The sequence below is a fragment of the Martes martes genome (genome assembly GCF_963455335.1).
Source record: "Martes martes genome assembly, chromosome: 18".
Taxonomy (NCBI): Eukaryota; Metazoa; Chordata; class Mammalia; order Carnivora; family Mustelidae; genus Martes; species Martes martes.
Window position 1 is genome coordinate 41,106,074 of NC_137906.1, and position 67,281 is coordinate 41,173,354.

General features: G+C 58.6%; 4 protein-coding genes across 9 annotated transcripts; 3 read left to right on the forward strand and 1 right to left on the reverse strand.

Moving 5' to 3' along the window:
- Positions 1-1,099: 1,099 nt before the first annotated feature.
- Positions 1,100-18,071, forward strand: RHBDF1 (rhomboid 5 homolog 1). Of its 6 annotated transcripts, XM_080830335.1 has the most exons (19): positions 1,100-1,210; positions 11,227-11,366; positions 11,436-11,569; positions 11,813-11,917; positions 12,450-12,663; positions 13,081-13,290; positions 13,367-13,489; positions 13,561-13,718; positions 14,180-14,437; positions 14,571-14,682; positions 14,800-14,874; positions 14,963-15,124; positions 15,771-15,871; positions 16,004-16,067; positions 16,454-16,548; positions 16,679-16,754; positions 16,827-16,927; positions 17,059-17,212; positions 17,424-18,071. In XM_080830335.1, exons 1-19 carry the CDS (start codon positions 1,192-1,194, stop codon positions 17,841-17,843), a joined length of 2,721 nt encoding a protein of 906 aa, XP_080686461.1. In that variant the 5' UTR covers positions 1,100-1,191; the 3' UTR covers positions 17,844-18,071. The 6 variants fall into 6 exon arrangements, with proteins under 6 accessions (XP_080686461.1, XP_080686460.1, XP_080686459.1 ...); XM_080830334.1 differs by lacking the exon at positions 11,813-11,917 and having other exon boundaries at positions 11,436-11,566; positions 17,424-18,070; XM_080830333.1 differs by lacking the exon at positions 11,813-11,917 and having other exon boundaries at positions 11,227-11,566; positions 17,424-18,070.
- Positions 18,072-18,693: 622 nt separating this feature from the next.
- Positions 18,694-21,447, reverse strand: SNRNP25 (small nuclear ribonucleoprotein U11/U12 subunit 25). The gene is made up of 5 exons (XM_080829885.1): positions 21,260-21,447; positions 20,244-20,334; positions 19,904-20,009; positions 19,328-19,402; positions 18,694-18,889 (listed from the first exon to the last, which is right to left on the reverse strand). Exons 1-5 carry the CDS (start codon positions 21,299-21,301, stop codon positions 18,832-18,834), a joined length of 372 nt encoding a protein of 123 aa, XP_080686011.1. The 5' UTR covers positions 21,302-21,447; the 3' UTR covers positions 18,694-18,831.
- A 210-nt stretch (positions 21,448-21,657) lies between these two features.
- On the forward strand, positions 21,658-26,371 carry POLR3K (RNA polymerase III subunit K). Its single transcript, XM_080830207.1, has 3 exons — positions 21,658-21,826; positions 24,304-24,391; positions 25,825-26,371. Exons 1-3 carry the CDS (start codon positions 21,716-21,718, stop codon positions 25,950-25,952), a joined length of 327 nt encoding a protein of 108 aa, XP_080686333.1. The 5' UTR covers positions 21,658-21,715; the 3' UTR covers positions 25,953-26,371.
- Positions 26,372-31,059: 4,688 nt separating this feature from the next.
- On the forward strand, positions 31,060-40,338 carry IL9R (interleukin 9 receptor; the record flags this gene model as incomplete). The annotated part of the gene is made up of 9 exons (XM_080830873.1): positions 31,060-31,087; positions 34,568-34,681; positions 34,981-35,092; positions 35,189-35,367; positions 35,879-36,024; positions 36,345-36,552; positions 37,044-37,152; positions 38,321-38,405; positions 39,838-40,338. 9 exons carry the CDS (start codon positions 31,060-31,062, stop codon positions 40,336-40,338), a joined length of 1,482 nt encoding a protein of 493 aa, XP_080686999.1.
- Between the last annotated feature and the right edge of the window lie 26,943 nt (positions 40,339-67,281).

Here is a 67,281-nt window from a genome sequence, read left to right on the forward strand (position 1 = left end):
CTGGGGCTGGGGCTGGGGTGGGAGGGGCGCAATGCTGGCTCCTTGGCTCAGAGACCAGACCTGGAGGGCGAAGGCGGGTCCTAACACCCAGCAGAGCCCCCCCTGCCCCTGTCCTCGTAGCTCCAGGGTCCCCTGCAGGGCCCTTCTGCTGCGGCAGGCACAGTCCCACCCTCCTGGATCACCCGTCGCTGTCCTGGGGAGACCCCTGAGCAGCAGGGCCTGCAACTGGATTTCTGCGACCCTGGCCCCGGGGCGGGTACCAAGGGGCCTCAGAGCCATTGGATACAGGATGATGTCAGGAAGTGCCCCGAGAAGGGTGAAGGGGGCCCCAGATGAGCACAGAGCCAGTCCAGCGGGGAAGATTCCGGGCTCCCACTGTGCTCCTCGGAACAGCCCAGGCGCTCAAGTCCAGCCTGGGCGCAGGCCCAGCAGCCCTGCCGGCCCCCTCCCCTCGGGGCTCCCACCAGGACTTCCTGGGGAGGGAAGGGCCGCAGCCCTCCAGCTGCCTGTTGGAAGCCGCCCAGCTGTTTGTGGCACTGGGTGCCGCTTCCGGGGGTGGGCCCTGTGTCATAAATCCACGCTTGTAAGGCCTGGTGGTGGCGCCCACCCCGTGCTTTCCTCCTCACCCCTGCAGCCGTTCTGCCCAAACAGCGGCGCCCGCTTCCTGCCCGCCTTTGTGCCCCGTCCCCCTCCTCCCCTCCCCTTTTCCTTTCTCCCCGAGGCGGCGGGAAACCCAGGCCTCCTGCTGAGGGCTGGGGCACGTGGGTGCCGCTTGTCCTAATTTTTGTTCTGAGTTCACAAATGGGTGCTGAGTCCTTGTAGAAATCACGGGGAGTCGACTCGTTCCCGGAGGGGTGGCTTATCCCCACCTTGAGAACGAGGAACGAGTGCCTCAGAGCGCAGACCCGGCGCCTAGCAGGGGACACAGAGTCCAGCTGTCCCAGCCCGAGTGCGGGGGCTTGCGAAACCTCTGCAGGGTGGGCCCTACTCTGCCCCGCCCCCATTTCCTGGCTCCTGGTCTGAGGCTTCGCCACGGGCTGGAAGTGGTGAGCCGAGCATTCCCGCGGTGGCCGTGGCCGGCGGGGCAGGCTGGCCGGGGGTAAGAGGAGGGGGTCCCGGCGGGAGGAGGGGCCTAGGGCCTCCTGGGTCCTCAGCGTGCCCTGCGGCTGGCCTGGAGAGGTGTGTTGGAGGATGTCAGTGCGAGACAGAGGTGAGGACACCCTGCTTTGCAAGGGAGCGGTGCCGGGGCAGGCTGCCCTGGGTCCTGCCGTGCCAGGGCCACCAGTGACCGAAGCCTTCAGAGTCCACAGTTCGGCACCAGCACTGTCCCAGGGCACCGGTACACAGGCTCCGTGTCCTTTTCTCTAACGTAGGGACGCTGACGCGGTAGAAGGGAGAGTTGGGTCTGAGCCCAGGGGGCTACATGTCCAAAGGCGGAGGGCCCTGCGGCAGGGGCTCCGTGGGGGTCAGAGCCTCCATGGGCGGAGAGGGCAGCCAAAGGAGGTGCGTGGGGGCGGCCCCCTCCCATTCTGGGCTGTGCAGCCCGGGCTGCTGCGCCTTGGGCCCAGGTACTTAGGGGACCGCTTGCTGTGCGCTGAGGCACGGGGAGGGGCCGCCCTCTCGGAAATAGTCGGTGACTTCAGACCCCTGGCTGGCCTGGCCCGCGCTCATCTCCTCCCCAAATAGCCAGGGGCTGGTGCTGGGCCCACCCCGTTGCCCAAAGCCCAGGATGGCCCGCTGAGCTGAGGCTTCCAGGATAGCTGATGGCCACTCGCCTTGGTTGGGATCTTACCCCCCAGGTCCTACGGTGAAGTCCGCCGCCACAGGAGTGGCCCAGATAGCCACCCGCCTCTCGCTATCCACAGGCTAGGTGGTTGCAGCGGATTTCCATTTCTCTAGGGCTGGAAGGAAGAGGAAGGAGAGGCACGGGGAGCTAGCTTTCCGTGCAGGGGCTCTGCCAGAGCAGAGGGCTATGGGGCCGACTTGAGGGAGGGCGTACGTGTATGAATACGTGTGTCCATGTGGACCAGGCCAGGCCTGAGCACTCACGGGTCGAGGCCCCTGCCCGCACTGTCCTTTGATTCTGAGGTCCTCGTTCAGGATGCTGGGGTGGGCTGAGAACCTGGGGCTTCCTGGCTTTGCCTGCCAGGGTATTCCGAGCTGCGCCTTAGGAGGAACACCCGGGAGGGGCAAGGGTTTGTCACAGAGGCTGCTGGGAGTCCTACCTGAAGTCAGGGTCCCAGAGAACGCTTGGGAGGTGACTTGATTCACACAGGGGTGGCTGTTTTCCTGTCACTGAAGGCACAGATCACCCTTCCTGGGGAGGGAGCCTGCCTTCGGTTAAGGCATCTCTTGTCGACTGAAGGTGACTCCTTGGAGGGGGATTTCGGTGGGAAGCCACCCAGGGCTGATGCTCCTGGCAGCGGGGAGTGAGTCTCTGGGTCATGGAGCGGGTCTGGGTGGCACCCTGCGGTGGCCACTGCTGGAGGGGACCTGCCAGCACCGGATGCCCAGTGCCTTGGATGTGAGCCCAGGCCCTGGACTCCAGAGATGACACCACCGCCAGCCTCTGTCTGGGCATCCCGGTGGGTGGGGCCTGCTTCTCCCTGGCAGGGGTCGAGAACGCCTGAGAATGCCTGGTATGGAGAGACCGTCCTGCCTGGCTGGGAGACTGGCATGGGAGGAGTGGCACGTGTAGGCTGCAGGAGCCGTGAGCATCAGGGCTGGGCGGCCTCCCTCTCGCCTGGTGTCCCCAGTCCCCCCGCAGTCGCCCTCCCCACGCCCCAGTGAAGGAGCCCTCCTGGAGCTCCTCCAAAGCTTTTCTTGTCTCCCCCTAAGAACTGTGTTGATATGCCCGTGTTCATAGAGGACCCAGTATGGGCAGGCACCGCTTTGGTCCGTGGTGTGAGGGACGATATGAGCAGGGTGCCTGTCCCTCGCCCAGGTTCCAGGGCCAGCCAGGAAGTTGGTGGCCACCTCAAGCCATCAGCGTTGTTTTCTGTGGGTCCAGAGCCCAGTCTTGTGCACAGTCAGGCCCGGCATGACTTGTGGACAGTGGCTTCAGCTCTGCTCAGAGAAGGCCAGTGCCGCCTGGTCCCAGAGCAGCAAGGGGCATGTTTGTAGGTATTGCGAGGCTTGAGGTGCTGGGCCCCATGGGCCCCAAGGTGCTCTGGGAACCAGTGAAGGTGTCCTTAGGGGACCTATGGTCCCAGTTCTGTTCTCTGCGGGGCCATAAGTGAGGCCACCGTGAGGAAGTCTGGGTGGTCAGCCCTGCCTGTGCGTCGCTATTGGCAGTCCCCTCCCCACTCCCCTGGTCTTCCTCTGGGTGGTTCAGCCCCACACACCCTGGCGATGTCAAGAGAGAGGGATGCTGGGAAGTTCCCCCAGGACCTCAGCCTCAAACAGATTGGTCACCTTGTGTCCAGCCCTGAGAGTACAGGGGTGAGCCCACGGTGGGGGGCCGGGGCGGTGGGGGGCTCTGAAAGAGGGAACCATCCAGAGTGGACGGAAGTCCTGCTCCCTTCCGAGAAGGGGGCTGTAGAAGAGAGAAGGCTGTAGGCCCAGCCTGGCCTGGGAGCGCCTGCTGGGGGCATGGGGGTCTGGGGAGGAGCCCACTGCCCTGATCCTGCCTTTGCTGTGAGTGTTGGTGTGCACCAGGGTGTAAACACACGAATGGAAGTGTACAGCGGTGGTTGTGTGCATGTGTGTAACTGGATGGAGGGGGCTATGAAGTCGTGTGTGTGTGGATACGTGAGTCGGTGTGAGGGTTTAGAGCTTGGGGGCTGTGTGAGTGTGCGTGAGTGTGCGCGTTCCCATGGGGCTGGCTGAGTGTAGGGGTGTGATTTAGTGTGGCCTTTGGAGGAGGTCGGCAGTTCGGTTTGCAGGAGGTGCAGGGACACTGTCCCGCACCGCCCCCTGCCCCTTTCTGAAGCACAAGACAGGGCAGAATGAGGTCTGGCCTCGCCCTGGAGTCCGGGAGAGGTCGAGGAGCCCGGGACTCCCGCGGGACCAGGAGGTCCTCTCTCCGCGGCCAAGGCGCCCGAGACCCCCCGTCGCAGCTATCCCCGCGGGCGGACCAAGCGGAGAGCAGAGCCCAGCGGCCTTCCTGGAGGAGGTGACTCGGGCCGGGCGGGCCGCGCGCATTCCTGAGCCCTGAGTCAGCGCGGCCGCCCCCTCCGGCCGGGCCCGCCCCCGGCGCGCACGCCCCTCGCTCCATGGCATTCCCGGGCGGGCGGGCCGGACGGGCGCGCGGGCGGGGACTCGGCGCGGGCGCCCTCCCGGCCGGCGGCGGCGGCGGCGGCAGCCCCTCCCCGGAGCCCTCAGGACCCCCGAGGACCCCCGCGACCCGGGGCCGGCGGCGGTGAGTGAGCGCGCGCGGGAGCGGGGCTCAGGGCTCCGCGGGCCGGGCGGGTTCCGGGCCCGCGTCCGCTGCGCGCGGGGCCCGTGCTCCGCCCGCCACGGCCCGGGGCGCGGGCAGCGGCCGGAGTCGGGCCGGGTGCGGGGTCCAGGCCTGGGTACGGGCCCGGGGTCGGGCAGGTCCCGGCGCGGGGCGTCCGGACTTTCCTCCCCGGACTTTCCCGAGCCACCCGCGGAGGCGGCCCGGCCCGGGATTCCTCGCCCGGCGCGCCGCAAAAATAGCCCAGGGCCGGATTAGCACGTCCGCGCGGCCTGACCGGGCCGGACAGCTCGGCTCCAGCCGCCGCCCAACAGCTGAGGGTCCCGCGAGCGGCGGGGCTCGCGGCCCGGGGCCGGCCCCGGGCCCCTCCGCGCTGCGCCCTCCCTCCCGGACGTGTTCCGCCGCGGCCGCCGCCGGTGGGTGGTGCTCCGAGCCGAAACTCCGGCTCCGGGGGTGGGACTCCTCGGATCGTCCCTGTCGCAGCCGTCGTCTGCGGGGGTGGGAGTACTGTCACCGCCCGTAGCCGGAGCAGGGGAGCGAGGGGCGGGGGCCGGCCCTCCGTCCCGCTCCGCAGCCTCTGTCTCCCCGCTCAGTAGGTCCCGGCACTGCAGGGGCCTGGGAGCCGCTCCCCAGGACACCCCCTACCTTGTGCCTAGAGGCCGGGAGGAGCGGAGGTGGGGGCGTGGGGGCGCGCCTGGAAGCCTCCTGTGGGCAGGCCGGACGCACCCAGGCGCTCCGGGCGCTGGGGAGGGCCTAGCTGGCCTGCTGGGGGCCTGTTCGAGGTTGGATGGGGCCTGGGCAGGGGGTCTCGCAGCCCGGCCTGCCCCTGGCCCAGCTGGTTCCCGACGGGGGTGCGTTCTGTGCAGCCTGGACTGTGTGTCCGTGTGTCTGTCTGGGTGGGCGGGGCCTGGATCGGGAGGCCCTGGCCTTGGACTGGGACCCCCCCCCCCCACCTTGGGACTTCCTGAAGGAGAAGAGGATTCGAGGATGAAACTGGCTTTTCAGGTTTGGCCCAGCTAGATGCTGGGTTCTCCCCACCCCCCTGAAGCCGGCCCCAGCCCCCTAGAGAGCCCCCAGAAATCCGGAGGAAGGAGAGGAACCCAGCAGCTGTCTGGGGTCCACGTGGTCCCCCCGTGGAGCCCCCTGGGCTGCACCCCCTGCCACCCGGGGGGGGGCGTTCTGGGCCAGCTGGGCTCTTTTCCATGAGAACCAGGCAGAGGTAGTAGGTGGGCACAGGAGTCAGTGGCCCCACATGGAAGGTTCTGGGCCCCAGGCCCCATCCCAAGCCTTCCAGGCAGCTGATCAGTGTCCCACGGCGTCGACAGGCTGACTGAGGGCGCCGAGCTGGAGGCTGGCTGGGACCGCATCCCTCGTGCTGGTTAGCGTCCCAGCCCAGTGCTGTCCTTGGGAACTCCCGTTCTCAGGGGGCCTCGGCTCAGAGGTGCTCACTCAGGTGACCTCTGCCTTTCAGCGCCTCCTTCAGGGGCTTCTCAGCTCCCGGCCACGGCTCTGGGCACACCCTGTTGCTCCTTTCCCGGGATGCGAGGTGCTCCCCTTCCCGCTCCGGGTCCCCGGCTTCGGTGTCTGTGACAGGATCCACTTTCTGCCCGAGGATCGTGTTCCCTGGCTTCTGCCTGTTTTCTGGGTTGGGTGTGTTGTAGGGTGACCCCCTCCTCCCTGAACTGAGAGGCTCTGAGTCGGGATAGGGTGGAGTTGGGGGGCCCAGATGGGATGCCCCCCCCCCGGGGGGCTGTGGCCAGCGCCAGCTAGGCGGGCACGCAGGTCCCTTGGACCCCAGCTCCTGGGCAGACGCTGTCCGATGCTTCGAGCCTCCTTGGAGTCATCAGGTGGTGACTGGCCTCTCAGGGCCTCCGTGTTCTTATCTGGAAGGTGGCTACAGAGGACCCTTCCCAGGGGCTGTGTTAGGTCAACAGGCTCGTTGGAGCCAGGTTTCAGGCCAGTGTGCCAGGCTGCTGATGACAGGCCGTTTCCGCTCTTACAACAGACTCCAGGACTTGGCTTCCGTCCCCTCCCGGGACCTCTCCAGTGCTCTCCAGGAGCTGGCCCGTCCTGGGAGGAGGTCGCTAAGCCCGAGGGTGTCAGGTCCGTGGGGGAACTTCTGGGGGCGCTGACCTGGGGCCCGGCTGCTCACCTGCCCTCGACCCAGGCAAACTGGTCCCTGTGCAGCTTGACGGAGGGTCCCCGAGCCCCCGAGCCCCAGCGAGGCCGAAGGCTGTTGTAGCCAGAATGGGCCACAGCTAGACTCCGCCCTCACGCCCTTGCTGACGGACGCGGGGCTGGCCCTGCAGCCTCTCTGAGCCTTGGCGCTCCCCAGCCTGGGGTGCACTTGCCTTGTCAAGTGTTGTTGCAGCCAGTGGGGTCAGGGGCTTTGGTTCTGGCTGTCGGTGACCCCCGGGTTTGGGCGGTACTCCTCCCTGGGACTTGTGCTCCCTCTGCACCACCATCCCTGGGGACGTCCCCGAGTGTAATTATCTCTAGGAATTCCTGTGCCTTCGGGGGACCTCCTGAGCCCGGAGCCTCCGGTTCTGTTACTGGCCTTCTGCATACCTGTTTGGGGTGATGTCTGTCCTGCGATGGGTGACGAGGGAAGGTGGGATTGATGGGTCCCCTTGGGGATGGGCAGAGGGGCACTGTGGGGCCATCAGCGAGGTCTTGGACCTGCCCTGCTGCTGTCGGACCTCGTGTCCTTCACGGACAAGCGGTGAAGTCTGGGAGGGTTGAGGAGGACTGAGACCCGACCATTACCGATTTTAGCATTTATGCCATTTATATGTAAGACAAAAAGGCAGAGAGAGAGGCGGGTGACGGGCTTTGCTGCACAGTAGCAGGGGGTGTTCCCGGGAAGGCCTGTATTCTGGGGTGCCACACAGTGAGCCATCCCGCTTGCAGGGGATTTCTGGGGTTGGGCATCAGTTCAATGGGGTGAAACCGAAGTGTGAGGGTCAGAGGTCAGGGCTGTGGTGTGGAGGCTGGAGGATTTGGCCCCTCCTGGGATCTCGCTCAGGTGAGGCAGGATGGGTCTGGGCGGGTGTCCTGGGGTGGGGCCCATTGCTCCTGCTGACCTTGGGGGTGGGCGGTCCCCTGGGCAGGGCGGGGCCAGGGTGTGGCAGGTCTTGTCCTGGGGCTGGGCGGTCCGGCTGCCCACCCGGCCTCCGGCTGCCCACCAGTTTCATGGTGGCTCTGGCCGCTCTCTAGGCTGAGCCGGGTCACACCTGCCCCCCCAAGTGTCCTCCTGCCTCTTGGTCATGGCCTCCCAAACTGAGCATCTCTGCAGGCTCCCATCTCCAGGATCCTCCCATGGCTTCTGCTCCCGTCCTACATGCTCTTGGGCCGGCACACTCCCTTCCCTTGCCCCCGCTTTGGCTGCCCTCAGGGAGTTCCCGGGAGCCGGCAGGCAGGGACCAGCCTGGCTGTTGGGTCCAGCTGTGTGCCCGGCGCTGCTGTGGTCCCTCATTTTCAGGGGAAGAAATGGAGGCTTACGGAGGGTTGCATGTGGTGAAGACGAGCAGGTGTGCCCAGTGTCTCAGGCCAGGCTCTCTCCTGGCTTCCGGGCTCCCCTTCCTCCCCCCTCCACCCCCTGCACAGGCCTCTCATCCCCAGGGCAGGAACAGGCTTCAGTAGGACCTGCCCCTGTTCCCCACCCAGCCCTCTGCCCTGAGGCTGTCCATTGAAAGCAGCCCTCGTGGTCCTCTGACCTGGTGGGGCCCCCTCGTCCCCCAGCCCGGTCTCGGGCCCTCATCCATCGTGAGCCCCACGCTTGTCCTGTGCTGCCCGGGGTGCCTGGGTGTCATGTCTGCCCCTGTTTCGTGCCCCTGGCTGGGCTCAGGCCCTACTCGTAGCATTTACTAAGCCGCCGTGTGCGCTTTCTACTTGACGTCTCCACGCCCAGTGCGGGATCTCCTGGTGGGGCCGGGCCCTGGGTGGGCAGCCTTGACTGTTGCCAGCCTGACTCAGATGCTGTGTGACCCCGGGCCGTCAGGCCCTCCCCGGGCTGCGGTTTCTTCCTGCCCTGAGGGAGGGTCAGCGGAGCAGAGATGCTGTTGGGATCCCCCCCGGAGGGGTTGGCTGGGAACAAGAGCCCACTGTGCGCCTGGGGGAGGCCTGGACACTGGGCCACTGTCTCCTCTGGGTGGGCACTCTTTGTCCTCTGGGTCTGCTCCCCCCGCTGGGGCCCACTCTGGGGCACCCCCCTTGTGAATCCCACCCACTTGAGGCCCAGATGGGGAACTGTGCACAGAGGGGTGGGGCAGACCAGGAACCCGCAGCATGCGGGGCCCCTGTGGGTTACAGAGCACCCCCCCACCGCCCCTAGAACAGGAAGGACTTGGGTGGAGGTGAGGGGCACTGGGAGACGTGGGCAGACGGGCACAGGGATTGGGTGCCTCCCTCGGGAGCTCAATGGCCCTTGTGATCCTGGGGCCGCCTGGAGGCCCAGGCTAGCAGGGGTGGGGAGTGTCCCCGTGTACCTCACCACCCTTTTCCCACTTCTCGGCTTGTGCTGTCCCTGCCCCGACCTCGTCCTGGGGCCTGCTCCTCCTCCCAGACTCAACCGAAGGGTCTTTTTCGGGAACTCCTCACTCCAGATCCTGAGGACGGGCCCAGTGTTTCCTGAGCAGCGGCTCGGACCAGGCCTGCCTTGGGCACCTCGGGTCCAGCAGGAACAGCGCAGCCTACACGTGGACGGTGCCCTGGGCTGTGCCTGGGAATCCGGGGCTGGGAGCATCTGCCAGGGGTGGGGCCGGTCTTCTGACCCAGGCTGTGTGCAGGGGTGAGGCATGGCGAGAGCCCTGAGCCGGAGGTGGGGAGCTGGCTGTGGGGAGAGGCTGCGGGGGCAGCGGACCTGGGAGGGTCCTGGATGTGTGCGGTGCTGGGAGCGGTCAGCTGGTGGGGTTCCTGGGACTCCTAAGTCGAGAACCAGTCCGTACCCCTGGGAGGTGCTGGGAATGTCTGTGGAGGCTCCTGGGGAGGCCAGCCCCCTGGCGCCTGGCCTGGGGCCTCCTGGCGGCCGGTCTGGGGCCAGGAGGGGCCGTTCTTGGCGACCCGTGCCCTCCTGGTCTGTGCCGGGCTTCTGCTCTCTCCGGTCGGGAGAGCTGTGAGTTGCTCTGAGCGGACCCTGGCTTCCCTGTTCTGCGTAGGCGCAGCGGGAGCTGTGGGCGGCTCCCCGGGCCGGTCTCCGGGAACGTGCCCCCCCCAGCGTGCGGCCTCGACCTCGGGGAAGGCAGGGCCCTGCTCTCTGAGACTCCGCTGGCCTGTTTGTAAAGCGGGGGTGGGCTTCAACGTGCCTCTCCTCAGGCAGGCCCGGGGAGGCTGTTTCTAGAGGCATTCGCGGGTGGGGTCCCAAACCTGATTTTTTTTTTTTTTTTTTTGAGATTTTATTTATGTGAGAGAGAGGGTGCGAGCGGGGTGGTGGCCGTGGCCCCGGCGGTGGGGGGAGGGGAGGGGCGGAGGGACACGCGGACTCCCTGCTGCGTGCGGGGCGCACCTCCACCGGGCTCCCTCCCAGGACCCGGAGATCCTGACCTGAGCTCGAGGCACGGGCGCCTCCCCCCCCCCCGAGCGTCAGAGTCGGCCTGGCTCCCAAGCTCTTGGGTGCGGTGGAGGAGTTTTGGGGTCTCCACTCCCCTGCTGCCTGCGCCCCACACTGTGCTTTGGATCCCGTTTCCAGACACCCTGCTGTCCTTCTTTGGGAGAGCTGCCCTGAACGGGACGTCCTGTAAGGGGAGGGGACGTGGCCCTATGGTCATTGCCCCTCCATCCCATGGACAGAGTCCGACCCTGGGCTTTCCACCCCGGGTCTGGGGAGCTCGGGCAGGTGCCGGGCGCGGCTGGGGGCCGTCTCTGGGTGCGTGGCGCCCCCTGGTGGTCCCGGCGGCCACCCCGCCCAGGTGGCTCGCGGAAGGTCCCCTGCAGGCAGGAGCTCCCAGACCCGGGGGAAGCCCTGTGGCCACTCCTCGGTGAGCTGGAGGGGTCACGCCCCTGTGGTGGGTGCACAAGGTCTCCTGTCCTTGCAGCAGATGGCACGGTGGTTATAGGGTGAGGTCTGGGTCCGACAGGGTTGAGATGCAGACTGGTGCGCGACCCTCAGCCTGCCTGTGTGCTCACACTCCTCACACCTCTGCCCTGGCTGTTCCCCGTGGGAGGAGCAGCTCTGGCCCCGCCCACCGGCCTTGTTCCCTCGTCACCACCTCCCGTCTTTGCTGGATGTCACCTTTTCAGGAGGATGTCTGTGGCCTGGGAACCGTAAAGTGCTGTTTTCCCCGTCCTGTGACTCATGTTTTAACATAGCGTGTTGACTGGCTTATAGGTTATTGTTTTTTTTTTTTTAATTTTATTCATTCACTTGAAAGACAGCGAGTGTGCATGTGCGGGGCAGAGCAGAGGCAGAGGGAGAAGCAGGCTCCGCGCTGGGCACACGACCCTGAAGTCACTACGCCAGCAGGAAGCCAGAGTCGGAGGCCGCTTAACCGACTGAGGCACCCGGGCGCCCCGTGCTTACTTAGGGGTTATGTTTGGACGGTGTGCGCCAGGAAGGCCGGGATTTTGTCCCTTCTCGTTTCCTTGTCTCTCCATCCGTGTGTCCCTAAGCTCCCGGGAGTGGCCCTTAGTGGACGCTCAAATGTTTGTCACGAATGTCGCTCGACAACGAATGGATTCGTGTTGTCTGAGGACCTCGTTTGTGCCCAGGGACGTCTCTTGGGATGACTGAAGGGGGGCGCGGAGCTCAGAGAAGGGCTCCAGGACCATCCCCGGGTGCGGCGAACCCGGGGAGGTCTGCGGGCACCGTTCCTGAATGCCCCCTGCCCCCCCAGGCCCTCCGTGCCCCTCTGGCGCCATGAGTGAGGCCCGCAGGGACAGCGCCAGCAGCCTGCAGCGCAAGAAGCCGCCCTGGCTGAGGCTGGACATCCCGGCGGCGGCGCCCCCAGCGGCGGAGGAGCCTGGCTTCTTCCAGGTAGGCCCCGGCCGGCAGGGGCTGGGGGGGTGCCCTGTCCAGCCTCCTCACTGCGACCCCGCCGCCCAGCCCCTGAGACGCCAGGCTTTCCTGCGGAGCGTGAGTATGCCCGCCGAGACCGCCCGTGTCCCCTCGCCCCACCGTGAGCCCCGGCGGCCCGTCCTGCAGCGCCAGACGTCCATCACACAGACCATCCGCAGGTAGTCTCCTGGTGCGGCGGCTCCGCCGGGGGTGGGGCTGGGGGGCCGGGGCTCGGCACATGCGTCCCCTGCGGGCACGGGGGCTGGGAACAGAGCCAGGGTTCCTCCTGTCTTGGCTTTCTCCTTGATCTCGTTCCCCGGGTCACCCTGTCCTCCTCTGTAGCTCTGGGGACCAGCTGCTCCCCCTCCAGCACTCGCTTTCTCCTTCTCTGTCTCTCCTATCCCCATGCTCTGGTCCCCCGATAGCCGACAGGTGCGCTTCGGGCGTGTCCACACTCTGCCCCTCTTGGGTCCCCCCGCTGCCCGCAGGGCTCTCCCGCAGCGCCGGTCTCTTTCTCGGTCCCTGCTCAGGTACCTGGGGCCGGGCGTGAGTGTGTGGACGTCAGGTGGCGTGTGCATGGCTTGCGATCTGTTGGGGCTGCCGGCGCTGTTGGTGTCCCCGGGGCTCCTCAACAGCCGGTGCTGGCAGTGGTTTTCTTTGCATGGCCTGGAGGGACGGACGGCTTGCCTGGGCTTGCGGTGCCCGCTGCCTGCGTTCTCGGGCGTCTGAGGTCACGCTGCTGCCCGGGGCCAAGCTCCCTGGCTCCAGGCTGAGCTCTGCGTGTCGCCTGTGGACTCGGTGTCTGTCCCTGAACGTCCCTCTCCGTGACGGGTTGAGGATCCGTGTAGCATACTTGTGGGGCGAGACCTCCCGTCTGCGGTTCTGGCGGGAGCCCGGAGCTGGCTGATTATTCAGGGGGTGGCCGGGGCTGGAACCCACTGTCCTCTCAGTGAGGCCCAGCCCACCTGGACTGCCCCAGCGTGATGGGAGGCTGGGGTCTGGGGTAGGCGTCCTCGAGGAGGGCCCCTGAGGCTTCCCCATGCTGAGAGCCTCCTGCGGCAGGGGCACCGCGGACTGGTTCGGGGTGAGCAAAGACAGCGACAGCACCCAGAAGTGGCAGCGGAAGAGCATCCGTCACTGCAGCCAGCGCTACGGAAAGCTGAAGCCCCAGGTCATGCGGGAGCTCGACCTGCCCAGCCAGGACAATGTGTCTCTGACCAGCACGGAGACGCCCCCTCCGCTGTATGTGGGCCCGTGTCAGCTGGGCATGCAGAAGGTACGCCCGTCCACTGCCGCCTGCAGGCAGCCTCTTGCGCGGCTCCTGGGGCTGGGGCTGTGTGCCCACCGCAACTGAGGGGATCCCTCAGAGCTCCTGGCGGGGGAGGGTGCTCAGGCGGTGTCAGCGGGGCACCTCGGATACCGTCTGGGAACCGGGAACCAGGCTAGGGGACGGGTCCCGGGATCGTGCCCTGGGGCCCGTCGCTGGGTGTGAGACCATCTTGGGATGAGCAGCAGAGCACAGGCACTCTAGCTGAGGAGGGGGACCCTCTTGGCTTCTGCGCAGCCATCCAGGGACCCTCTGACCCACAGGGAGGGGCGGCAGCTGTGTTCTCCACGGCGGGGTCTGAGGTGCGGAAGGAGCCCCGCAGCGAGGACCCTGGCCTTGACGCTTACGTCTTCTTCCGTCTGCCAGATCATAGACCCCCTGGCCCGGGGCCGGGCCTTCCGCGTGGCGGATGACACGGCCGACGGCCTGAGCACCCCGCACACACCTGTCACGCCGGGGGCCACTTCCCTCTGCTCCTTCTCCAGCTCCCGCTCGGGCTTCGGCCGGCTCCCGCGGCGACGCAAGCGCGAGTCCGTGGCCAAGATGAGCTTCCGGGCAGCCGCGGCCCTGGTGAAGGTGGGTGCGGGGGCCGGGGTGTGGAGCGGGGGAGCCCGGCAGCCCGCACGCTGCATGCTCCCCTCCTTGCCGGCAGGGCCGCTCTCTGAGGGATGGCACGTTACGCCGGGTGCAGCGCCGAAGCTTTACTCCTGCCAGTTTCCTGGAGGAGGACACGGCGGACTTCCCCGATGAGCTGGACACGTCCTTCTTTGCCCGGGTAAGAGCACACGGACATCCCCGCAACCCCGCCGTCTGCGTGTCCTGCCCTGATCGCCCATGTTTGCTCAGGAAGGAGTCCTCCATGAGGAGCTGTCCACGTACCCGGACGAGGTGTTCGAGTCCCCTTCGGAGGCCGCGCTCAAGGACTGGGAGAAGGCCACGGAGCAGGCGGACCTCACGGGTGGGGCCCTGGACCGCAGCGAGCTCGAGCGCAGTCACCTGATGCTGTGAGTGCTGCCGGGCGGGGGCACTGCGGGCGGTCAGGAGCAGCTGGGCCCTGGGACATGCATGCTCTGGAGGCCTGAGGCAAGGAGTAGTCTCGTGGGCTGTGGCTGTGGGACCCGGGGCGGGGCACTCTCCAGGGCTCAGCTGCCTGACATCGATGGCCCTGGAGGCCCTAGGCTGGACAGAACCCAGCAGGGGGGAGGCGGGTGTTGTACTTAAGGCTTGTAGATCGTCCTGGGAACCTTAGGTAGGTTGGTAGGTCAGGTCATAGGTCGAATTCCACCTCTCCATCTCCGGAGGGGCTCCGAAGCTTTCCGGGGCAAGGAGGACACTGGCTGAACGCACGGCACCATCCCTGCTAGATGGGAGCGAGAGGTGGGGGGAAGGTCATCCTGGTCCTGAGGGAGGGATCACAGCAGGCCTGGCATCTAGGGCGGGAGGTGACAGCGCCCCTTCCCCCCAGGCCCCTGGAACGAGGCTGGCGGAAGCAGAAGGAGGGGGGCGCAGCGGCCCCGCAGCCGAAGGTGCGGCTGCGGCAGGAGGTGGTGAGCGCGGCGGGCCAGCGGCGAGGCCAGCGCATCGCCATGCCGGTGCGCAAGTTCTTCGCCCGGGAGAAGCGGCCCTACGGGCTGGGCATGGTGGGCCGGCTCACCAACCGCACTTACCGCAAGCGGATCGACAGCTACGTCAAACGGCAGATCGAGGACATGGACGACCACAGGTGCGCGGGGCGCGGGGGCGCGGGGGCGCGGGCGCAGGGGGTGGGCGGGGTGGGGCGCAGCTTCAAGCAGGCAAAGCGGGGGTCGGGGGCGCGCCCACACCCCCCTGACGCTCCGCCCCGCCCCGCCGCGCAGGCCGTTCTTCACCTACTGGCTCACCTTCGTGCATTCGCTCGTCACCATCCTGGCCGTGTGCATCTACGGCATCGCGCCCGTGGGCTTCTCGCAGCATGAGACCGTGGACTCGGTGAGCGCGGCGCCCTTCCCAGCCCGGCCGGGCGTCTGCAGTCTGGGCCCGCGCTCCCTCTGCCGCAGTCGGGGAGGAGAGTGCCCGGGCGGCCTCTGTGAGCTCTCCACCCTCCAGGTGCTGCGGAACCGCGGGGTCTATGAGAACGTCAAGTACGTGCAGCAGGAGAACTTCTGGATCGGGCCCAGCTCGGTGAGGGCAGGGCCTCGTGGGTGTGGGAGGGTGGGGACCCTGGGCTGGCCGGGCCCGGGCCACCGCTGCCCATCTCGCTCGCCCGCAGGAGGCGCTCATTCACCTGGGCGCCAAGTTCTCGCCCTGCATGCGCCAGGACCCGCAGGTGCACAGTTTCATCCGCGCGGCGCGGGAGCGGGAGAAGCACTCCGCCTGCTGCGTGCGCAACGACCGGTCGGGCTGCGTGCAGACGTCGGAGGAGGAGTGCTCGGTGGGTGCGCCCGCCCCGGTTTGTGGTTGCTCTGGGAATCCCGCTTGCGCATCGCAGATAGCAGCTGCAGCCGGTCTGTGGCGGGCGCGCCCTCTGCGCCCGTGCGGGTCCCGTTCTCGTGCATGCGTCTTACGTTGACACGAGTGGCGCTACCTTACTCTTTCCACTAAGCAACTAAAAAAGACCCCCCCCCCAAAAGATTCAAGTTAAAAAAAATTTTTTTAAAAAGATTTATTGAGAGCACAAGCTGGTGGGTGCAACACGGTGGGGGGGGGGGAGAGCAGACTCCCTGCTGAGCACAGACCTGACCACAGGGCTCGAGCTCACGACCCTTAGCTGAATGTAGAGTCGGAGGGGTACCACCGAGCCCCCCATCCAGGTTTTTATCACCTCGTATGTAGAGGTGCTGCAGTTTGTACCAGTTCCTCATTTGGGTCGTTTCAATTTTGAAGCTCTTAGGAATTCTGCTGTTGAGCTCCTTTCAACAGTCCCCACATGCCTGCATGTTTCTGGAGCGTAATTTCAGTGACACGGACTGTGGGCTAGCGTGAGAGTCTCAGTGGCTTTGGTTTTGATTCCTGTCTCCTGTTGGCCGCACTGGTCGGGGGGTGGGCTCTGACCGGGGGTTGACCGTGTCCTCCCACAGTCCACGCTGGCAGTGTGGGTGAAGTGGCCCTTCCACCCCAGTGCCCCAGACCTTGCTGGCCACAAGAGGCAGTTTGGCTCTGTCTGCCACCAGGACCCCAGGTCAGTCTTGCTGCCTCTTTGTCCAAGCTCTGTGGGGTGTGGGGGGAGAGGGCATAGCCCCCCTTGTTGTGGAGCTGGACACGTGTGGGTGCCAAGGAGATAAAGGGTCTGACCACATACTGGTTCATGCAGGGTGTGTGATGAGCCTTCCTCGGAGGACCCCCACGAGTGGCCGGATGACATCACCAAGTGGCCGGTGAGCTGGAGTAAAGGGCTGTTTGGGAGTCACCCCCATCATGTGGGATAGGAGTCCACACCTTGTCCCTCAGTGAGGCCAGAGAGACCCCGTCCAGGGACCACCCTGTATGTTCAGATCCTGTGCCCCTGGCCTTTGCCCAGCCTGCCTGCCTACCAGCACCTGCTTCTCCGAGCAGGTAGCCAGAACAAGAGGACCAGGGAGACACTTGGGAGGTCAGGTGACCTTATTCCGACCTGACGGATGGCTTGTCTGAGTCTCAGGGCATGGCAGGAGGCCGGTTTCCTACCCTAGGACCTGTGCATCCTTGCCCCAGTCCCCAAGCACAGTGTGGGGCCCAGGGTTGGGGGAGGCCCTAACCCAGCTCACCCGCATTTGTGACCCAGATCTGCACCAAAAACAGTGCCGGGAACCACACCAACCACCCGCACATGGACTGTGTCCTCACGGGCCGGCCGTGCTGCATCGGCACCAAGGGCAGGTAGGTGTGCTCATGTGCGTGGCCGATCTGGGGGTGGGAGGTTGCCCTGGGGCCCCTCCCCCTCCCCAGGTTCTGAAATGGCCCCAGCTGCCCCCCTCCAAGTCTTCTCAGCCCTGGCCTGACCTCGCAGGTGTGAGATCACCTCCCGGGAGTACTGTGACTTCATGAGGGGCTACTTCCACGAGGAGGCCACACTGTGCTCGCAGGTAGGCCTCTAGGGCGAGTGTCCTTCCCCGTCCCCCCGGCCACAGTGGGTGCTGATGGGCCACTCTACACAGGTGCACTGCATGGATGACGTGTGCGGGCTCCTGCCCTTCCTCAACCCCGAGGTGCCTGACCAGTTCTACCGCCTGTGGCTCTCCCTCTTCTTGCACGCTGGGCAAGTGATACCATGTGGGCTGAGCTGTGCCAGGTGGGGTGGGTGCCCCCAGGGACCCTAGGTGTGGCTGGCCAGATGGTGGAGGGGTGGCCTCCCTGCTGAGACCCTGCCACACCCCCCCCTCCCTGCAGGATTCTGCACTGCCTGGTGTCCGTCTGCTTCCAGATGACCGTCCTGCGGGACCTGGAGAAGCTGGCTGGCTGGCACCGCATAGCCATCATCTACCTGCTGAGTGGGGTCACTGGTAACCTGGCCAGCGCCATTTTCCTGCCATACCGGGCAGAGGTAAGGCTGCCCCCAGGGTGGGGACCCATCCCAAACCGGCTCCACGTCCGGCACGGAGCGTGGGTCCCCAGACAGTCCAGCCTGGGAGCATCTCCTTTTGGCTCCTCAGTGTTGACACGGGCCCCGGGAGGCAGGCCGGGGGGATGGGGCTCTGGGTCCGGGGCGGGCCTGCCGGGCCTCGCCAGCTCACGGACACCCGCGCCGTCGCCAGGTGGGCCCGGCCGGCTCCCAGTTCGGCATCCTGGCCTGCCTGTTCGTGGAGCTCTTCCAGAGCTGGCAGGTCCTGGCGCGGCCCTGGCGAGCCTTCTTCAAGCTGTCGGCGGTGGTCCTCTTCCTGTTCACCTTCGGGCTGCTGCCCTGGATCGACAACTTCGCGCACATCTCGGGCTTCATCAGCGGCCTCTTCCTGTCCTTCGCTTTCCTGCCCTACATCAGCTTCGGCAAGTTCGACCTGTACCGCAAGCGCTGTCAGATCGTCGTCTTCCAGGCGGTCTTCCTGGGCCTCCTGGCCGGCCTGGTGGTGCTCTTCTACTTCTACCCCGTGCGCTGCGAGTGGTGCGAGTTCCTCACCTGCATCCCCTTCACCGACAAGTTCTGCGAGAAGTACGAGCTGGACGCGCAGCTCCACTGAGGGGCCGCCCTGGGCCTCCCGGGCCCGACCTTGGCCTGCACGGCCTGCGCGCGGCCGGCCGGTCCCCTGCACTGACCTCTTGTGCCTTGCTCGCCGCGGTGGACTTCTCGTCCCTCAGGGCATTCACTACACTAGTTCCCATGGTTACCTTCTAACGAGTTTCTTGACGACCACCTCGTGTGGCCAATAAATGCACCGGGAGCGTTTTAGCTGCCACTAACTTACCAGCGCTGCCTCCTCTCTGTGGTCTCTGGCTAGGGCTGTGGAGGGGGGTCCTCCAGGCCTCTTCCCCACCCTCCCCTCCCGCGAACGGCTCTGCAGAGCGGGCAACAAAGTGTCAGACACGCCTCCCGGGGAAGTCCCTCTGCCAGGGGGGACTTTGTGCCAGGCTGGACCTTGTCCCCGTCTTTAGGGTGACTGGCAGCTGACAATGAGAGAAGAACCCACGGCTGTGCTATCGTGCACCCCCCCCGCCGCCCCGAGAAGTACCTGACCCCAGCCCTCCCTCTCCAGCCAGAGGCTGCCTCCCTTTCCAGGAGCCACAGGGTGAAGGGTGCTGCTCCAGGCGAACCCTGGGAGCTGAGGCCGGAGACCTCATCCACATACTGTTGGATGCAAGGCCCCTGTTGCCCTGTAAGCGCACAAAGCCAGCCATCGACTTTATGTCCCCTTGCCATAGAAATCACGGTAGAATCACTGGTTTTGTGGCCGGGGGATGGTGTGGCTGCAGGGCTCAGAGCGAGCGACTGAGACCTCAGGGCTCCCCCACGTCCTTTTCTGTCCTTGCCTCCCCTCTGTGAATGGGCAGCAGCGCGGCCTCCTGCTCCCAGACTCTGGCTTTCTTACTTTTCAAACTGAGGAGCAAGTAGATTTATTTTGTGTGCGGGGCCAGGCCCACGTGCCGTGCGACTCGGTTGTTCGGGCCCAGGGCTCGGCTGTGTTCCAGCTGGTACCAGCCACCGGCACAGAGCTGTCCGTGTGCGGATGTTCATTTCTGCCTCAGCTTTTTGATGAAGGACACCTCATCTCTATTCCGGATACCGTAACTGGAAAAGAAAGAGGACTACAGTGTGTGATCTGCAGAAGCTGTGTCGGACTCCTCACCTGAGATCAGTGAGCGACCAAGAAGGAACAGGCAGGAGGAGCGCTGTGTCCAGGGAGGTGAGGAAGTGGCAGTGACCATCCTCTCGCCTGCACACACACTGCCTCCCTCTGGGTCTGGGAGGCCCTTCACTGCCACTGCTGAGCGCTGGTCCCACTGCCCCTATGCCGCCCATTCCACGGGGGAGGGCCCCCAGGAACCGCCTTGCAGGAGGCTCCCAGTCCAGCCAGGCACTCTCCGGGTCTCGTGAATTCCCCAGGAACTGATTTAATCACGACTCCTCGTTCCTGGGAAGAGGCCCCAGCCCTCTGGTGGGGCTTGGGGAGCTGGCCAGCGAGAGACCAGATGCCTCCCTGCAGCTTAGAGCGTGGCCCACACTTACTCTCGGAGCTTCTTCCTGTCGTCTGTGAGCTTCTCTCCTGCGGAGGTCAGGTAGTAGGTCCTCCACACGTAGGACCTACGAGGTTCAGGGGTTCAGGCACACCGCGGGCAGGGTGACGGGGCAGCTGGGACACGGGGGCTGCGTGTGAGACGGGCTCAAGACGCTCAGCTCAGGGGGACTCAGGGCAGGCGGCCTCGTCTTGGCTCTTCCTGTACCATGCACACGCTGGGCCCGAGGGAGCTCTAAGGAGGCACTGCTCCAGGGGCTGTGGTGGGCCCGGCCTTATGAAACAGGCTGCAGTACCGAGACCCAGACCACAGAACCTCTAGCCCAGCAGGCCTGGGGAGAGCACCCAAGGGACAGTGGGCGGGACCACTGACAGCTGCCCCACCTCCAACCCCGGGAGACCAATTACACTGGAAATGCCCCGAGGTGCCCCCGTTTGGGAATCCCGGTGGCTGCCCAGGTGGCGTGCTATAGATGCCAGAGCGGCTGAGGCAGGAGTCCCAGGCACCGGCCACGCCTGAAGGCTCACCGAGACCTCACGGCACCAGCGCTTCCCGCAGCCCCACTTACCAGCTGATGTGCTGGATGCCCCCCTCACGCTCTTGCCTGAGCTGCACGTATCTCTGAATGGCCTTCTTCAGGTCCAGGACGGTAGCGTTCTGGACCACAACCACAGCTGCAACGCAAGTGGGAGAACAGGCACGGTGGGAATCCTCGGACGGCAGGAAAGGAACCCAGCAGCTCTGTTCAGACTGTTCTGGATGGACACTCAAGTCCAGGTGGAGTGGGCTTGTGCCTGGCCCAATACCCCTGCACCTGGCCCCGAGTTTCCCCCTGAGCTGCCATGTCAGCACCCCGCCTGTGGGAAAGCTGGGGCTGCACGGTCCCAAGGGAGAAGGCGGGCACTTACGCATGATTTCTCCGTCCATCTTGCACACTCGGACTGTCATTGCTTGGCCGTATTCCAGTGCTATTTGGGAATTGACTTCTTCCAAAGTAACCTACAGAAAGACCAAGAGTGGGAGCGCGGGTTGTAGAACAAGAGAAAATAAGCTGAGAGTGTCCAAAAAGGACAAGAAACAGACTTCTTGCGTCTGTGTCTCAAGGCTCCACCCACATTTTGTATTTAATGTCCAAACCGGATGACAGCTCAGGAAGAGCACAGAGAGCAGGGACGACCAGTATCAGATCTGGGTTCTGGGCTGGGCAGGAGCACGGCCCTGAGTCCAGGGCCCAGGACAACGCGGAGTTGAGGCAAGTGTCCAAAATTCACCACGCCACCCCCCATCCAAAAAAGCAGTCACGATAAATATGCCAATACAACCTTAAAAAACCGACAAGTTGGGCGCCTCCGCGGCTCAGTCGGTTAAGCGGCTGCCTTGGGCTCAGGTCATGATCCCGGAGTACCAGGATCGAGTCCCGCGTCTGGCTCCCAGCTCCAGGGGGAGTCCGCTTCTCCCTCTGACCTTGTCCCCTCTCAAGCTCTCTCTCACTCTCTCTCTCTCAAATAAATAAGTAAAATCTTTAAAAAGAAAAATAAAACCCGACAAGTTCAGTCTAGGACTCCAGGAGGGGCCGAGAGCCAAGACTGAAAGGCGGGACCGTGCGGAACCAAACTGAAGGCGGATAAACGAACACCGGTCCCGGTCCTGTCTCCCCATCAAGGGTGCGTCCCGTTCGCCACGGACGACCTCTGCGTTCCGACCCCGCGTGTTAGAGGGTCCTGCGCGGACGCGCGTTTCCGTGCGCCCCTCTCCATGCCGCGCGCCCCCGCCGCCCAGGCCCGGCCCCGGCGAAGACCCCCGCTTGGGCCCAGAGGCGCCTCCTCCAGGGCTGCGGGCCGCGGTCCGCCGTCCGGGCCGCCTGAGGGCAGTGCGCGGCCGGCGGGGAGAGGGCCCGACCCCGGCCCCCGGCGCCCGCGCGCACCTGGATCGGCAGGTCGCAGAGCAGCGGGTCCTGCACGACCATGGCGAGACCCTCCTGGAACACGTCCACCGCCTCGGAGTGCGGCAGCGCCTCCTCCTCGTCCTCCTCGTCCTCCGGCGCCTCGGGCCGCGCGGCCGCCTCCGCCCTCGCCTCCGCCCCCGTCCCGGCCGGCTCCAGGGCGCCTCTCCGCGCGCGCGCTCCACCCGCACGGCGCGGCGCGCCCGGGTTCCGGCCGGGACGACCGCGAGGGGGCGGGGCTGCCGCGGGGACCAATGGGGAGCTCGACGGGGCCAGCGGCCGTGCGTGCCGGGGCGCGAAGTCGGCCCGTCCATTGGCCGGCCGGGGGGGCGGGGCGGCTGCCCAGACCAATGGGCGCTCGGGACGGGCCCGGCGGCGGCGGCGGCGGCGGCGGCGGGCGCGGGGGCTGCCGGGAGCCTGGGGGGCGCCGGGGCCGCCATGCTGCTCTTCTGCCCCGGCTGCGGGAACGGGCTGATCGTGGAGGAGGGGCAGCGCTGCCACCGTTTCGCCTGCAACACCTGCCCCTACGTGCACAACATCACCCGCAAGGTGCGGCCCGGCGTCCGCCTTCGCCCGTCCTCGCGCTCGCGGCCGCCTCCCGCCGGCTGCGGGTCCTGCCGCGCGTCCCATCGCGTGCGCCCGCGACCCGGCCGCCAAGCCTCAGTGCCGCCCCGCGGGTCCCCGGCCGTCTCTCCCACGCCGCGCTCCTGACCGCGCCCCGGGGCTCCCCCTCCCTCCGGGCTCGCGGCCCGTGCCTCCCCCACCCCCGGGCTCGCGGCCCCCCCCCCGCGCGCTCCCGGCCCCTGCCTCCCCCTCCCCCCGGGTTCGCGGCCCCCCACGCGCGCGCTCCCGGACCCTGCCTCCCCCTCCCTCCGGGCTCGCGGCCCCCCCACGCGCGCTCCCGGCCCCTGCCTCCCCCTCCCCCCGGGTTCGCGGCCCCCCCACGCGCGCGCTCCCGGACCCTGCCTCCCCCTCCCTCCGGGCTCGCGGCCCGTGCCTCCCCCTCCCCCCGGGTTCGCGGCCCCCCCCCGCGCGCTCCCGGCCCGTGCCTCCCCCTCCCCCCAGGTTCGCGGCCCCCCCCGCGCGCTCCCGGCCTTTGCCTCCCCCACCCCCGGGCTCGCGGCCCCCCCGCGCGCTCCCGGCCCCTGCCTCCCCCACCCCCGGGCTCGCGGCCCCCCACGCGCGCTCCCGGCCCCTGCCTCCCCCACCCCCGGGCTCGCGGCCCCCCCGCGCGCTCCCGGCCCCTGCCTCCCCCACCCCCGGGCTCGCGGCCCCCCACGCGCGCTCCCGGCCCCTGCCTCCCCCACCCCCGGGCTCGCGGCCCCCCCGCGCGCTCCCGGCCCCTGCCTCCCCCACCCCCCGGGCTCGCGGCCCCCCCCCCGCGCACTACCGGTCCCTGCCTCCCCCACCCCCGGGCTCGCGGCCCCCCCCCCCGCGCGCTCCCGGCCCCACCCCGAAGCATCCCCCCTTCCCAGCGCGGACCCCAGGACCCCAGCCTGGCCCCACGACGGGGCGCGCCCATGCCCGGCCTCATGCACGCGCTGTCCCCAGACACGAGGCGTCCTGCGAGGAGCCCCCGTCGCGCACGCAGCTGCGGCCGGGCGGGCCTTGGCACGTGCTTTCTGCTCGGTCTGCTTTTCCGGGGGGCGCCGTGCGCCTCGGGGGTCCTGTTTCAAATGGTTGCTCCGTTTAAGACGTGTCAGCGTCCTCCCTGTGTTCCTGTGGGGCCCCCTCCTTCCTGAGTCCTGGGGCCTGCGGCGTGGGAGGGCGGGGGCTTCCCCGTTCTGGTGCGGGTGAGGGTCTAGGCCGAACCTCGAAGTAGCGCGTGCGCGGGACGGGAACGGCGCCCGCGGTGTCTGCCGTGTCTCCGTCCGTCTCCACCGCGAGCGCGCTTCGGCGCCGCGCGAGGAGGCAACTTGCCCCTGTGTGCGTGGGGCTGCGCCGGGCTGCGGCGGTCGCCGGCTGCGGGGAGGCGGACGCCCGGGGAGCCCTGAAGTTCCGGGGGCACTTGGCGAACCTGGGGAGCAGGCCAGGTGTGGTCTGCTGGGCAAGGCCTGGGGAGGGGAGGGTCCCACCTACCGGCTTTCCTTCCTGCTCCGGTGCCGCCTCCAGTGTTCGGAGCCATGCTCTCACCCCCGTGTGGTCACTGCGCCGAAACAGTCCTCAGACGCCGATCCGAGCGGCCAGGCAGGGCTCCCTCTGCGAGGGCGGGCGGCCCAGCTGCGTTCCGCACAGGGCTGTCGTCTTACTTTCCCGGAGAAGCGGGGACGCGTGCCTCAGAGCGAGGGAAAGGACTGCGGAGGGCGGGCGGGTGCCTTAACGCGGTGAAGCAGGCCTGCACCGTCCGGAGCGCAGGCTCGCTCGCCCGGAGGCAGACGCGGGTCGGGGCGGAGTGGGGTGTTCCTGCCAGTCCTCGCCAGGTGCAGGGAGGGGGCCGAGGGGTGCCGGCTTTCCTCGCTCCTGAGCCGCACCCTGCCCCTGGGGATCACGGAATCCTGCTCCTAGCGGGCCCTGGCGCTGGGTAGTAGCCGGAGAACAGGACCGCGGCTGCTGTTCCTGCGGCTTCCAGAGCCGCTCCTTGGGGCTTACAGTGCGTTTTCTTTCTTTGTTCCTTTTTCAAAAAGGTTTTATTTATTTGAGGCAGAGAGAGAGGGCGAGTATGGGTGTGGGGAGGAGGGGCAGAGGGAGGGAGAAGCAGGCTCCCCGCTGAGCAGGGAGCCCAGTGCCTGCATCCCAGGACCCTGGGATTGCGGCCTGAGCCCCCAGGCGCCCCCCCCCCCCATACGTTTCCTAAGAATAGCTCCACAGTGCCCAATCGTCCTCTTTGGGGCTGCACCGGACCCGGATTCTTTAAATGCCAGTGCTGAGTTCTGCACTGTGAGAGGAGAAACGTGGGACCGCTTTAGTGTCCCTCCAGTCTCTGGAGAAGGAAGCAGGTCTGGGAGACCCTTGAGGATGGGAATGGTTTGGGGGCCCAGGTCTGTCCTCCTCCATTGCGTGGAGTCTGAGGACCCGCTGTTCCTTAGGTGACAAATCGGAAGTACCCGAAGCTGAAGGAGGTGGACGACGTGCTCGGTGGGGCAGCGGCCTGGGAGAACGTGGACTCCACCGCAGGTGAGTCGGGAGCGGCGAGGCGCGGGGCTGCCGTCCTGGGTCCCCGTCAGGGATGGGCTCCGAGGACGGGGGAGCTGCTTTTTTTTTTTTTTTTTTTTTTTTTAAAGATTCCATTTATTTATTTGACAGAGACAGAGACAGAGAGCACAAGCAGGCAGAGAGGCAGACAGAGGCAGAGAGAGAAGCAGGCTCCCCACTGAGCAAGGAGCCCGATGCGGGGCTCAATCCCAGAACCCTGAGACCATTACCGGAGCCGAAGGCAGTGGCCTAACCCACTGAACCACCCAGGCGCCCCACGGGGAGCTTCTAAAGAGAAAGTTTCCTAAGCACATGTTAGTCTGACAGTATTGGCCCAACCCCCACCCAGAGTTGGACGGGCCTGGGCCGGGGTCTCAAAGTGACCTCCCAACACTTTAGGACCTTGGTGGCCTCCCCGGCCCTTTCTGGGGCTGTTCCGTGTGCGCTGGGTGTGAGAGACAGCGGTGGGCACCCCGTGTGCTCCGAGGGCTGGCCGTGGTGGGAGCGGCGGTGACAGGAGTAATAGAAGTCAGAGCCCAAGGAAACACATGGGGTCCTTTGTTCTGGGGTGGATTGTTACACGTTAATGCCAGAGAGCACTCAGCTGTTTATCCCGAGTCTTGTTCATATGCGGAGTGGGGAGACATGACCAGCGAGGGAGAGCGGGGAGCCCCAGACAGTCCTGGACTGGGTGGACCAAGAGCCAGCTCTTGTTCCCTGTCGTCTTTTCCCCTGTAGAAGAGCATCCACATCTGATGCAGTAAAATCGGCATCGGCAGAATTTGCTAACAAAAAAAAACAGATGACTCACATACCTGATGTTTGAAATGGTGTTTGAGAGTGTGATGGAGAGTCGGGTCAGTTTCTCAGGGTGAAGTCACTGCCTCGAGGCACTTGGCAGAGGTGCGGGGCGGAGGGGCGGAGGGCGAGATCGCCCTGAGAACAGCCCGAGGGCTGCTGCCAGGATGGCTCCCTGCCCTGGAGGGGACGTGGGTTCACCACCGGCGGGGGCTCCTCTGGGAGGCGCAAGGGCCCGTGCGACGGAAAGGCTGTTGGAAGCCTCGCAGGAGTGGTCCCGTGATGCGCAGGTAGCCACGGCCTCCTTCCTTGTGGCATTCGCAGCCGGTCTTCCAGCAGATGGGAGGAGAAGGGGGCCCAGGGAGGGAGCTGGCGTGTCTTCCCGGTCACAGGTCTCGGCTCCCTCACTGCGGGAGCGTAGCGGGACTGGTGCCACTAGTGGTAGCCTGAAGTCATGGCCCAGGGGTGCCCAGGCCGGGGGTGCCGGGTGGCCGGGCCGGGGCAGGGTCTTGCTGCCGTTCCAGGACACCTCCTTCTAGCAGGTGTGTCTGGCCACGGGCAGTTTGTTTTTGTTTTTGTTTTGAATAACGTGGGTCACTTGTTCTTCCCGTTTCCAGAGCCGTGTCCTAAATGCGAGCACCCTCGCGCCTATTTCATGCAGCTGCAGACGCGCTCTGCCGACGAGCCCATGACCACCTTCTACAAGTGCTGCAGTGCTCAGTGTGGACACCGCTGGAGGGACTAGGGCCCGGCCGGCCCGGCCGCGTCACTGTCGCGGACCTCGCTCCCCAGGGTGCACTCCCCGCCAGGAGTGCGGACTTTGTCCGGAGGCGTCCTTGTGGGGGTGGCGGGAAGCTGACCCTTCGAGGGGAGCTGGCCGGGGAGCCTGCAGCTGCGGCCCGCCTGGCGGTCTGCGGATGAGCTCACCGTGTCCGGGGGTCGCGTGTGCGGAGTCGGGTGTCCGCAGGGAGCCGTGCTCTTCCGGCGTGCACGTGTCAGGGCCGACAGACGTCCTCTCGCCATCACCCTTTCCAGACGCGTGCCCTCTCGGCACAGTTGCGAAGTAAAATTGTGTGGATGGTACATCGATGTCCCTGAGTATTTAACTGTTAACTTATATTATCACCATCTGTTGTGAATATTTAATTAAAATGGAAAGCTTAATGCTGCCTTTTCAGAGTTTTTTTTTTTTTGCCAAGAAGTGTGTTTTATTTTCATTAATCATAATCTAATTTGCTGTAGTAGCCCAGGGCACACTGGAAGGTTGGGCAGTCTGCCTGGGGGTCCCTCAGAGACCCGCAGGCCGGTCGCGTCACCCTGGGTGCCCGGTCCACAGTGCGGCTTGTCACCCGTGTCCACCGGCAGGCGGTTGTTGCTCCACGGCACGGCCGGGCGGAGGTCTCGCAGATGGTGAGGGCGGGGAGTCCCCTGGGTGCTTCTCCCGCCGGGGGCCCTTTGCCCGGGCGGGTGTTCTCCTCCAGCGTCTCCGTTTTCTCTGGCTTGGCCTTCTCCCAGTGTCCAGCCTCTGCCGTTGCCTTACTGTGATCTGTGGCGTTGTGCTCTGAGCCCGGCGCTGGCCCTGGCACTCGTGTTGCTGCCGCAAGAGACCGGGTTTCAGTGTCTTTAAGTGCTTTGAGGCGTCGACCGCAAACTCCTGCCACCCTTCGGGCTCTCCTGGTCGAGAATCGCCGATGACCTGGACTTCAGGTCCTCGTTTCTGTTGGGGTTTCCTAGGATCGCAGTAGACTGGTGAGATAGAAATAGAAGGCTTCTCTGCTTTTTCCCTTCATCTTGGCTCCTGCAAACGGAAAGGGACGTCCCAGCCTGGAGGGGGACGGGATGGCCTTTTGCCGCTGGGCTGGTTTCTTGCTCAGGACCACAGACATCATTACGTTCCCCAATTTCTTCCCAGCGAAGTCTTGCTTAGGAAGTCGTGGGATGTGAATTCATACCCTGAGACCAATGTGTACGTTTTCGAGACTCGTATCTTTTCCGGAAATGGTCGATCCTGAAGTTTGACAACGGCGGTGGGTTCTTTTGGCTTCATTCCGTTTCAGTAGGCTCCACGCTGGAGCCCCGTGGAGGGCTTGAACTCACGACCCGGAGGTCGTGGCCTGAGCTGAGATCAAGAGTCGGCTGCTTAACCGACGGAGCCACCCCGGCGCCCCAACCTGATGGCTTTCTTTTTGCCGTGACACGTAGCCCAGGTTGTGAGCCCGTGATCCGTAGCGGGTCACTCCCCGGACAAAACAGCGTGTTCCGGTTATGCTGATGAAGTGTTAGGTACGGGCGTTGCCTTCCGTGGCTTCTGTCTGTTGCATCAGTTTTTGTTGTTTTGTTTCCACCAGCGTAGTTTCCTCGGATCTTCTGCAGGTGCTCGCCATCCAGTCGGTGGTAAAGGCCTGCGCGTCCGCTGCTTTGCCGTGAGACAGCCGCGAGCTGAGCCTCTGCCTTCATTCCCCCGTGTACGGTGGCGATGACGATCGTCCAGTGCAGGGGTTTGCAAACTTCCGTCAAGGGCCGGATAGTAAATATTTTCGACTGTGTGGGTCAAGAGTCAAAATCTAGGAAGACAAACTTCGACAGCCTCTTTATAGACAAAACCCGACGTGTAGCCGTAGTCCTCGAGTACAGCGTTTTGTGTGGGGGTCTCCAGGTGGAAGAAAGGATATCGGTTCACGTAACTGGGCTTCAAAGTTAGCGCTTCTTGTCGTGCAGACAGGTGGCAAACAAGCGTCTGTCAGTGCCGGTTAAGTGCAGGGAACACACGAAGTCGGCTGTCGGCGTTGCCGGCTGGGCAGTCTGCACTGGGGAGAGCGGCAGGTGGTTTCCGCAGAGAGCTTGCCGCGACACGGAGGAGCAGACGCCAATCCACGCTCCACCCAGTTAGTGTTTTCTCGGTTTTGAGGATAGTCTTGCCTCCGGTGGCGGGTGGTTCTCTGCAGGCCCGGCTCCGTGAGGAGCACTGACTCTCCAGAGACACCCTTGGGCGGTAGCAGTCGCGTCGGCAGAGTCGTCGGGGTTCGAGGGAAGTCACTTCGAGTCGTGCAGGTCATCTTCGGTTGCCTTCCTGCTGCCCCCAGTGCCCTCATCTGTTAGAACCGTTCTCCGCAAGGCCAGGGGTTTTCAACCTAATCTCTTGGGACACACTTCTTCAGCCGCTGCAAGTACACACCAGTCACCATCCACACGGCTTTCCTGGCTCGGGTAACGCACGAGCCGCTTGGAAATTTAATTTGGTTGCTTCATTTTCGTATTTAATTTTTTTGGAGAAATTCTGTGCCACGTTGAGAATCGTGCCGGTGACCGGGTGGGCCCCGATAACGTTGACCTGAGGGGTGTCCTTGTGCAGTGGGCCTGCCTTTGCCTACCAATTCAGGGTCCACTTTTCTGGTTTCGTCGCGATGGGTGTGCACTGGGAAGAGGTTAAGGGAAGAAACATGTGCGTATGTTTGTACGACGGCTTCATGCTCAGGACTGACAGTCCCAGTGATTGTCTAGGGCTCTCCCGGGCTCCCAGCCTCCGGGAGGGGCTCTGCACTGACTTTCCCGGGTGTCCTCTCTCCCGTCGTCGTCTTGTTTTCTGCGTTGTTACGATGCTGTGTTTCTCTCTTACGTGTTTTCCTTCTGGTTCTTTTCTGTAGCGTGTACCTCTCCTCGCATGTTCCCTCTTTCTTCTTGGGAGCATATTTCCCTTCACATTTTGGAGCATAAACCTGTGCTCGTTCCGACAAGTTGGTCCTGGGACCTGCCCATCGACGCGGGTCACCTAGTTCTGTGTCTTCCTAAGTCCAGCGCTCTCGGGTTTATCTCGGAAACTGAACGACGTAGACCACGGATACTGGATTCTGTCGGGTTTCTCCGGAGAGGTGGTTTCTTGCAGCTCCCGGCTGTACACGTGGTGTCTGACGTAGGCAGCCGCTGTCTGCCCGGAGTTACTCATACGCACGGAGTTCGCGGGGAGCCAGAGATTGTGTTGTTTGTGTTGGGGGCAGAGTTTCGATGTAGAATTTGGTGCTCTTCTCCCCTCCAGGGTTTTCTCCCTTTCCCGCCTGTGTGGTCTCCCCTGCAGGGGTCATGGCGTGGGTGGTGTGGTCTGGTGGACTTGAGGTGGTAAATTCTGGTTTTAGCAAGGTGGGAGGGACCCCGTCAGAGGGAAGGAACCTCTCTTTAGACGGGTCCTAGAGAAGCTCCAGTATGTGCAGTACAAAGGTGTGTGCTTCTAACAGGTGAGCTGGGCGTCACGCCGACTGAAACTTAAATATTAGACACCTGCGTGGGGGTCGCCTGGACGGCTCAGTCTGACTCCTGATCTCGGCTCAGGTCACGACCTCAGGACTGCGCGGCTGAGCTCCGCTGCCCCTCCCCATCTCAAAAAGAAAATAGATGCGTGATTTATGTTTGTGTCCGGTCCTCCGGTATCCACGGGCTTAGACGTCTGGTTTCATCTCTCTGTGGGTCCTGGTTGTTCGCAGAGCTCAGAGCTGCAGCTCTGGGTCCTCCAGACCTGACCCGCGATGTTTTGATGCAGAGACACACATGCACACTGAAATGTGCCCTTATTTGGTACCTCAAAGAACACACAGCCAATAAGTAAACGAAAAGAAGCATATCTTCACTAATAATCAGCAAAGTGTAAATGAAAGCGATGTTGAAATGTGTTGGCTTAGGAGATAGGCAAAGATTAAAAAGACTGATACTGTGTCCTGCTGGGGACAGGCACTCCCCGACTCCGGGTGGGAGTAGACGTTGGCCCGTTTTTGGAGGGCCACGTGGTAGGATCGGTATTTTAAAATGCTGAACCTTATTTTTTTTAGTTTTTATTTTTAAAATAAATTTAGATTTTATTTGTCAGAGAGGGAGAGGGGGCGCGTAAGCAGGGGCAGAGAGAGGGGGAAGCAGGCTCCCCGCTGAGCAGAGAGCCCGAGGCGGAGCTCGATCCCAGGACCCCGGGATCACGACCTGAGCCGAAGGCAGACGCTTCGCCACTGAGCCACCCAGGCGGCCCGTTAAAATGCTGAACTTCAGATCCTGCATTTCCACCCGTAGAGTCAGTTGTACAGAGGTGCTCACTCTGGGGATTAAGGGCCCCCACCCAGAATTGCTCACTACCTTTGTTTAAAATTGCGACTATGGAAATTAACGTAATGTTGCACATCCTTCCTCAGAAAATAAAGACAGCACACACGGGCAGCATTCCCAGTGTCTCCCGGTGGGATGATTGAACTGTGGCATGTGCTACCGTTAAAGGCACGAACGGGCTTTTCTGGGCCGACCTAGAAGGGCGTTGAAAATACAGGAGCCAGGAGTCTGCCCAGCTCGGCGCAGCCTGAGGCCAGGAAAGACGTACACCTGTTTGGGCCTCCTCCTCGTGTGGAAGGACTTGTGCCTAACTTCTCACAGAGGCGTCCTCTGGGGGGAGAGAGCGGGGACTCATTTTTTATTTTCTTCTGTGTCGTTTGCTCTCCCTGACGTGGGAGTGCATCACTTTCCTGTTTAACAGCCTCTCCAGGGGTGTTTCTTGGAGGGGGTCCAGTGGACACCGCCCCTCGCTGGACGGGTCCCCACAGCCCGTGTTTAGCTACCTTCCGTGTCACGGGGAATGAAGGGTCAGCCCACGTCCCAGTCCCCGGGCTTGGCGTTAGCGGTGGTGGTTGTCTCCCAGCCCCACTTGGGGCAGCCGCTCTGCTCTGCTTCGTGGTTTCAGATGTGGGCGGCCTGTGTGAGCCTGCCGTGGGAGGCTCACGTCACTGCTCGCTGCACTTGTACCCTGAATCAGGCTGAGAGGCTTTGCTGCAAGCACAGGAACGGTCCCCTCCAGGCCTGGAGGGTTGGGGCCCCTCCGACTTGCCATGGGACCCAGCAGGTGCATCTGGGAAGGTGAGTCTGGCCGTCAAGGCAGCCGTTGTGGGGCCAGATGGTCTGAGCTGTGGTGGCCCGGACTGGAGATGAGGTCCAGGTCCTGGGGCCGGCAAAACCCTTCAAGCCCCCACGACCTTGGGGGGCCTTTGGGCAGAAGAGGAGCCAGAGTCTGGGGATTCCCCCGTTGGAGCTGTGGGCGGGCAGCAGGTGAGAGTGGGGTCCTAGAAGGAAGGTCAGCTCGGCCAGGCGGAGGAAGGGGAGGTGAGGGTTCCCGCTCCGGTCCTGTCCCAGTGCCCTCTTCACAGTGGCCCGGGCACTCACGCCGTCTAGAGACAAGGTCCGCCTGCGTAGGGGGTTCAGGGTGCGTTTCTCTTCCTGTTGGGGCCAGGCGCAGGGGACCTCACGCCGGTCACACAGGTCTCGCCCTAGAAGAGCCTGGTGTGAGGAGGCAGCAGAGCCGTGGGCTTGGCTGACCTCGCCGCGGGCGGCTGGTGGGGGGGTTTCTGGGCAGAGGAGGCCGTTAACAGGTGCGGGAAGAGCAGGTACAACATGTAACCCCCCCTCGCCCCCAGGCCCCCCGGAACCGTGTCAACGTCCTTTCTCTAGACCTTTCCCACAGCCCTCCCTGCTCCCCTGCTCCTTTCCTGAGCTGACTGGCCTGGCTTGGGGGTGTCTGGTCTGGCCAGAGAGACATTGGGGGGTTCAGCAGGGCTTCATGAAGGGTGTGTCTTTGTCCCCCCGAGGCGCGTCTGGGGCCAGCTCGTGGTCTTCACGGCTGCAGCCTGGTGTTTCCAGGGCTCCCAGACGCACCTTTTCCAGATGCAGCCCCCTCCTGCTCACCCCTCGCAGACAGCGCAGGAGGCTGCTCTGGGGCCAGCTCTCCCTCTCCCCAGCCTTCCCTGCGCCTCATCCGCGCCCACCCTGGCTGGCCTTGCCTCTGCGCCCCCGGCCCCGGCCTGCCGTCAGCATCCCCGTAGGAAGCTCGGTGTTCAGGCCCTTTCCGCCGACAGCACTGGCGGTTTCCACCTGGGCTAGACGGGCCCCTGTGCGCTTGTGTGGCCTAGAGGCGCTGGGGGGACTCCTGCCTCCACCTCCAGCCCACTGTGTACCACCGTCCCCGTGTCCTCCTGTATCTGGTTCTTGGGAGCCAGGGGCTGCGTTTCTCCCTCCTTCCCCAGCAGAGAGAAGAAAATGCTCGGTAAGTGTCCACTGAAATAGCAGCCTCCTTCCTCTGGAGGGAGCCGGACGGCTCTCCATCCGTTAAAAACACAGCGTCTGTGCAGGAGGGGACAGTAAGTGGATGCAGGCGTCGGCGTGAAGCCTGCTTGGAGGGTGCGCTGCCGAGGCACCTCGCTCTGGTGGGGCCTCCCCGGCCTCAGTGGGTCCTTGGGGGCTGAGGCCCACGGCGGGGAGGGGCTGTGTCTCTCCAGAGACCTGCCCCGGGTCTGGCCCTGTCTGTGGGTTCTGGGGTGGGGTCCAGCTGCAAGGCAGCCCATGGCTTCGTGGTGGGCCAGGAAACCAGGGCAGGAGAGCTGTGAGGCCCTAGCGGTCAGACCTCATGGCCAGACCTTGACCCCGAGGTCATGGAGGAGATGGGTCTTGAGAAGGGACCAGAGTGCTCTGGGGCTGAGGGCGTGTCCACAGACCTTGGGCGGTAGTGCTGGGTGGTGGCGTCAGTCACACTCCCCGGCGGGATTGTCCTGAGGGGGAGACCCTGGCTCACCCCCCAGCCCTGCCAGCCGTCCTGCGAGGTGGGGTCGTGTTGTCCGAGCGGTGATAGGATCCCCCTGCTGTCCTCCCAGTGCCTGTTCCCGGACCAGGGAGTGTGCGGTTGGGGGTTTCCACACCGCCCAGCCCAGTGCCTGTTGTCAAGGATGCGGGTGGCCCGAGGAAGGACAGGCCAGCGGTGCCCAGGGTGAGGTGGGTGCTCCCAGGCTGGTGTGACTACAGGTCGGAACCGTGCTGGGAACAGAGGTACCAGGTGCCGGTGTTGGGCAAGTTGCTGCTGACCCTGGCCTTGACGGCCACAGCTTGGGGAGGGGCGGCCCTGCCCAGCTCCCTTCGTAGACCCAGAAGCATCCTGTGCGGAGAGTTTGGGGAGAAATGGCCCCGCGTCTGTCTCTGCTGCTCCCCCAGAGGGGGTCCTGGCCCTGGTAGCTCACTCTTGTCTCTGCCCTGGGGCCAGCTGAGCTTGGAGCCACCCCACACCATGCTCTGGAACCATCCGCTCCTAGGTCGGTCTGGGGCAGGAGCGGCCCAGTTCTGTGTGCACGGAGGAGTCCTTCCACCAGGGCCTGGCTCAGCTCCCGGCTGGGAAGTGGCTGCCGTCCCTCAGGCCCCCAGACCTTGGGGCTCGCTGTGATTCTGTCATCCCACACCGTGCCGTGGGCTCTGGTCAGTCCGCTCCCTCATCTCCAGCCTGGCACGCACCGGAGGGGATGCGAGGTGTTGGGCAGAACTTGCCTCCCGTGCTGTGGCTGGGGGTGCCGGGGGATGGGGTGCCGTCTTCCTGAGCAGGGATCGTATTGGGGTCTGTCCTGGGGGTACACGGAGAGGCTGCTGGCCTGTTGGAGGGGTGTGTGCTGCCCGGGTGCGTGCGGGCTCCCCAGGGGCTTGCGTGCTGTGGTCTGTGAGCACGGTGCCGCTTTTTGGCCTCCTTATCACCCATCAGGCTTGCGTAACCAGGCTCGCCCTGTTTCCTGCTTCGGAACTATCAGTGCACCATCTGGAGCTATGAATGGGGTGATCGGATGTCAACGGCCTCCCCGCACCCAGGCACTTCCTAACACCCAGCCCCTTTGTCTCCCGTGCACCTCCGGTCACTGCCAGGCTCTGCTCCCCTTCCCAGGGCTGGTAGCTCCAAATAGGGGCTTGGCCATCCCGGCTCAGGGAGGGCCCTCTGTTGCACGGACACCCCACCCACCGCCATCCTCCTACTAGTCCCCAGCGGGTCTTTATTTAAGGATGCAGTGGGGAGAGAGGGTGTGTGGGTGTCGGCCGCATGACCCCGGGCGAGGCATTGCCCTTCCTTGGGACTCGGCTGGCTTGTCAGTAAGCGGGGGCGGTCTCTCTGCCTCACCGGGCTGCTGTGGGAACACAAGCGTGTGATGTGCGCTACACGGTCGGCGGCACAAGGTTGCCGTGACCCGATCTCCCTTGCGTGATGGGACCTGGGACCGTGCTGGCCGAGGACGTCCGTCCCAGAGAGGAGGCTTCTAGGCAGACTCAGACACTCGCTGGTTCAGGGTCCGGAACCCAGCAGGAGACCTGGCGCTGCGGGCACTGTGCTGTACGCTGCAGCCATTCGGATCCTTCTGAGCTTCCGTCTCTTAGGAGAACAGCTTAGCCTCTGGTGCCCAGTGGTGGGACGTGGTGTGGGGACAGGCGGTGACCCACGTGGAGCTCTCCACAGGGAGCATGCCCCACGGGGAGCGGCCCTCCTGGGGAGACCTCCTGGGGACAGTCCCACGGGGGTGCTCTCAGCCCAGTCCCTTGCAGGACGGACCTTGGAGGCTGAGGCCCTGACGCGAGAGTTGAGCACCTGGCTGCTGATTTGCGCCTGCATGGGCGCCTGGGTCGGCGCAGCCATCTCCGTCCAAGGGGAAGGAGGAGGTGAGCATGGGGCACTCGTGTCTGTTGGGGGGGGGGGTTGGCGGACAGCTTGGGGGCAGGGCAGTTGTCCTTCTCACTCCACAGGGAAGGGTTTGGCTGGACGCGCTGGGGCGCGACCTCCTGGGACCAGCCTGGAGGTCCCATCCACACCCCGTGGGTCAGAGCCCTTCACCTCCCAGCCCTGCCCTTGGTGCCTCCTCCTGGGATCACTCTTGGGGTCGGTCCTGTCAGAGTGTCCGCTGCAGGTCCTGACCCTGCCCTGAAGCACGCTGTGGGCTGCAAACCGTGCCTGTCCCCAGGGCTCGGGGCTGGGTCTGTCACCTGTCTGAACAACAACATCCTGAGGATCCACTGCCGCTGGTCGGCCCCGGAGCCGGGCCGGGGCCCCCGTGCCTGGCTGCTCTTCACCAGGTGAGGCCGCAGGGCCCCGAGGGTGGGTCCCCACGGTCGCGGCGCCAGGGCCGGGCTGGCGCGGTGGCCCTTGGTGCTGACACACACCCTTTCCAGCAACCACGCGCCGGGCGGCCGGCACAGATGTGTCTTCCGGGCCGGGGAGTGCACCCTGGTGCTGCCCCCCGAGGAGGTGCTTGTGCCTTCCGACAACTTCACCATCACGCTGCACCGCGGCGTCTCTGGGCGGGAGCAGGTCAGCCTGGTGGACCCACAGTACCTGCCTCGGAGACATGGTGAGGCCGGGTCTGGGCGCCTTGACGGGGCGCGTCCTGGCTTGGGGGGCCTGGGGGTGGGGCGCATGGCCCCTAACCTCCGTGGCCCCATGGAACACCCGGGCTCGGAGACGGGAGGGGAGGGCCCCGGGCTCCCTGGAGACGCAGGGTTTGGGAGGAGGGTGAAGATACCAGGCTTCAGGCTGGGGCCAGGGCACAACTTGAGTCCCCTGAAACGCACCTGAGCCACAGCAGGAAGGGACGCAGTGAGGCACTTAGGACGGAAGTGGCTGGCCCAACCGGGGAGTCACGTTGTCTGGTTGCAGGCCCTGGAGGAGCTCACCATCTTGTCCCGCCTGGGGCCTCCCTGGGAGACATCACCAGCGAGGAGACAGAGACCTACCTCCCAGGGAGGCCCCCCGGTCTGGGAGGGCCGTGACCATGCCCCGCCCCCTGACCCCCAGCCTGTTTCAGACCCCCGGCCCTGGGCATGCCGGCAGACACACCCTCACGCAGCCCCACTCTGTTTCAGTGAAGTTGGACCCTCCCTCTGACTTACAGAGCAATGTCACCTCTCATTATTGTGTCCTGACCTGGAGGGTCAGCCCTGCTCTGGAGCCCCTGACCGCCATTCTCAGCTACGAGCTGGCTTTCAAGAAGCAGGAAGAGGCCTGGGAGGTAACGCTGGGCCCACCGCTCCGGAGCCTTGTCTCTCCTGGGAGCCGCGGCGGGGCCATCCCTCCCCCACAGGAAGATGTCCGTGTGGACGAGGGGGAGGGGGCGCGCTCAGAGCCCAGAGCGTGGCTGTGCACACGTGTGTGTGTGAGTGTGCACAGGGTATGCACCCGCGTGAGTGCGTGGGGGTGGATGAGTGTAAGTGTGCATATGAGTCTGTGCCGCGTGCGTGGGCGTGGGCGTGTGGCCGTGTGCGGGCGTGGTCTCGGGGGCCACGGGCCCTGTCCCGCCTTGGCGCCTGCTGACGGTCCTCTGCCCCACAGCAGGCCCGGCTCAGGGACCGCATCGTCGGGGTGACCCGGCTCTCCCTGGACGCTGTGGAGCTGGACCCCGGGTCCCGCTATGAGGCCCGGCTGCGGGTCCGCATGGCCTCCTCGGAGTCGGCAGTGGAGGCGGAGCTGCGCTACGAGGGCCAGTGGAGCGAGTGGAGCCGGTCTGCGCGCTTCCCCTCGCCCCAGAGCCCTGCCCGAGGTGCGGCTCTCCCTCCCCGAGGGCCTTACACTCGTCCAGCCCTCTCACCCTCCTGGAGCCCCGCCCGGTCCGGCCCCGGCTGGCCACCTTCCCCTGGAGGTCTGGGATCTTGAAGGAGGGAACACACACCTGCCCAGAGTCAGGCTTCTTGGAACCTGTAGTTACTGTGTCACGGGGAGAGACTGTGGCCCCACGGGGCACGCTGGGCCTCCGTTTCCGTCTCCAGAGCGGGACGTGGTCTCACCTCTCTAGGGAGGGCTGGGCTGACCCTTGTGACCTGCTGGGGAGGGTGCCTGACCCTGATGACCTCGCAGCTGGAGGAGGTGGGGTCCTGCCGTGGCTGACTCGGGAGCGGGCAGGACACAGCCCCTGGGCCTGGGAGGAAATTCCCACGTGGCCCTGGGCACTCCTACCCGTGCTTTGCCACGTGGGTTTGGAGGAACACCCTGGTGCCAAGGAGGTTCACAACCCTGGGCCCTTCCTGCCCACAGGCCCCCTGTCCTCCTCTCGGGGGCAGCCCGGCAGCAGCACCCTCGTCGCTGTGCCCGTCTTTCTGCTGCTGACCAGCCTGACCTACCTCGTGTTCAAGCTTTCACCCAGGTTGGTAGCCAAGGTGTGCGTGTGTGCGTGTGTGTGGCTGTGTGGGGGGGCATCTTGGGCCAGAGCGGCCCTCCCTCCCACCATCTGCCCTCCCCACCATCTGATCCTGGATGGACTGAGATTCTGCCCTGGGCCTCTGGAGAGTTCCCCACTTGTCAAGTGTGTTGGGGGTTGTAGGGCCCCAAAGACGCTCAGGGGGACCCAAGTTCACTGGGACCGCGGCACCCAAGAGCCTCTGGAGGTGCTCTGTGGCCTGCTGACTTTTAAACGCCTTCTCTGAAAAGATCGTTTTGGGGCCCTGGTGTGCTCAGGACTCCAGTGCACGCCACAGAGAACCCAACAGACGTAGGGCCCTTCTGAAGTAAACCATCACCCCTGTCAGGGTGTGGGAGGGGCCCGGAGGAGACTGACCGGCTGCGGACTCACCGCAGAAAGGACGAGAGCGGGGCGGGGGGGGGCGTGCCGGTCGGTGTGGACAGCAGACTTGACCTGGAGCAGAGGAGAGGTCTTCGAGCACGTGAAACAGTGTATTGTGAGGATAGATTTTGGGGAGTCCGAGGGGATGGGGAGGACCCACCAGGAGGCCAAGGGGTGGTGTACGGAGGATGGCCATGTGCCAGAGCTGGCGGGAGAGGGAGCCAAGGGAAGGCAGTTGCAGGCCTAAGAAGGGAGGCGGAGGGGGCAGAGGACCGGTGATCCCCGAGGTGGGGCCTGGGGGGGCCACGTGCTCCCCGGGGGGGCTGGTGAGGCCGGTTTGGACCTGCTGTGTTGGAGTCGTGGGCCATATCCTTGTGGGACGGCCCGTGGCTCTGTATTGCTCAGGGAGGAGTCAGGTGGTGCAGGGAGCTGCCTCCTGTCCGCTCCCTCTGTGGGATGAGGACCCAAGGGGCACCCTGTAGCCCTGAGCCCAGCGTCACGACTCACCCTGTAAAGGATGTGGGTCTTGGTGGGTGTCAGTTCTACGGGGTCATTGGTCTGGCAGGCCATAGGGGCGGGTGTCGGGTTTTGCCCTGAGAACAGGTTTGGACCCAGTGAGAGGCAGGAGGTGGGGCGGCCTCTGGCAGGAAGGGTGCGAAGCTCGCACGGGGTCCCGTGCTTCCTGGAGCCGGGCCTCCGAGGACCCCTCGCTGGGCATGCAGAGGCCTCCAGCTGTCCGTCCTGGCCTCAGGGTGAAGAGGAGCCTCTCCTGGAACGTGCCCTCTCCGGCGGTCTTCTTCCAGTCCCTCTACAGTGTGCACAACGGGGACTTCCAGGTGCGCGCCGCCCGCGGTGGGGAGGGGGGCGGGGCTGGGGTCCCCCCACGGCTGGCCTGTCGAGGATGTGGGCTTCGGGTGAGAGTTGGGGCCGGTATGGGGCCTTTGTGGGTGCTCTGAGCTGTTTTTGGTATACGTAGTGGGTTTAAATTTACACACGCCGCTCAGATGCATCCAGACAATTAGCCTCGTTCTCTCTCGCGGGTTTCTTTTCCTTCTGGGGAAGCGGCCCCTGTGAGGTACGTGGTCACGTCACGGGGCGACTGTGGCCGCCGCGTCTCGTCCCGGCTTCTCTGAAGGCGTCTGTGGGGAGGGTCTGCTGCTCGCGCCAGCCTTGGGGCCATCAGGGGTCTGGGAGCTACTGCTCTGCGGGTCCCTGAGGAGGGCCCGGCCCCTCCCGGTTCCCGAGGGTAGCGCTGCCGCGCTCCCCCTTTCCCCCTTTGTGGGCCCTGGTGAGTCCCACCTGGAGAGTCTGCATCTGACGCCTCCCCTTCCCGCTGGCCTGGTGGCTCCTGCCCCCTGGGCGGGGGGTGGGGGGAGCTCCCGCGGGTGGTCTCCGGATCCCCACTGCGGGCGGAGGACGGGACGGGATGCTTCCTGGGGTCCTTCCCCGCGGCCCCTGCCGCTGCTGGGCCTCGAGGTTGTTGTCCAAAAGTATACCTCAGAGCTTAAAGCTGAGCGTTTTACCCTCGGGGGAGGCCGCCTCCTTCTCCCAGGCAGCGGCCCTCACGGTCGAGAGCCCTGAGGTGACCGTCCTAGAAGGCGTCATCTCAGCCACACGCACCCCGCCCTCCTCTAGACCCGAGTCACCCGCCCGGTGATTAGACCCCTCGGGGGCTCTGTGTTGCCGTGACTCGGCTCCCGGGATCCCGGCAGACGCGGAAGGCTGGGTGTGTGGGGTCCGCCTGGTGCGGGTCCTGGTCCCACCGAGGAAATGCTTTCCTTTGGGAGGTGGGGGCCTCCCGCGACCACACAGGGGTGTCCAGGTCTGCTGCCGTCAGCCCAAAAGTGGTGTCCCCGCGGCATCTCCTGGTGTGTGTGTGTGAGTGTGTGAGAGTGTGCAAGTGAGTGTGAGTGTGTGAGTGAGCGGGGGTCCAGCAGGCGCTGCCCAGCCTCTGTAGCTGATGCCTAGAGCAGCCACCAGGGATTTTCTGTGTCCCCGGCACCCGTCGCCGCCTGCACCCTGTTCCAGGCTGCTGTGAGCAGGGAGGTGGGGGGTCGCTGAGCGTCCTGACGGGACTCGGGGTCCTGGGCCGCGGGCAGGCTGGCGCGTGGGGGGTGAGATGGAGTGCTCCACACACAGTCGCTGCTTGGGCTCGGGGTGAGGACGCCGGGGGAGCTTCTGGGAGGAGGGGGCGGCTGCTTCCGGGGCGAGTCCCGAGCCCGCTGCCTGAGCCCTTCCCACCCCCTCCCCCCGTGCTGTCTGTCCTAGACCTGGACAGGGGCCCACAGAACCGGTGTGCTGCCGAGTCAGGACAGCGGCCGTTCCCCACGAGGAGCCTCGGAGTCTGGCGTCCATGAGGACATCGCGTGGCTGACCTATGACCCGGTGGACCCCTGGCAGTCAGGGGTCCTGGAGGAGCAGCAGGAGGGCCCTGGGGCCAGCCTCCTGGAGGCTGCGCTGCTGGCCAGGCCTGTGGTCCAGCGAGGCCAGCCGCCCGCCTACCTGCCGCAGGAGGACTGGGCCCCCACGTGTCCCCTCAGGCCAGCCCCCCCGCCGTCAGAGGGCGGCAGCGGCGACTACTGGACCCTGGGCTGCTCGGGAGGTTGCCACCCCCCCACCTTCCCAGGAAACTCGCTGAGCTCGGGGGCCAGCCCGGCTTTGGCCGGGGGCCCTTCCTGTGACCAGCAGAGCCTGGATGCCCGGCCAGGAAGTAGTGCTGTGGGAGCCGGTAACGGCGAGCGGCCAGACCCCGCTGCACGGGTCGTGTGAGGACCCCAGGGCCTTTGCTTCGCTCCCGCCCTTCACAGTCACCCGGTTTCATCTAGAACGCTGACTTGGCCGAGGGCACAAAGTCCGTTTTGTGGAAAACGGATGAAAGTTTCTCTGAGAATGGAGCCCTGCGCAGACGTCCTGTCCGGATGGGGGCAGGCCGGCCGGCGGCCCCTCCCTTCAGCCTCCCTCCCCTGCCCACCACCTCCCTCCCTGCTCTTGGGCTCTGTCCCGGCCCCCCAGAGGAGGGCGGTGTTGGCCCCGACCCCCTTAGAGGGCCGGCTTGCTCCCGGCAGGCACGGCTGAGGTGGGGCCTTCCCTGTCTCCTGCTGTGACTCCAAGAACCAGCTGCCCGCGGGGAGACGGGCCCCGAGGTGGGGTCTGTCTACGCTGGGGCTTTCTGGGGCTTCTGACGTTTGAAAGGGAGGAGCAGACGAGCCGGTCCCTCTCCGTGGGGCTCTGGTGACCCCTGGGCTCTGCGCAGAGACAAGCACTTGTGGCCCCCCGGGTCCCCAGGGTGACAGTCCCCTCTGCGTCAGACAGGCATCCCCCTCCTCTGTGCCCGTGGAGCCCCTGGGGTTTTGTGGGGAGCCTCAGCAGAGCCAGAGCGTGGTCAGCAGGGGTGAGGCAAGGCCCAGAATGTATTTGTAGCCGTAGAGAGCGGGAGGGGTGTGGACAGACGTGACATGCAGCATCTTCAATTCTAACCAAGGATGAAAAAAACCAGCGTGAATTACATCCTGGAACACACCCCTGGTGGGCCCTGGGCCAGGGGCTTAGAGCAGCCTCTGTGAGCAGCGTGGCTCCTGTGGCCTCCCGGGGAACCTAGGCTACCTACGTGTGACCAGTGACCCCCACAGCTGGGTGCCTCTTCCGTGTGGCCACCGCTCCTGTGGGTCCCACGTTTTCTCTTCGCGGCGCCTGGAGCCGGAGCACCCCTCGGAGGCTGTGGGACGGTGGGTGAGCCGTGCCGGCCCCTCCAGCCGCGGGGCTCCCCGTCCCTCCTCGTTGGGCTGCTGTGAGTTCCCCTGCCAGTCGCTGCACACCTGCGTGCCCAGGAAACGCTCGCTTCCCCCCGCTGCGAGGAGACGGCCCGGGGAGGCCGCGTGCCAGCGTCCCCCCCCCCCCCCCGTTTGAAGGCCGCGGATGAGGAAGTGGTTGAGCCCTGGGCCCTGAGGGGGTCGGAGAGCAGGGGCCTGGGAATGGATCCCGAAGTGGGCGCGCGTTTCCAGGAGTTGGGGGCAGGGCAGGGCTGGAGCGCAAGGGTCCCAAAATGCAGCCGGCTGGACTGTGGAGGGCCTGGGAGGCCAGACTGAGAGCCGTGAGGCAAGGGGACCTCCTTGGCGAGGGGGGACGTCCAGCAGTCTCGGTCTGTTTTTGGTTTTGTTTTTAAAGATTTTTTAATTTTTAAGTAATCTCTACACCCAATGCGGGGCTTGAACCCACAACCCCAGATCAAGAGTGCCATGCGCCGCCGGCTGAGCCAGCCCCCTCTGTGTTTTTCAGTGTGGTGAAATCCTCGTAGCTTAACCCCAACTTTTAAAGGGCGTAATGCCGTGATATTTATGCATGATACCGCCCGACTGTCCTCACTCCCGAAGGAAAGCCCCTTCCCGCTGAGCAGCCGTCACCCCCCACGGGGCCCTCCACGTGCCCGTCCTCCGCCCCCGCTCCCCTCCTCCTGTCTCTCCCGGGCACTGTGTGTCAGCGGCCTCCGGCTTGGCCTCCCCCGCCACACGGTGTTCCCCAGGCTCACCCGTGTGCGTTGTGGGCGGCTGCCTCACCGGGGCCGGCCGTGCCTCCCGTGCATGGATGGACCACGTTCACTGTTCACCCCTTTGGAGGACATGTGGGCTGTTTCCACATTTCCCTGCTGTGAGCGGTGCTGCTGTGAACGCTGACGTCAACGTTTTTGTTTCACACTGTTTTCTGTGTTTTTGGGTACGTTCCTACGAGTGGAATTGCTAGGTTGTACGGCGACTCAGTGTTTAGAATTTTTGAGCAACTGCCAAACCGTTCACAGAGACATCGGCACCTTCCATCAGTACCGTACTCGCATCCCCCTTCTCCACATCCTCACCGACTACTGTTACTGTCCTTTCCTAAATTTGGTTTGTTTTGTCAGTTTCCTTACTTAAGGAATCTCTACACCCAATGTGGGACTCGAACTCACAACCCTGAGGTCAAGAGTCCCGTGCCCAGGGCGCCTGGGTGGCTTAGTCCGTTGAGCATCTGACTCCTGGTTTTGGCTCAGGTCATGATCTGGGGGTCGCGCGGTGGAGCCCGGCGTCAGACTCCGCACTCGTGGTCTGCGTGGAATTCTCTCTCCCTCTGCCCCACCCGCTGGTCTCTCTTTTCCTCTAAAAATAAGTCAATACATTCTTAAAAAAACAAAAGAAGAGTCACGTGCTCTTCTGAGTGAGCCAGCCAGGGCTCCTCGGATCGCCATTCTGACCAGATAAAGGGGTACCTCAGTGGGATTTTGACTTGCGCCTCCCCAGTGGTTGGTGGTGGTGAACATCTTTCGTGGGCTACCGTGTCTCCTCTTCGGAGACAAGCTGTTCAAGTCCTTTGCCTATTTCTTAGTTGGTTTGCTTGTCCTGGTGTTGTTGAGTCATCAAAGCTCTTTGTATATTCTGGATACTGAGGTCATAGCAGATATTCCATCCCCAAATAGTCTGTTAAATCCTGCATGTTATTGGGTGTCTTACACGTGGGTCACTGCCTAATCCAGCCCCAACCAACGCATGAAAAGATGCTTAACGTCCTTAGACATCAGGGCAATGAACATGAAAACCACAGTGAGGTGCCAGTTCACACCCACGAAAGCGGCTGTTATCTAAGAAAACCAGAAGCGACTTTTGACAAGGATGTGAAGAAACCAGAACTCTCGTGCACTGAGACGAGAGGCGGTAGCGGTGACGGTTCCACGGCAGTGTGAACGCTCCCTTGAAAATGGTGAAGATGGTAAATTTTATGTTGTGTGTATTTTACCAGAGTTTTAAAAATAAAAACTAATGAAAGGAAAATTTAATGTCACGTATATGTTATCACACCCTCAAAAAAAAAGTCTCCCTACGAACTGCTCCTGAAATCGCAACACACGTGATGGAGGAGACCCTTGTCCCCTGGAGCTGGAAGGACTTCTCCCAGGGACACCGCTGCTTCGGACACCTAGCGGGGCTCCCCCAGTGGACGCCAGCGGTCGCCCCGGCCCATCGGCTCCTTCTTTCAGCGCCTCGTTCTCCCGGTCAGACCCCGCCAGCGACTCTCAGTCACTGCCGTTCGCCGTCTCTGTGATGTTTCCTTCCCCGCTGCCACGCACGTGGGATGGTACCGTCAGTCAGATGGTCTCCCGTCCCTCGGTGACGTGCACACACGACTCACCCGTGTCTTGGTGGGGCTCGACGGATCATTGCTCCCCGTGGGCGAGTCGTGTCCCGTCGCACACACGGACGCATCTCGCTTGGTCATCCGCTCACCTGCTGAAGGACACCCTGGTCCGCTGGAAAGTATCTGGCCGTTGGGGAGAGAGGAGCCGTGCGTGAGAGCAGGCTGGGCTTGGCTTGGGTGGATGTTTTCAGAGCCGTTGTCTAAATACCCGGGAGTGTGCTTGTTGGCTTACACCGTGAGATCCCGTGTGGTCTGGAGTGAGTAGCTCGAGGGCCTTCGCCGCGGCGGGGACATTATGCGCGGCAGCAGCGGTGAACGCCGGTCCCGCTGCCACCGCCGTTTCTCTGGAGACTGTGGCGCTTCCGCAGATGCGCGGCCCAACTCACTGTTTTCATTTGCTTTTCCCTCGTGACACGTGGTGTGTAGCTTTATTCTATGCTAGTCTGTCATCGGTACCTCTGGTTCGCCGAGGGCTGTGTTCGGATCTTTACTCATCTTTAATTGGGTTGTCGGTCCTCTTTTTCGCTTTCGGAGTTTGCTTGGATATTTTGCACAGGGGTCCTTTTTCCGATGTGTTTTCTGAACGTTTTCTCCCCATCTGTGGCTTCTCTTCGGGTTCTCCTCAGTGCATCTTTCACGAGTAGATTACGTTGTGCCAGAGAGAACATCAGCCATTGTTTTCTTTCAGAGACTGGCTTTGGTGTTTTAAAACTCATCACGGGGGCGCCTGGGCAGCTCAGTGGGTTAAAGCCTCTGCCTTCGGCTCAGGTCACGATCCCAGGGTTCTGGGATCAAGCCCCGCATCGGGCTCTCTGCTCAGCGGGGAGCCTGCTTCCCCCTCCCTCTCTGCCTGTCTCTCTGCCTACTTGTGATCTCTCTCTGTCAAATAAATAAATAAAATCTTAAAAAAAAATTCATCACCAAGCCCAAGGTCATGTATGTGTTATTCCTTTATCTTATGTTATTTTTTCTTTTATTTTGAAGTGGGCCCCACGCCCAGCATGGAGCCCAGCGAGGGGCTTGAACTCATGACCCTGAGATCAAGAGTCAGACGCTTAAAAGACTGAGCTGCCCAAGCGCACCTCCCAAGGTTGTGTAGATCTAGAATTCTCACAGCTTTGCACTCAAAAATTCGTATGTGCGGACCATTGTGAGTAAATTTCTGTGTAAGTTGTAAAGTCTGCGTTCACATCCCCTCCCCCGCCCCGAGTGTTTTCTCATTGTTCTGTCACCATCTGGGGGGGCAGACTTCCCTTCCGTTGTGGACACGCCTTGTCCCTGTGACACGTGAAGTGACCGTGGGCACGTCTCTGCTGCTGTCTGTGCTCCTTTCATCTGTCCCTTCAGCACGACCACATTCTCTTCATTACCGCACCTTCATGCTGTCTTTGTTCTTTTTCTAAAGATTTTACTTATTTAATTTTGTGTGAGAGAGCCAGGGAGCGAGCATGAGCAGGGGTGGGGAGGGCCGAGGAGGAAGCAGGCTCCCCGCTGAGCAGGGAGCCCGATGCGGGACTCGATCCCAGGACCCTGGGATCACCACCCGAGCCGAAGGCAGAGGCTTAACCGACCGAGCGACTCCGGTGGCCTGTGCTGAGTCTTCGGGTCCACAGATGAGGTTCTGAGTCTCACGTCAGCTGGTCGGTCAATACCTTGGGTGGGAATTTGGGATTCCACTGAATCCGTAGCTCAAGGTAGAAAGAATTGCTATCTTAACAATATTGATTTCACCTGTGTTTCTCATAATGGACGTATTTTCATTTTATGTACAGCGAGTTGGCATTAAGGGGGTGTCTTGGATATCTGCCGCTCAACATACTGAAACCAGTGTCCTTCAGAGACTGGGGGAGCACAGGCAGCACCTCCTGAGGCCACGTTTCCGGGTTAGACCGTGTGGGTTCGAGCAGGGCGGAAGGAGGGAGCCCTGGCCAGGTCGCCTCGGCCGGCCCCGAGTGCTGGTGACCACCCTGCCTTCCCGAGACACCGCGGCCAAAGGCACACTTATTTATATGTCGTTTGAGTTCTCTCATCTGTTTTAACGTTCTGTGAATACATTTACGTATATTGTTAGATTTATACTTAAGGACCTTAATTTTCCGTAGTTTTTTCCCGTTTCGCGTCCCAATTTGCTGTGTGTGTCGTCGCTGATCCCCTCAGCCTGTCTCGGCTGCTGTCAAGCTGTCCCAGACCAGGTAGCTTGAGGACAGTGGGAGCCGACTGCTCGCAGCGGTGGGGGGCACAGGTCTGCGATGAGGGTGTGTCTGGTGGCGGGGCTCTTGCCTTACCCTCACCTGGAGGGACGGCACTGTCCCCCGAACCCTAGTCCGATCTAACACTATCCCGTTTTTCATTAGGGTTCCGCACATGAATGTGGGGGGATGCAGACATTCACACCACAGTCCTGACGTCCGCTGACGTCTGTACATGACCTTCTGGTTTGCTTGTTGTTGTCTTTACATTTTCCTACCAAGGCACAGGGACCGTGGGCTCAATTTCAGTTGGAATTTCCAAACTAGGACACTAGCTACTCAGAACTCTAAATTTCAGAGACTCCCCAGGCCATTCCTGAGTGGGTGAACTGGCCGCAGCTGGACGGTGAGTGGGGGGCAGGGAGGCCCGCGGCTTCCGGGCACTTGGGGGTTGTGAGGACAAAGCAGAGAGCCGGTCCTCGGGGGGCAGGAGGGAGACCCACGGCAGGTCCCCCAGAGATGCACGGAGCCCTGGGTGTCCGGCTGCTCTGGGTTTATTTTTCCTCTCTCCTGTAGCATTTCAGCAGGACGCATCTTCCAGAAGTGCCCCCCCAGCAGGGCTTTGGCCCGTCACAACCGTGGCACACTGCAGCGCTTTGCACAGACCCTGCGGCTCAGAGAGGAGGGAGCATCGGGCCGCGAGTGTGTGCGGGGCGGCAGCCTGGCCTCCCCGGGCCCCGCTCGAGGCCCTCTCTGTTCCCGTGACAGTTAGATGAACATCGAGACGCAGCTGTGTTGAGAACAGCAACAGCATCTAAGCTTCGATATACGGTTTATACCAAACCTGAATTTCTTAAAGATTAAAACTGTTCTGGTTTTAATGGACGTAAACTCATCAAACTTTTTTTCCTTTTGTTGAGAAAGTCCCTGTTGAACTGGGAGCACATTTATGATGGTACATACAATCGTGTTTACTTTGGAATCACTGGCATCCTACGGTAGATGAACTATAGAAACCCATCCCGCTTTGAGACTGAAATCAGAACACTCAGGTGTTTGCTATGAACCCCGCTGTTTCTGGGGGGGATTCCAGTGGGAGATTTCCAAGCCTCACTGTGACCTTTTCATGCTCATTGGTCTGTTTCTGTTTTCTTTGTATCAGTATATTTCTTTATACCGTTTCGTTAATGTGCGTTTTTACTTGGAAATTACCCATTCCCTCTAGGCTTCCAGTGTTCTCTCTAATTTGACTTGTACAATGTTTAAAAATTTTATTTTAAGCAAAATTGGCAACGCAGGGCTTGAACTCATGACCCTCAGATCAAGACCTTAGCTGAGATCAAGAGGCCGATACTTAACCCGTTGAGCCACCCGGGTGCCCCTCTTTTTTTTTTTTTTTTTAAGATTTTATTTACTTATTTGACAGACAGAGATCACAAGTAGGCAGAGAGGCAGGCAGAGAGAGAGAGGAAGGGAAGCAGGCTCCGTGCTGAGCAGGGAGCCCGACGCGGGGCTCGATCCCAGGACCCTGGGACCATGACCTGAGCCGAAGGCAGAGGCCTTAACCCACTGAGCCACCCAGGTGCCCCGGTGCCCCTCTTTTATTTGACTTTTAATTTCTGTTCTGCTTCTATTTTTTCCCCAGAATTGTCACAGTTGATGAACCAGTATTGATATCTTATGTTTTTAAGATTATTTATTTATTCGACAGAGATCACAAGTAGGCAGAGAGGCAGCGGAGAGGCGGGGGGAAGCAGGCTCCCCACTAAGCAGAGAGCCCGATGCGGGGCTCGATCCCAGGGCCCCGAGATCATGACCTGAGCTGAAGGCAGAGGCTCAACCCACGGAGCCGCCCAGGCGCCCCGATATCTTACTATTAACGGAAGTTCATCTTGTGTCTGGTTTCCCTCTGCTCTGCCTTTGCTGCCGCAGGGTCCCGTGTGCGGCCACACGGCAGGTGGTCCTGACGTCTCTTCAGCTCTTCTCGGCTCTGACAGTTTCTGAGATTTCTCTTGTTCCAGTGACCTTGACAGTGTCGAGGGGGGATGGTCCGATGTTTTGCGGACTTAGCTCCACCCCCCTGATGGGTGGCTGAGTGTCTACATCGAGCATTTGGAATTCTTGTGCGTTGTTTTCTACTCATGACAAAAAAGAAAAAGTCTGTGTAATAAGTTATTTTTTTTACCAGTGCGAACACCCGGGCAGTTATTTTAGGCTTTGGTTTTATTCCAGCCGTGGGGTGTCGGATGGTCTGTTTATTCCTGCTGTGGCTCTTTCTGTGGTCTCCTGTGTCCCTTGACATAATTCAACTTGGTGGATTTTTGTTATTATCGGTACTTCCTCATTTTCTTTTCTTTTCTTTTTTTTTTTTTAAGATTTTATTTATTGATTTGACAGACAGAGATCACAAGTAGGCAGAGAGGCAGGCAGAGAGAGAGGAGGAAGCAGGCTCGCCGCTGAGCAGAGAGCCCGATGCGGGGCTCAATCCCAGGACCCTGGGATCGTGACCTGAGCCGAAGGCAGAGGCTCAACCCACTGAGCCGCCCAGGTGCCCCACTTCCTCATTTTCTGATACTTCAGGATTATCCTGGGTCCAGCAGCCACTGTCCCAACCCCTAGAGCCAGCCGTCTCTTCCAAAGGTCCTTTTTATAGAGAATGGCATAAAAGACTCATATACCGCGGGAACTCACTCTGTTCAGACGACGATGCGGGGAAATACATGCGTGTGTTCTAGCCCGCGTCTACACACCTGATTTTAAAGATTTTGTGAAAATTAAATGGAGGAAACCTTACTTAAAGTGGAGCCAGGAAGCCTGAAGGGGGAGCTCTCACACTGCTACCACCAGTTGGGTCACAACCGGGGGGAAGAACTTGGTCTAAGAGATGCTCTCTTTGGAGGCAAAGAAGTGGTTTTTTTAACCCACAGCTCTTTCCTGGGCAGAAAGAGCTGCACTGGGATTGTGAGGAGTGACTGATTACAGACTGTCAAGTTGGGCTGTTAGGGATATGTCAGTCTATAAGGAATTTGGAAGCAAGGTGGACCTCAAGGGGTCATTTACTACTGTCTGGTAAAACCTTGATTCATGAGACCCCGAGATGTATGTCAGTGGGCCATATGTTAGGAGATAGTTGGTAACATACATCTTGGGGGGTGGTGAGACAGCGGAAGTTTCTAAAGGGATTTTTATATGTGGGAGAAGACATAGGATCCTGATGGCCGGGCTAATGTCAAGCCACGGTTGCCTTTTGTCCTTAACAAAGTATCAGTATTGAGGCAGTTGAGTTCCTGGAGGAAGATCACGGGGCTTGTCTTAGATCTGTTATCGATGGGCTGTGATGAGGGGACAGAAGGCTGGCTGAGGACAAGACACAAGCTGACACCCTGCACACCCCCCCCCACCACTCCTGAGCAGACACTTCTGCAAAGAAGACCTACAAACGGCCAACAGACCCATGAAAAAGTGTTCCACATCACTAGTCATCCGGGAGACATCAAAACCACACTGAGATGCCACCTCACACCAGTTAGAATGACAACAATTGACGAGGCAGGAAACAACAGATGCTGGAGATGATTCGGAGAAAGGCGAGCCTCCTGCACTGTCGGTGGGGATGCAAGCTGGTGCAGCCTCTCTGGAAAACAGCATGGAGCTTCCTCATAAAGGTAAAAACAGAGCAACCCTACGACCCAGCAATTGCATTTCTGGGTATTTACCCCAAAGATACAGATGTAGTGAAAAGAAGGAGCACCTGCACCCCAGTGTTCATGGCAGCAACGTCCACAACAGCCACACTGTGGAAAGAGCTGAGATGCCCTTCCGCAGACGAACGGATAAAGAAGCTGCGGTCCATACGCACAACGGAACATTACTCAGCCGTCAGGAGGGATGAAAACCCATTTGCATCGACACGGCCGGACCGGAGGGAATCATGCGAAGTGAAACAAGTCAAGCAGAGACGATTATCGTATCGTGTCATTCCTACGTGGAGCAGCAGAGAGGACGTTAGGAGAAGGGCGGGGGGTCGGAGGCGGAGGGGTCGGAGGCGGGGGGTCGGAGGGGGAGATGAACCGTGAGAGACTCTGGACTCCGGGAAACAAACTGGGGGTTTCAGAGGGGAGTGGGTGGGGGACGGGTGAGCCTGGTGGTGGGTATCAAGGAGGGCCCGTGTTACAGTGAGCACTGGGCGTTACGAGCAAACAATGAATCATGGAACACTACCTCTAAAAATTAATGCAGTACTGTGTGGTGACTAACAACAAAAAAAGAGAAAAAAAAAACCTTGATAGAGGAGAAAACAACCTTAACTGGACAATGGCTTGACCTCTGATGTCTTGTAGGTATCTTGTAGGTCAGTCCCCTTCAGCATTCGAACGTTCTTTTGAAACCTCCTCCTTCTCACTTCCTCCAACGCCCACTAATTAATCACCTCAAGACCCTGGTGCAGCTCTTCCTGCCCGCGGGCCCTGTCCCCAGACTTTAATAAGCCGCCATTTTGCATCAGAACATCTCAAGAGTTCTTTCTCGGTGGTCGGCTCCGGACCTCACCCCTCTGAACCTCACCTGTGTTCCCAAACCTCCTTAGGCTGCAGAAGAAATCCAATTTTTTCTGTATTTGTTTTGCCTTTGTTCTCCATATTCAGATGAGGACCTTTTGCCCTACCGCCTACAGCCAGTTTTCCCCCATACGTTTCTTTCTTTGTTTTTTTAAGAATTTATTTGTCTTAGAGAGAGAGAGGGTGTACACGTAAGCTGGAGGAAGGGCGGGGAGCATCTGAAGCAGACTCTCCACTGAGCGCAGAGCCCAGTCGGGGGCTGCGTCCCGCAGCAAGGTCATGACCTGAGTGGATGCCAAGTCAGCCACTTACCTGACTGAGCCACCTGCCCCCCCCCACCCCGTACATTTCTAATACAGTTAGATTATTTGTCACATTTTGTATTCCATCTTGTGACGATCATGCATTCTAGGTAACTTTATCTGAATAGGTGATGACTGACTCTTCGGGTCCACAAATGCAAAGATGTTATGTTTTCTTTTGGATAATCTGATAGTTGTGCTTTTAGGAGCGAAGACTTGGGTATCCGTCGTTATTCTATGTGAAATTTCTTTTTTCCTTTTTTAAAGATTTTATTTATTTGAGAGAGAGATTGAGAGAGCACGAGTGGGGTGAGGGGCAGACAGCCCGCTGAGCAGGGAGCCTGATGGGGCGGGGGTGCAGACCGGGGTAGGGTCGGGTGGGGGGTGGGAGGGGCACGGCTCAGTCTCAGGGCTTGGGGGTCATGACCTGAGCCCAAGGCAGAAGCATAACCGACTGAGCCACCAACGTGCCCTTCCATGTGAAACTTTTAACCTCAACCCCATAATCTGTTTATCATTTCTTTAGTTTTGCTTTTCCGCATGTCATCTAAATGGGTTCGTGCTGTGTGTAGCCTCTTCAGACTGATTTTTTTCCACAGCAAAATACACGTAACATTCATGCATGTCTTTCCATGGGCTCACTGTTCGTTCTTTCCTGTTATTTGGTAGCTCTGCATTGCATGTGCAGGCGAGCAAAAGTACTTCCTCTCTCCACCAGGCTCTTGGCTGAGACCGCCAACTCCCCCCAAATAAGAGGAGGAAGAAAACCCCACACAAGTTTAAGACCGCGGATACCTAGGAAGATGGAGTCACTCTCCCGAATGGCTCAAAGCCATCACGGTCAGTATCTGCAGCCGAAGACAGAGGAAAGCTGTCCGACGGTGGGAAGGTCCGTTAAGGGGCATTATTAAGCCAAGCACAGCAAATGAGGCTGTGGTTGTCAAGCGGATTTGAGTCTGCCCTTCTCTTTTGATAAGAGTTTCTTCCGTCTTAGTCATTCTGTTCTTGGTAGAGACAGCCTTACAAATGGAACCTTCTTTTAGAAGCGTAAATTTAAAAAAAGAAGAAGTGTAAATTTCACTCACCAAACAGTTGCTTCCGCCCGGTTTCAGAGGTTCCCCCGTGTCTGCTGTTCTTCAAAATGAATCAGCCCACGTAACCCTCGAGGTGTGGTACATTCACCTGCTTCACAAGGAGGCAGCCGTCTACCTACGGATCCATCCATCGAAGGATGTTCTGATTTTTTCAAGTTTTTAAACCATTATGAATACAGCTGCCGTGCGTAACTGTCTGCTAGTTTTTGTTTGGAAATGGTTTTCCAAAGCAGTTGTCCAAACACTAGAAGTGCTCTAGTTGGATCCGAAAATGGGACCTGTTCAGCCTTGGGAAAAACTGCATGACGCCTTCCAAAGTGCCCGGCCCTGGGTCCCCAGCGTGAAAGCTCATTCCTGTCACTCCTCACCCTCCGCCCATGCGGAGGACCTCAGCATTTCTAATAGGAGCACAGTGCGACCTCACTGTTGTTTAAATCCGTCATTTCCTAATGATGGAGGATAGACCGTCTGCAGCTTGCGTTTGAGTTCCCTGAGCAAGGTCTTTCATGGGAGAGGTGTTACGTTTTTAAAGTTCACAGTATCAATTATTATTATTATTATTATTTTTTGGATCGGCTTTTGTTGTTGTGGGTTAGGACTCATCACCAAGCCCAAGGTCACGTAGGTTTCTTTTATGTTTTCTTTTGAATGATCTGATAGGTGTGCTTTTAAATTTATGTACAATTTTGGTGAATTTCGGTGTTAGTTGTGACGTTTTGGTCTGCATTTCATTGTATCCTCTACACTTTCCAAGTAATTGTTCGTTAGGTATTCTGGAGAAGCCAGGACATCGTACTCTGTTTCAGTTAGAGAGTTTCAAAATCTGTCGGATTCAGCTGGCCCCAGGGGAGGGGACAGGCGCTTCCACTGCGCGGAGAGCATGGGGTCCTGCACCGCCTCCCCTGGCCTCGGGGGGCTTCCTCTCTGCCTGTGGGAGAGGCAGGAGCCGCTTCACAGGAGCCCAGCTTCCTCGGGACCCTCGGTGGGGGCTTCCTCGGGACCCTCGGTGGGGGCTTCAGCGGACGGGGGGCAGTGTCCACACGGACAGGAGCCCGGCCTCCTCCCGACCCGCCCTGGAGGTTTCTAGAGAAGGTGGGGTGGTGTCCAGGCCAACAGGCGTCCGGCCCCCGCAGGCCCCGTCGTGGGAGAAGGTGAGCAGAAGCCGCGGACGGGCGCTGCCGAGGGGGCGCGGGCTCGCAGGGCCCCGCGGGGGAAGGGCGCGCTGTGTAGACGGTGCGGCTTCCGCGGCTTTGTGTGCGCGTGGTGGTCCCGCGGGGCTGAGCGCGGGGCTGCGGGGTCCCCCCTGTCCGGGCTCGGATGCGCCCCGGGTCGCGGCTGTGTCCGTGCGTCGCGGACGCGGCTCCCGGGGCTCCTCAGACGGTCCGGCGCGGCCGCCCCCTCGGGGCTCGCGCTCCCCCCGCCCCGCCCCGCGCTCCCCCCGCCCCGCCCCGCGCGTCCTTCCCGCGTCCACACCCGCCGCGGGGCCGGCCGGAGTCCGGGCGTCGAGGAGCGACAGCGCGGGCTCCGCGGGCGGCGGCGGGGCCGGCGGGTGTTTCCCGGCGCGGCTCGTCCCGTCCCCGCGCGTCCCCCTCCGTGTCCGCCGTCAGCGGCGCGCGGCGTCGGAGGACCGGCCTGTCGCCGGCTCGGCGGGTCCCGGACGAGGCGGGGGCAGCCGGGGGGGGGCTGCGGGGAGGCGCGTCCGCGGAGACAGGCGGGGCTGGGGGGACGGAGGTTCCTGCGGGAGATGCCCCGCGGCTTCCCGGGCCGGAGCGGGCGCGTCTCCGCCGCGGGGTCTGTCGCGCGCGCCCGCCGCCCCCTCCCGCCGCCCCCTCCGGCCGCTGTCCCGAGGCCCGACCCGCTCCTCCGGCTCCGACCGGGCTGCGGGGCGCCGCGGGGACCTGGGACCCCGAGTCCCGCCGCGTCCGCCGCGCCCGAGGCTCGGCCCCGCCTCCGTCCTCCCGCGGGGCTCCGGCCGGCCGCGGCCTCCTGCAGGGCGAGTGGCCCGTCCCCGCGGGGGACCTGGACCCGGCGGGCTCGGCCTCCCTCCCGGAGTCCGACGTCGTCTCTGCTGCCGCGACGTGGGGCCGCGGGGGTGTCGGGAAGCGCCGCGTCCTCCGCGGTGACCTCGGCTCTGCGGGACCGGGTCGCCGCCGCCCAGAGCTCCGCACGCAGACCCCCCGCCGTCGCTTCCGAACCGCGTCCGCCGCGTCGCACGGGCTGCTTCGGGCGTTTGACCGCGAACAGCGACGCCGTCCCGCGGAACCCCCGCGGAACCCCAGGTGCGGAGACCCTGACGGCGCCCGCGGTGGCCCCCAGCCCGCAGGCCCCCTCGGCGGCCGCCGCCTGCCGCACCGCCCGCGCCGTCTTCTCCGGTCCCGCCCCGCTCCCGAGGCCCCCCCGTCTGCACAACCCCGATGGGTCCGGTCCGAGGGGCGTTTCCGCAGGGTCGCGTCCCGGGGCCGTTTCCGGGGTCCGCGCCTGGCGACGTGCGTCGTCCTCGTGTTTTCACGGCGGTGCCCATGACAACACGGACCGCTTCAGACGCGGCGGGGGGCGGCCCCGCAGCCGCGGCCGAGGTCACCTGCCGCAGGTCATTCTCCGGAGCGTTGTCGTCCCCGAGGGGGACTGTGTGCGCGACCCACCAGCCCCCCGGTCCCTCCCCTCGGCCCGCAGCCGTGCGACACGGCCTCCGGGGGGGTCCCCGCGTCGGTCCTTCCGTGACCGGCTGGTTTCGCTCAGCGGGCGACTTCCAGGTTCAATCCGGGTCGTAATCTGGGTCAGAAGGTCCGTTTTTAAGGCCGAATCGCGTTCTGCTGTGTATATACCGGTTTGTTCACCCGTTCGTCGGTCGGCGGACGCGGGTGTTACCTCCACCTTTCGGCAGGCGTGAAAACGCTGAATAAGGGCGCGTGGAGGTCAGCTCGGGTCTTTGTTTTCAGTTCTTTTGGGTCCGTACGCTGAAGTGGAATTCGGGGTTAAAGTTTTTGTTTCCACAAATGCATCACTTTTTTTCCATCTTAAAAAGCTATTTTTATTCATATTCTGGTCAACTCGTTAAATGAATCCATTATGTGCTAAAACGTCTATACATTTTATTTTATTTATTTATATTATTTTATTTATTTATTTTTAAAATAATTTTTTATTTTTTATTAACATATAATGTATTATTAGCCCCAGGGGTACAGGTCTGTGAATCACCAGGTTGACACACCTCACAGCACCATAGCACATACCCTCCCCAACGTCCATAACCCAACCACCCAGCAACCCTCAGTTTGTTTTGTGAGATTAAGAGTCTCTTATGGTTTGTCTCCCTCCCAATCCCATCTTGTTTCATTTATTCCTTTCCTACCCCCAAACCTCCCATGTTGCCTCTCAACTTCCTCGAATCAGGGAGATTATTTGATAATTGTCTTTCTCTGATTGACTTATTTCACTCAGCATAATACCCTCTAGTTCCATCCACGTCGTCCCAAATGGCAAGATTTCATTTCTTTTGATGGCTGCATAGTATTCCATTGTGTATATATACCACATCTTCTTTACCCATTCATCTGTTGATGGACATCTAGGTTCTTTCCATAGTTTGGCTATCGTGGACATTGCTGCTATAAACACTTGGGTACACGTGCCCCTTCGGATCACTACATTTGTATCTTTAGGGTAAATACCCAGTAGTGCTAATGCTGGGTCATAGGATAGCTCTATTTCCCACTTTTTGAGGATCCTCCATGCTGTTTTCCAGAGGGGTTGCACCAGCTTGCATTCCCACCAACAGGGTAGGAGGGTTCCCCTTTCTCCACATCCTTACCAATGTCTGTCATTTCCAGACTTGTTAATTTTAGCCATTCTGACTGGTGTGACATGGGATCTCATTGTGGTTTTGATTTGTATTTCCCTGATGGCGAGTGATGTGGAGCACCTTTTCATGTGTCTGTTGGCCATCTGGATGTCTGCTTTGCAGAAATGTCTGTTCATGTCCTCTGCCCATTTCTTGATTGGATTATTTGTTCTTTGGGTATTTTTTTTAAAGATTTTATTTACTTATTTGACAGGCAGAGATCACAAGTAGGCAGAGAGGCAGGCAGAGAGAGAGGAGGAAGCAGGCTCCCTGCTGAGCAGAGAGCCCGATGCGGGGCTCGATCCCAAGACCCTGGGATCATGACCTGAGCCGAAGGCAGAGGCCTTAACCCACTGAGCCACCCAGGAGCCCCTGTTCTTTGGGTATTGAGTTTGATAAGTTCTTTATAGATTTTAGATACTAGCCCTTTATCTGATATGTCATTTGCAGATATCTTCTCCCATTCTGTCCGTTGTCTTTTGTTTTTTTAGACTATTTCCTTTGCTGTGCAGAAGCTTTTGATCTTATGAAGTCCCAGTAGTTCATTTTTGTCCTTGATTCCCTGCCTTTGGTGGTGCTTGTAGGAAGAACTTTCTGTGGCTGAGGTCGAAGAGGTTGCTGCCTGTGTTCTCCTCAAGGATCTGGTTGGATACCTGTCTCACACTGAGGTCCTTCATGCATTTTGAGTGTATTTTTGTGTGTGGTGTAAGGAAGTGGTCTGGTTTCCTTCTTCTGCATGTGGCTGTCCAATTTTCCCAGCACCATTTGTTGAAGAGACTGTCTTTTTTCCGTTGGACATTCTTTCCTGCTTTGTCAAAGATTAGTTAACCATAGAGTTGAGGGTCCATTTCAGGGCTCTCTATTCTGTTCCATTGATCTATGTGTCTGTTTTTGTGCAAGTACCACACTGTCTTGATGATGACAGCTTTGTAATAGAGCTTGAATTGTCTGGAATTATGATGCCACCAACTTTGGTTTTCTTTTTCAGCATTCCTCTGGGTATTCGAGGTCTTTTCTGATTCCATATAAATTTTAGGATTACTTGTTCCATTTCTTTGAAAAAAATTGATGGAATTTTGATAGGGATTGCATTGAACGTGTAGATTGCTTTGGGTAGCATAGATATTTTCACAATATTTGTTCTTCCAATCCATGAGCATGGAACATTTTCCCATTTCTTTGTGTCTTCCTCAATTTCTTTCATGAGGACTTCATAGTTTTCTGAGTACAGATTTTTTGCCTCTTTGGTTAGGTTTATTCCTAGGTATCTTATGGTTTTGGGTGCAATTGTACATGGAATCAACTCCTTAATTTCTCTTTCTTCTGTCTTATTGGCGTATAGAAATGCAACTGACTTCTGTGCATTGATTTTATTTTATTTTATTTTTTTAATTTTTTTTTAAATTTTTTTATTTTAATAAACATATAATGTATTTTTATCCCCAGGGGTACAGGTCTGTGAATCGTCTGGTTTACACATTTCACAGCACTCATCATAGCACATACCCTCCCCAATGTCCATTTCCCCACCACCCTCTCCCATCCCCCTTCCCCCCCGCAACCCTCAGTCTGTTTCTTGAGATTGAGTCTTTTATGGTTTGTCTCCCTCCCAATCCCATCTTTTCATTTTTTCTTTTCCTACCTCCCCCCAAACCCCCCCACCTTGCATCTCCACTTCCTCATATCAAAGAGATCATATGATAGTTATATTTCTCCGATTGACTTATTTCGCTAAGCATGATACCCTCTAGTTCCATCCATGTCGTCGCAAATGGCAAGATTTCATGTCTTTTGATGGCTGCATAGTATTCCATTGTGTATATATACCACATCTTCTTTATCCATTCATCTGTTGATGGACATCTAGGCGCTTTCCACAGTTTGGCTATTGTGGACATTGCTGCTATAAACATTCGGGTGCACGTGCCCCTTCGGAGCACCACGTTTGTATCTTTAGGATATATACCCAGGAGTGCAATTGCTGGGTCGTAGGGTAGCTCTATTTTCAGTTTTTTGAGGAACCTCCACACTGTTTTCCAGAGTGGTTGCACCAGCTTGCATTCCCACCAACAGTGTAGGAGGGTTCCCCTCTCTCCGCATCCTCGCCAGCATCTGTCATTTCTTGACTTGTTAATTTTAGCCATTCTGACTGGTGTGAGGTGGTATCTCATTGTGGTTTTGATTTGTATTTCCCTGATGCCGAGTGATGTGGAGCATTTTTTCATGTGTCTGTTGGCCATCTGGATGTCTTCCTTGCAGAAATGTCTGTTCATGTCCTCTGCCCATTTCTTGACTGGATTATTTGTTCTTTGGGTATTGAGTTTGATAAGCTCTTTATAGATTTTGGATACGAGCCCTTTATCTGATATGTCATTTGCAAATATCTTCTCCCATTCTGTCAGTTGTCTTTTGGTTTTGTTAACTGTTTCCTTTGCTGTGCAAAAGCTTTTGATCTTGATGAAATCCCAATAGTTCATTTTTGCCCTTGCTTCTGTTGCCTTTGGCGATGTTCCTAGGAAGAAGTTGCTGCGGTGGAGGTCAAAGAGGTTGCTGCCTGCATTGTCCTCAAGGATTTTGATAGATTCCTTTCGCACATTGAGGTCCTTCATCCACTTTGAGTCTATTTTCGTGTGTGGTGTAAGGAAATAGTCCAATTTCATTTTTCTGCATGTGGCTGTCCAATTTTCCCAGCACCATTTGTTGAAGAGGCTGTCTTTTTTCCATTGGATATTCTTTCCTGCTTTGTCGAAGATTAGTTGACCATAGAGTTGAGGGTCTATTTCTGGGCTCTCTATTCTGTTCCATTGGTCTATATGTCTGTTTTTGTGCCAGTACCATACTGTCTTGATGATGACAGCTTTGTAATAGAGCTTGAAGTCTGGAATTGTGATACCACCGACTTTGGCTTTCTTTTTCAATATTCCTTTGGCTATTCGAGGTCTTTTCTGGTTCCATATAAATTTTAGGATTATTTGTTCTATTTCTTTAAAAAAAATGGATGGGATTTTGATAGGGATTGCATTAAATGTGTAGATTGCTTTAGGTAAAATAGACATTTTCACAATATTTGTTCTTCCAATCCATGAGCATGGAATATTTTTCCATTTCTTTGTGTCTTCCTCAATTTCTTTCATGAGTACTTTATAGTTTTCTGAGTATAGATTCTTTGCCTCTTTGGTTAGATTTATTCCTAGGTATCTTATGGTTTTGGGTACGATTGTAAATGGGACTGACTCCTCAATTTCTCTTTCTTCTGTCTTGTTGTTAGTGTAAAGAAATGCGACTGATTTCTGTGCATTGACTTTATATCCTGACACTTTACTGAATTCCTGTATAAGTTCTAGCAGTTTTGGAGTGGAGCCTTTTGGGTTTTCCACATATAGTATCATATCATCTGCAAAGAGTGATAGTTTGACTTCTTCTTTGCCGATTTGGATGCCTTTAATTTCTTTTTGTTGTCTGATTGCTGAGGCTAGGACTTCTAGTACTATGTTGAACAGCAGTGGTGATAACGGACATCCCTGCCGTGTTCCTGACCTTAGCGGAAAAGCTTTCAGTTTTTCTCCATTGAGAATGATATTTGCGGTGGGTTTTTCATAGATGGCTTTGATAATATTGAGGTATGTGCCTTCTATCCCTACACTTTGAAGAGTTTTAATCAGGAAGGGATGCTGCACTTTGTCAAATGCTTTTTCAGCATCTATTGAGAGTATCATATGGTTCTTACTCTTTCTTTTATTAATGTATTGTATCACATTGATGGATTTGCGGATGTTGAACCAACCTTGCAGCCCTGGAATAAATCCCACTTGGTCGTGGTGAATAATCCTTTTAATGTACTGTTGGATCCTATTGGCCAGTATTTTGGTGAGAATTTTCGCATCTGTGTTCATCAAGGATATTGGTCTGTAATTCTCTTTTTTGGTGGGATCCTTGTCTGGTTTTGGGATCAAGGTGATGCTGGCCTCATAGAATGAGTTTGGAAGTTTTCCTTCCATTTCTATTTTTTGGAACAGTTTCAGGAGAATAGGAATTAATTCTTCTTTAAATGTTTGGTAGAATTCCCCTGGGAAGCCGTCTGGTCCTGGACTTTTGTTTGTTTGGAGATTTTTGATGACTGTTTCAATCTCCTTACTGGTTATGGGTCTGTTCAGGTTATCTATTTCTTCCTGGTTCAGTTGTGGTAGTTTATATATCTCTAGAAATGTATCCATTTCTTCCAGGTTGTCAAATTTGTTGCCATAGAGTTGCTCGTAGTATGTTCTTATAATTGTTTGTATTTCTTTGGTGTTGGTTGTGATCTCTCCTCTTTCATTCATGATTTTATTTATTTGCGTCCTTTCTCTTTTCTTTTTGATAATTCTGGCCAGGGGCTTATCAATCTTATTAATTCTTTCAAAGAACCAGCTCCTAGTTTTGTTGATTTGTTCTATTGTTTTTTTAGTTTCTATTTCATTGATTTCTGCTCTGATCTTTATGATTTCTCTTCTCCTGCTGGGTTTAGGCTTTCTTTGTTGTTCTCTCTCCAGCTCCTTTAGGTGTAGGGTTAGGTTGTGTATTTGAGACCTTTCTTGTTTCTTGAGAAAGGCTTGCACTGCTATATATTTTCCTCTCAGGACTGCCTTTGTTGTGTCCCACAGATTTTGAACTGTTGTGTTTTCATTATCATTTGTTTCCATGAATTTTTTCAATTCTTCTTTAATTTCCTGGTTGACCCATTCATTTTTTAGAAGGATGCTGTTTAGTCTCCATGTATTTGCGTTCTTTCCAAATTTCCTCTTGTGATTGAGTTCGAGCTTCAGAGCATTGTGGTCTGAAAATATGCAGGGAATGATCTCGATCTTTTGGTACCGATTGAGACCTGATTTATGACCCAGGATGTGGTCTATTCTGGAGAATGTTCCATGTGCACTAGAGAAGAATGTATATTCTGTTGCTTTGGGATGGAATGTTCTGAATATATCTGTGATGTCCATCTGGTCCAGTGTGTCATTTAAGGCCTTTATTTCCTTGTTGATCTTTTGCTTAGATGATCTGTCCATTTCAGTGAGGGGAGTGTTAAAGTCCCCTGCTATTATTGTATTACTGTTGATGTATTTCTTTGATTTTGTTATTAATTGGTTTATATAGTTGGCTGCTCCCATGTTAGGGGCATAGATATTTAAGATTGTTAGATCTTCTTGTTGGACAGACCCTTTGAGTATGATATAGTGTCCTTCCTCATCTCTTATTATAGTCTTTGGCTTAAAATCTAATTGATCTGATATAAGGATTGCCACCCCAGCTTTCTTCTGATGTCCATTAGCATGGTACATTGTTTTCCACCCCCTCACTTTAAATCTGGAGGTGTCTTCGGGTCTAAAATGAGTTTCTTGTAGGCAGCATATGGATGGGTTTTGTTTTTTTATCCATTCTGATACCCTGTGTCTTTTGATTGGGGCATTTAGCCCATTAACATTCAGGGTAACTATTGAGAGATATGAATTTAGTGCCATTGTATTGCCTGTAAGATGATTGTTACTGTATATTGTTTCTGTTTCTTTCTGATCTACTACTTTTAGGGTCTCTCTTTGCTTAGAGGACCCCTTTCAATATTTCCTGTAGAGCTGGTTTGGTGTTTGCAAATTCTTTCAGCTTTTGTTTGTCCTGGAAGCTCTTTATCTCTCCTTCTATTTTCAATGATAGCCTAGCCGGATATAGTATTCTTGGCTGCATGTTTTTCTCGTTTAGTGCTCTGAATATATCATGCCAGTTCTTTCTGGCCTGCCAGGTCTCTGTGGATAGGTCCGCTGCCAATCTAATGTTTTTACCCTTGTATGTTACAGACTTCTTTTCCCGGGCTGCTTTCAGGATTTTCTCTTTGTTGCTAAGACTTGTAAATTTTACTATCAGGTGATGAGGTGTGGACCTATTTTTATTGATTTTGAGGGGCGTTCTTAGCATCTCCTGGATTTTGATGTTTGTTCCCTTTGCCATATTAGGGAAATTCTCTCCAATAATTGTCTCCAATATACCTTCTGCTCCCCTCTCTCTTTCTTCTTCTTCTGGAATCCCAATTATTCTAATGTTGTGTCGTCTTATGGTGTCACTTATCTCTCGAATCCTCTCCTCGTGTTCCAGTAGTTGTTTGTCTCTCTTTTGCTCAGCTTCTTTATTCTCTGTCATTTGGTCTTCTATGTCACTAATTCTTTCTTCGGCCTCATTTATCCTAGCAGTGAGAGCTTCCATTTTTGATTGTACCTCATGAATAGCTTTTTTGATTTCAACTTGGTTAGATTTTAGTTCTTTTATTTCTCCAGAAAGGGCCTTTATCTCTCCGGAGAGGGTTTCTCTAATATCTTCTATGCCTTTTTCGAGCCCGGCTAGAACCTTGAGAATTGTCATTCTGAACTCTGGATCTGTCATGCTACCTATGTCTGTATTGATTAGGTCTCCAGCCTTCGGTACGGCCTCTTGTTCTTTTTTTTGAGGTGAGTTTTTCCGCCTTGTCATTTTGTCCAGGTAGGATTTGCTTTCTCCTGCTGTGGAATTCCGCTGTTCTTGGTGACTGAAGTTGGTTTTGGATGGTTTCTTGTTGATCTTCTGGGGGAGGGGCCTGTTGTAGTGATTCTCAAGTGTCTTTGCCGCAGGCGGAATTGCACCGCCCTTGCCAGGGGCCAGGCTAAGTAATCCGCTCGGGTTCGCTTTCGGGAGCTTTTGTTCCCTGAGCGCTTTCCGTAGAGTTCCGGAGGACGGGAATGAAGATGGCGGCCTCCCAATCTCTCGGCCCGGAGGAGCCGAGAGCTTGGGGTTCCGCTCCTCAGTGCACTCTCAGAGCAAAGCGCCCAATAGCCCCGCCTCCCTGGCTTGCGGTCGCGCCTCGAGGAAAGCAGTCAATTGTTGGAGCTGGAGAAAAGCGCTGGGTCGCTTTTGTCTCCGTGGCCTCCGGCCGCGCTCCGAGCCCACCCAGCCTGCGACCGGCACAAGGTAACCCCGGGCTTAGAGCTCACTCCTTGGCTTTGTCGCTATAGCCGGCTTCCCCGCTCTAATACCTGCGAGCTCTGCGGCACTCAGACATCCCCAGTCCTTCTGTGACCCCGCGGGTCCTGGGGTTATGCTGACCCCGCCTGGGTTTCCCCCCAGTTTAGCCTCTGGAGCGATGTCTCCCAGTGGAGCCGACTTTTAAAAGTCCCGATTTTGTGCTCCGTTGCTCCGCCGCTTGCCGGGTGCCGGCCCCTCCCCCCGGGGTCTATCTTCCCGTCGCTTTGGATTCACTTCTCCGCAGGTCCTACCTTTCAGAAAGTGATCAATTTTCTGTTTCTGGGATTGTTGCTCTTCTTCTCTTCGATTTCCCGTTGGATTTATAGGTGTTCACAATGGTTAGATAAGCTATCTAGCTGATCTCCTGCTACCCGATGTCGTCTCAGCCTGCTACTTCTCCGCCATCTTGACTCCTCGATGTGCATTGATTTTATATCCTGACACTTTACTGAATTCCTCTACATGTTCCAGCAGATTTGGAGTGGAGTCTTTTGGGTTTTCCACATAAAGTATCATATCATCTGTAAAGAGTGATAGTTTGAGTTCTTCTTTGCTGATTTGGATGCCTTTAATTTCTTTTTGTTGTCTGATTGTTGAGGCTAGGACTTCTAGTGTATGTTGAATAGTAGTGGTGATAATGGACATCCCTGCCGTGTTCCTGACCTTAAGGGAAAAGCTCTCAGTTTTTCTCCATTGAGAGTGATATTCGCTGTAGGTTTTTCATAGATGGCTTTGGTGATATTAAGGTATGTACCCTCTATCCCTACACTTCAAAGAGGTTTTTTAAAAAAGATTTTATTTATTTATTTGACAAAGATCACAAGTAGGCAGAGAGGCAGGCAGAGAGAGAGAAGGGGAAGCAGTCTCCCCACTGAGCAGAGAGCCCGATGCGGGGCTGAATCCTAGGACTCTGAGATCAAGACCTGAGCCAAAGACAGAGGCTCAACCCACTGAGCCACCCAGTTGCCCCACACTTTGAAGAGTTTTGATCAAGAAAGGATGCTGTAGGGGCGCCTGGGTGGCTCAGTGGGTTAAAGCCTCTGCCTTCGGCTCGGGTCATGATCTCAGGGTCCTGGGATCGAGCCCCACATCGGGCTCTCTGCTCAGCGGGGAGCCTGCTTCCTCCTCTCTCTCTCTCTGCCTGCCTCTCTGCCTACTTGTGATCTCTGTCTGTCAAATAAATAAATAAAATCTTTAAAAAAAAAAAAAAGAAAGGATGCTGTACTTTGTCACATGCTTTTTCAGCATCGATTGAGAGTATCATATGGTTCTTGTTCTTTCTTTTATTAATGTATTGTATCACATTGATTGATTTGTGGATGTTGAACCAACCTTGCAGCCCTGGAATAAATCCCACTTGGTTGTGGTGAATAAATCTTTTAAAGTACTGTTGGATCCTATTGGCTAGTATTTTGGTGAGAATTTTCACATCTGTGTTCATCAGGGATATTGGTCTGTAATTCTCCTTTTTGATGGAATCTTTGTCTTGTTTTGGAATCAAGGTAATGTTCAAACTTATAAAATGAATTTGGAAGTTTTCCTTCCATTTCTATTTTTTGGAACAGTTTCAGGAGAAGAGGAATTAGTTCTTCTTTAATGTTTGGTAGAATTCCCCTGGGAAGCCATCTGGCCCTGGGCTCCTTACTGGTTATGGGTCTGTTAAGATTTTCTGTTTCTTCCTGGTTCAGTTGTGGTAGTTTCTATGTCTGTAGGAATGCATCCATTTCTTCCAGATTGTCAGATTTGCTGGCATACAGTGGCTCATAATATGTTCTTATAATTGTTTGTATTTCTTTGGTGTTGGTTGTGATCGCTCCTCTTTCATTCATGATATTATTTATTTGGGTCCTTTCTCTTTTCTTTTTTCTTTCTTTCTTCTTTTTTTTTTTTTTTTTAAAGATTTTACTTATTCATTTGACAGAGATCACAAGCAGGCAGAGAGGCAGAGAAAGGAGGAAGCAGGCTCCCTGCTGAGCAGAGAGCCGGATGCGAGGCTCGATCCATGGACCCTGGAATCATGACCTGAGCCGAAGGCAGAGGCTTTAACCCACTGAGCCACCCAGGCGCCCCTCCTTTCTCTTTTCATTTTGATAAGTCTGGCCAGGGGTTTATCAATCTTAATAATTCTTTCAAAGAACCAGCTCCTAGTTTGGTTGATTTGTTCTATTTTTTTTTTTGTTTCTGTTTCATTGATTTCTGCTCTGATCTTTATTATTTCTCTCCTCCTGCTGGGTTTAGGCTTTATTTGCTGTTCTTTCTCCAGCTCCTTTAAGTGTAGGGTTAGGTAGTGTATTTGAGACCTTTCTTGTTTCTTGAGAAAGGCTTGTATTGCTATGTATTTTCCTCTCAGGACTGCCTTTGCTGTGTCCCACAGATTTTGAACCATTGTGTTTTCATTATCATTTGTTTCCATGATTTTTTTTCAATTCTTCTTTAATTTCCTGGTTGACCCATTCATTCTTTAGAAGGATGCTCTTTAGTCTCCATGTATTTGGGTTCTTTCCAACTTTCCTCTTGTGGTTGAGTTCAAGCTTCAGAGCATTTTGATCTGAAAATATGCAGGGAATGATCCCAAGCTTTTGATACTGGTTGAGACCTAATTTGTGACCCAGGATGTGTCTATTCTGGAGAATGTTCCATGTGCACTAGAGAAGAATGTGTAGTCTGTTGCTTTGGGATGGAATGTTCTGAATATATCTGTGATGTCCGTCTGGTCCAGTATGTCTTTTAAGGCCTTTATTTCCTTGTTGATCTTTTGCTTGGATGATCTGTCCATTTCAGTGAGGGGAGTGTTAAAGTCCCCTGCTATTATTGTATTACTGTCGATGTATTTCTTTGATTTTGTTATTAATTGGTTTATATAGTTGGCTGCTCCCATGTTAGGGGCATAGATATTGAAAATTGTTAGATCTTGTTGGACAGACCCTCTGAGTATGATACAGTGTCCTTCCTTATATCTTATGATAGTCTTTGGCTTAAAATCTAATTTATCTGTTATAAGGATTGCCACCCCAGCTATCTTTTGATGTCCATTAACATGGTAAATTGTTTTCCACCCCCTCACTTTCAATCTGGAGTTGTCTTTGGGTCTAAAATGAGTTTCTTGTAGGCAGCATATTGATGGGTTTTGTTTTTTTATCCATTCTGATACCCTGTGTCTTTTTATTAGGGCATTTAGCCCATTTACATTCAGGGTAATGATTGAGAGATATGGATTTAGTGCCATTGTATTGCCTGTAAGGTGACTGTTCCTGTCTATTGTCTCTGTTCCTTTCTGATCTACTACTTCTAGGCTCTCTCTTTGCTCAGAGGACCCCTTTCAATATTTCCTGTGGAGCTGGTTTGGTGTTTATAAATTCTTTTGGTTTTTGTTTGTACTGGAAGCTTTTTTTTTTTTTTTTTTAAATCTCTCCTTCTATTTTCAATGATAGCCTAGCTGGATATAGTGTTCTTGGCTGCATGTTTTTCTCATTTAGTGCTCTGAATATATCATGCCAGTTCTTTCTGGCCTGCCAGGTCTCTGTGGGTAAGTCTGCCGCCAGTCTAATATTTTTGCCGCTGTATGTTACAGACTTCTTGTCCCGGGTTGCTTTCAGGATTTTCTCTTTGTCACTAAGACTTGTAAGTTTTACTATTAGATGACAGGGTGTGGACCTATTATTATTGATTTTGAGGGGGGTTCTCTGTGCCTCCTGGATTTTGATGCTTGTTCCCTTAGCCATATTAGGGAAATTCTCTACAATAATTATCTCCACTTATATCTTCTGCTCTCCTCTCTCTTTCTTCTTCTGGAATCCCAATTATTCTAATGTTGTTTTGTCTTATGGTATCACTTATCTCTCGAATTCTCCCCTCGTGTTCCAGTAGTTGTTTGTCTCTCTTTTGCCCAACTTCTTTATTCTCCATCATTTGATCTTCTATATCATTAACTCTCTTGTCTGCCTCATTTATCCTAGCAGTGAGAGCCTCCATTTTTTATTGCACCTCATTAATAGCTTTTTTGATTTTAGCTTGGTTAGATTTTATTCTTTTATTCTCTTCTTTTATTTCTACAGAAAAGGCTTTTATTTCTCCAGACAGTGTTCTCTAATATCTTCCATGCCTTTTTCGAGCCCAGCTAGCATCTTGAGAATCGTCGTTCTGAACTCTAGATCTGACATATTATTAACATCCATATTGATTAGGTCCCTAGCCTTCGGTACTGCCTCTTGTTCCTTTTTTTGTGTTGAGTTTTTCTGCCTTGTCATTTTATCCAGATAAGAATATATGAAGGGGTAGAGAATAAAATACTAAAAGGGAGGCAAAGACCCCAGAAAAATGTGCGTTAACCAAATCAGAAGAGACCCCAAATTGTGGGGGGAAGAAAGGGGGTAAAAAGAAGTTAAAAAAAAAAAAGAAAAAATGTATATTAGACTGGTGAATAGAACAGAGCCACCAACTTGATTTGGGGAGTATTTTGCTCTCTTAGAAGAAACTATCTCCCAAAATTAAAAAAAAAAATATTTTTATTTTTTTAAAAGATTTTATTTATTTATTTGACAGAGA

Excerpts from the sequence above, each read along its gene's own strand:
- RHBDF1 (XM_080830330.1), top strand. Across the intron at positions 14,438-14,570 it reads GAGGACATGGACGACCACAG|GCCGTTCTTCACCTACTGGC; the intron begins GTGCGCGGGGCG and ends CCCGCCGCGCAG. Across the intron at positions 16,928-17,058 it reads TCCCTCTTCTTGCACGCTGG|GATTCTGCACTGCCTGGTGT; the intron begins GCAAGTGATACC and ends CCCTCCCTGCAG.
- SNRNP25 (XM_080829885.1), bottom strand. The coding sequence starts at position 21,301 with ATGGTCGTGCAGGACCCGCTGCTCTGCGACCTGCCGATCCAG. Across the intron at positions 20,335-21,259 it reads TCTGCGACCTGCCGATCCAG|GTTACTTTGGAAGAAGTCAA; the intron begins GTGCGCGCGGGC and ends GTCTTTCTGTAG. Across the intron at positions 18,890-19,327 it reads GACAGGAAGAAGCTCCGAGA|TTACGGTATCCGGAATAGAG; the intron begins GTAAGTGTGGGC and ends TTTCTTTTCCAG.
- POLR3K (XM_080830207.1), top strand. The coding sequence starts at position 21,716 with ATGCTGCTCTTCTGCCCCGGCTGCGGGAACGGGCTGATCGTGGAGGAG. Across the intron at positions 21,827-24,303 it reads TGCACAACATCACCCGCAAG|GTGACAAATCGGAAGTACCC; the intron begins GTGCGGCCCGGC and ends GCTGTTCCTTAG. Across the intron at positions 24,392-25,824 it reads GAACGTGGACTCCACCGCAG|AGCCGTGTCCTAAATGCGAG; the intron begins GTGAGTCGGGAG and ends TCCCGTTTCCAG.